This window comes from Lycium barbarum, chromosome 10 (assembly GCF_019175385.1).
Source record: "Lycium barbarum isolate Lr01 chromosome 10, ASM1917538v2, whole genome shotgun sequence".
Taxonomy (NCBI): domain Eukaryota; kingdom Viridiplantae; phylum Streptophyta; class Magnoliopsida; order Solanales; family Solanaceae; genus Lycium; species Lycium barbarum.
This window is the reverse complement of record NC_083346.1, coordinates 22033592-22105680: the sequence shown is the minus strand read 5'-3', so window position 1 is coordinate 22105680 and position 72089 is coordinate 22033592. Positions and strand designations below refer to the sequence as shown.

Genomic DNA, 72089 nt, shown 5'->3' with positions numbered 1-72089 from the left:
AAGTCAAGAATTTCTTTGGAAGTGGAGCTAGGGTTTTCTTCAAGTGAAGCATTTCCATGTAAAACCCATTTCTACACAATCAAAGGTGAGTTTTATGATCATTTCATGTTATTTATAATATTGAAGGTTTGAAAGGCTTGGATTATGGAAAAGGTAGAAAATGGGGTACAAATATAAGAATAGTGGTATTCTTGAATAGTAGTTTGACATGGATCATGATTCTTGAGGTATTATGAGTGAAATCTTGTTGTAAATGATACAAATGATGTTAAGGAGGTATTATATGAGAACAAATACGATGCTATGCCATAACTATGGTCATGAATCATCTTGGTAAGGAATTGTGGGAATTGAATAATGTCGAACTTGATAAAGTTATTGATTATGATATTATGAATGTTGTTATTGATATTGGGAGTTGTTATAGCATATGGAGGAAGTTGTAGAAACAAAAGCATATGGAGGAAGTTGTAGAAACAAAGGAGATGCTACCCAATTTTCGTTAGCTTTAGCTTAAGCCTAAGTATGTTCCAATTATCTAATCTTAGTACGAATTCTCTTGAAGGTAGAATCGTGAACCTTGGAGAAAAGCGTTGAATTGATAAAGTTGGAGAGACATAAAGGTATGTAAGGCTAGTCTCTTCTTTCTAAGGCATGATTCTTATGACATGACTTCCCTTATCTCTCCATGACTTTCTTACATTCCGGAAAATATGAGTCAACGTTATGTAGAGTTTCTTATGAGATAAAAAAATACGAGATATGTTATGAATACGATAATGGCAACGATGAGCCTAAGTCTAGAGATTCTAAAGCCTGTGATATGATGTCTTCACGAAATTCATGCTACGAATACGACATGACATTCTATGAAGCTAATGATCCTTGTACGACTCCTTGATGTTATTCATCATTGCTAGACCCACCTTATGATCCTAACCCCTTTCCTTCCTAAGGCATGACCCCTGTATTGTATCTCCCATGTATTCCATGATTATTAAGAGTTTTCTTATGAGCCAGAGATGAGATATGCCCTATGATAACGATGATGATTTCATAGTTGTCAAATTACATACGAGACCCACAACTTTCATGAACCTTGCGATATAAACTATAAGGATCTTTATAATGGCAATTCCTATGTTGTGACCCCACACTTGTTTTCCATATTGTCCTTACTCCTAAAATACTAGGCTTCCATGATTCTTAAGGCCATCATGATGATGTTGATGAATGTTCTTCCTGACAACGATTACGATGGTAATTCCCCTCCCAGTGATACCCAAAGACTAAAGTTCCATATGTCCTCATAGGATGATTGAGCATACCGTATGAGTCTCCGTCACAGTCATGATAGTTGGCCTTGTCTTATGTCATTATTTTCTTCAAAAGTGAGACATGACAGTAATGACGATCATGATAGCGAAAATGATTGTGCCTTCCAGGAGATATAGAAGCATAATACCCTTATTACGAATTCAGTTAAAATGTCTTATTCCTAAGAAAACCTAGAATTTGCGACTTCTAAGACTCTTAAAATGATATTGATAAAAGACTTCCGTAGTGATGGCAATGATGATAATGAGATATACCGAGCCTTGTTATGGCCGGGTACGGATGACATGTATGTGATATTGTCGAGCCACTACGTGGCCGAATACGGATATTGTCGAGCCACTACAGGGCCGAATACGGATACTGTCGAGCCACTACGTGGCCGAATACGGGTACTGTTGAGACACTACATGACCGAATACGGATAACGTTTAATGTGTATGAGCAGATATGGTACTATGATATGTATATGTATGTGCATTCCACGATTCCTAAGAAAAGGTAAAGCAAGTATCACGAATATCTCAAAAGGTATTACTTGGTCTTTTATCTTATGTTGTCTTTCACGTTTTATTTACGTTACTACTCATGCCTTACATACTCAGTACATATTTCATACTGACGTCATTTCTTTTTTTGAACACTGTGTTCATGCCTACAGGTAGACAGGGAGCTGACCCAGATTCATAGGAGCTGATCAACAGATTTACGAGAGCACTCCATTATTCCGGAGGTGCCATTTGTTGTACTATTTTGTGTATATATGTTTTGGACACAACGGGGTCCTGTCCCGTCTTCATGTTCAGTATTAGTAAAGGCTCGTAGATACGTGTGGGTAGTAGATTTCCCATGATGACTACGTTGTAATTTTGTATATCATTTTGATAGCCGGAGGGCTTATGTATATAAATGTAGATATGTTTTGAAAGTGAAAATGATTCCTCCTCATGGCTAGCTGTGTCAGGAATAAAAAATGAAGGCAGGTTAAGTATGATGAGTAGTAGAATGAGTGGTGCTCGGTAGTTAGCTCCGGGTACCCGTCATGGCCCCTAGTCGGGTCGTGACACCTACATATTTGTGAAAACTAATATAGAAAGCATAAAATCTATTGGGAGAATAATCTCCCCCAAAACGAGACTCTTTAGTGACTACATTGTAGATGCTATAGTATTATTGTATGAGATGAATGGATCTTCTATTTATAGAAGTCCAAAACTTCTTCTCCAAGAAAAGGATAAATATGGTAGAGTCTTTTCCACAAAGAAAACTTTTTCTGACAAGAAATATTTCTGAAGTAAAACACAATTATGGTAGAATTCAAATAAGGTAGTAAATTCAAGACAAACCTTGGCAGGTTCCAACAGGTACTATTAGATTAATTGTAGAAGATATGTATATAAAATATCTAGTTTTACGGAAGACAATGAGTTCAGGTGCCCCAAAATGTACACATATATTTGTCCCTAAAGCTAGCCTTTATTTCAATACTTGTTAACTCAAGTCGTAAAATAGTTCAACTTCGATCATCCAATGGGCGGTCTCACAATCCTTTGTTCGTCGTTACTGACTTTTAGCGTGGAGCCCATTACAACCAGCAGATCTGGTCGCTAATAACTTTTAGGGACCAGAATCAGACTTTTAGGTGACCATTTGTCCCCACCGTAGTAACCATTTTGTCTTGTACTGCTGGTTATCTCTATTAACCTAGATGGGTCAAATACAAAACAATAATTTTCAGGAATAGATATCATGCTAGTATAAAATTAATCTTAGCAATCCAATCCCTTAATGCATATGGTTATTAAAGGTAGACAAAGTCTAAATACAAATGTTATGCCAGAATATTTTTTTACAGTATTGCATTCAATGAGAATGTGCATCAGAATTTCATCACTTAGACCTTGCAGGAAAAGTATTGCTTGTCAATGTTACTAGTCTAAATAGGATCTTCTTGTAAGTCGATTAAGGTAGCATAATTAAATGAAGAACTTAATCTTATTTGGTATTTTTTGCCTTCCAAACCCAAGAGAAATTAAGAGTATTGGTAATCTACGAACCGAGTTGGAGCTGAAGGCAACATGATGGAACAATCAAGAAACTCCCCCTTCTTCCGATATATAGCTCAATTAATATGACGCAAAACATAGTGGAGCAGTTAAGTTGACGCCCTTGTGTGTTACAATACTCTTAGGAGAGAAGAGATGCTATAATTAAGTAGCTATATATAGAGGAGAAGACACCAATAGGTTTTCAGTGGGAAATTATTAACAGCTTGTCTGGATGGTTGTTTCCCATTGTATTATATCGTAAAGTTATTTTAAATATAATATATTTTTTGTTTGTTATTTAATTTTTTTTTATCATATTATATTATCTTGACCATTAGTTATAACCTAACAATGAAAATGTCTATTTTACGTAACAACTGATTTGACGTATATGTCCGTTACCTTATTTAACCTATTATAAAGTTACTTATTATTTAATAATCCTATTTACTCTTTACTCTATTTTTCAAATTAGCGTCTCCCTATACCAAATTTTGTTTCCATTATATTATATGGTTTTCATTATCTGTACCACTTCTTTCTGGTCAGCTTGCAATATAAATTATATGTACTTCTCTTCCTGGCTTCTTACGCGATCATTACGTACTTTTTCCTATTTGTGTTTTTACGAAATTATTACTTGCTCAAGATTAATTTTGTGAGTGATTATTAATAAGTCTAATATTTGCAACCGATAATTAAGTGTATTCTAGTAAATTAATTAGTTATCGTATAGTATGATCTAATCAAACTAAACGGCAAGAATGTTATTAAACCACAATAAATGATACTCGTACAATTTATTCATATATTATATCCACACAAAACATATAACATAATACAATACAACATTGTATAAGGCAATATATTTTGAAACGATAAGTAACAACCATCTAAACAAGTCGTAAAGCTATTAGGACAGTGGTTCGTCAAGAGAAGAAAAAGACTATTGAGTCTTGCTCACTTAATGAACCATTTTCCTTTTGTCTCTTAGCATCAGAGGTGCCCCAAAAAGTATTAGGAGGAATACTAGGAGGATTTTGCAAATATTTCTTCAAATTACAAACTTTTGTATGCGCAGGTCTTTGAGTTTTTTTATTTGTTTTTTTTTTTAAGTAAATAACATCTTTGACAAAATAACATAACATTCCATAATGGAAGGGGCTAAAGTCAAATGTTTAACACAACCCAGAACAAAAGCTGCTAACTGCAACACAACAATCCAAGCGTCACCGAGCATAAGAATCTCATCAAAAGTCACGCAAAAATCTGGAAAAAAAAATTAAGTTAAAACACAACAAAATACAGTTACAATCATCTTTCTGCCTGCTACAATTTTTTGACCTTCAATAAAATTCTGCATGCTACAGATATATCCATCTTGTTCGTGGAAAGGTCTTCTTCCTTTTAGAATTCCTTGGGACTAGAAATTCGTGGAAAGTTTAGCTTTCTTGAAAATTCCATGGTACTAGAAAATTTAACTATCATACTGTATTTTGTTGGATTTTAATTAAAATTAAAATACAACGCCCGTCGCATTGCAAATTTAACATGTTTGAAAACCATGGTTTGAATCTGTGTGTATCGACTATATATGCGGATTCTGTGTATTCTACTATGTCGTTGGGTTGAATCTGTGGATATCTCCTATATATGCTGATTCTTTACATTTTATTATGATATTGAGTTGAATCTGTGCATATCCTCTCTATATGCATGGTGATTCTGTGTATTTTCATGATATTGTTCCGTTACATCTACTTTATGTAGTAACTCTTTATCTGTTAGGATTATACAAATTGATCACGATGAATGCAAGTATTTTGAAGGGCAACCCTAGCACTACCTTGTTGGGGTCGATTGGTGATACTTGCTAAGTACGCATTGATTTTGTACTCACGCTACACTTCGTAGCCCAGGGTCTTTCTTTTGTTGTTTTCCAAACAAAACTTGTGCCTTACATATTCAGAGTTGTATATTCAATTCTTAGTAGATTTTTACTGGTGACACTAATTCTCGAGAGTTATACTGTAGAATTCCGCATCGTATTATTTTGAAATATTTTTGTTATGTGATTCTGTTGCACTTTTTTTCTTTGAAATGTCTTGGTTTTTGTACCTTTAGATCGATTCGCCTACCGAGTAGGGTTAGGTGTCATCACGGCCTAGGTGGGATTTTGGATCGTGACAGTATAAGTTCCTCCATCACCCGCTTCGTTAAGAATGGACCAATTTAATATGTTTGTTGGAATCAGTATTACCTATATAGAGTGTACATATTTATCTAACCAAACATGAATTTAAGTCTCACACTAATTACTTTTCCCTGTTCATCGTTGTTTTCTTAGTGTATTATTACTCTAGTTATTCGAGATAACAAGGAAATATTGCTTACTTATCATTTTTATCATGTAGAAATTTGAGTAAATCTTGTTTGACTTGGAAATCAAATTTAAACCAAAATGTAATGGTTTACCAAATAAATTCTATAGTAAGTCATTCAAGGGAAATTAAATTAGTGTAAGTGGACTTACTAAATTAATGTATGTGGACTTACTTTTGTCCAAAAATTATAGTAACGCAATATGATTATTAAATAAATTTTGGTAAGTAATTAATCAGACAACATATTCATTGATGGCCTCCTTCAACCTTTTATCCTATATAAACCCCTAAAATGTTCATTTTGTAACATCAAGTTCCAATCCCCTCCCCCCCCCCCCCCCCCCTACCCCACCCCCATATATGCTAAAGTTGGCGCTGTCATGAGGCATATGGAAAAAAAACTGAGACCCTAAGTAAATACAAGTCCAATGAGTCTCCACCACTCAAGAAAAACAACAACTCCTCCCCAAATTGATCGATGACGTGATCACTTGCATCCTCAAAACTCCATGTTGAATCTCTTTAACGTTTCAAGATTGTCAGCAAATCATAATTTTTGAAATTTAACATGTTTGGACACCATGGTTTGCCTTGAATCAAAATCTGCCTCCTACAGATTTATCCATCTCGTTCGCGAAAAGTTTTGCTTCCTTGAGAATTCCTTCAGACTACAAATTCATGGAAAGTTTAGCTTCCTTGAAAATTCTGCGTGACCACAAAATTTAAATTAAAATACCAAAAAACAAATACAGTTTGATAGTTTGGTCCCACAAAATTGTCAAGGAAGCTAAACTTTCCACGAATTTCTAGTCACAAGGAATTCTCAAGGAAGCAAAACTTTCCGTGAACAAGAAGGATAAATCTGTAGCACGTAGAATTTGATTCAAGGAAAATCATGGTGTTCAAACATGTTAAATTTTAAAAAACATGGTTTGCTTACAATCTTAAAACGTTGAAGAGATTCAACAAGGATTTTTGAGAGGATGCAAGTGATCACATCATTGGCCAAACTTGGGAAGGAGTTGGGGTTTATCTTGAGTGGGGACTCATTGGACTTGTATTTACTTAGGGTTTCAGGTTTTTTTCCATATGCCTCATGATGGCCGCCAAATTTAGCATATATAGTTGATACACACAGATTCAAACCATGGTGTTCAAACATGTTAAATTTGTAATGGGACGAGCGTTGTATAGAGTTGAGTTGCCATCTAGTTCTTCATAGCCCGGGGTCTTTCTTTTGTTATTTTCCAAACAAAACTTGTGCCTTACATATTCAGAGTTGTATATTCAATTCTTACTAGATTTTTACTTGTGACACTAGTTCTCGGGAGTTGTACTGTAGAATTTCGCATCGTATTATTATGAATTTTGTTTTACATCGTATTACGAAATATTAATGTTATGTGATTCTGTTGCACTTTTTTTATTTGATGTCTTAGTTTTTGTGGTTACCTTTTAATTGATTAACATACCAAGTAGGGTCAGGTGCCACCACGGCCTAGGTGGGATTTTGGATCGTGACAGTATAAGTTCCTTCTTCACCCGCTCCGTTAAGAATGAACCAATTTAATACGTTCTTTGGAATCATTGTTACTTATATAGAGTGTACAGATTTATCTAACCAAATATGAATTTAAGTCTCACAATAATTACTTTTCCCTGTTTATCTTTGTTTTTTTGAGTGTATTATTACTATATTTATACGAGATAACAAGGAATTATTGCTTACTCATCATTGTTATCAGGTAGAAATTTGAGTAAATCATGTTTGACTTGGAAAATCAAATCTAAACCAAAATGTAAAGGTTTACCAAATAAATTCTATAGTAAGTCATTCAAGTGAAATTAAATTAATGTATGTAGACTTAAATTTTTTCCAAAATTAAAGTAACCTAATATGATTACTAAATAAATTTTTGATAAGTAATTAATCAGACAACATATTCATTGATTGCCTCCTTCAACCTTTTATCCTACTAGTTTTCGACCATGCCAATTAGCAGAAACTTTTTAAAACATTAGAAATAGTAATTGAATAAGTGTGCAACGAATTGGAATAAAATGGAAAGGGAAGAATGCATGCTCAAATTGACGAATAATGAACTTATACAATCAGTATTCATTATCGTTCCAAAACACTATCTTACTGGAAGTTACCATCACGTGAAGTTGAAATGATACCCTTCATTTTCAAGAGAGAGAAAAGTTTATTAGCATTGTTTTCTATTATTTATGTAACTAATACTATAGTCCGTAATTGTACACAGTCAACAAATTATATAACCTTTTCTTATGCAGTTATTTTAAGATAGAAAATATTAACTTCTCAGGTATTTCAACAACACATAGTTCAAATCTGAATATGAGCAATGTCACTTATGGTAAGAAATACTTCATGTCTTAAGGTTTTTGCCTTGTCTTTAAGAAATTGTAACCTTCGTCTTTTTACACCTGCGTACATATCAAGAAGTTGTCGTCGAATGAAAGTAGTATTTTGTAGAAGTTGTATGGAAATTCGATGATCATGTGTTTTCATTAGGATGGCTAGTAGAGCATTGTCATCAATTTCATGGTGGACACCTGCACAAAAATAGTAATAATTATTTGTCATAGAGATACTTAATAATTATTGACATAAAAAAATTAATTTGATATATATAAATCATAATTGCACATATATCTAACGACTCGTTTGGTCGTTATGAGCATTTTGATCATTTTGCCCCCGTTGACCCTTTCATTAGCCCCGTTAGATTATTTTTGACCCACGGAGATGGGCGACCCTATTCCCGAGGTCATCAGGCGAGTCATGGTAGGATTTGAGGAAATCAGAACCTTAAAGTGAAAAATGTTTGATCAACAGTTGACGTTTGGTTAAACACACCTTTTTCGGATTTCCATCAATTTCGTGAGTTCCGGAGGGTCATTTATGACTTGGTGGAGTGTTTGGTCCGGTTCCCTAGGCTTTCCGGGGCATTTTGTACCCTTGGTTGGAAATTTAGTTTTGACAATTTGGAGGTTGACCGAGTCAATGTGACCTCCGTTGGGATTTCTGAGGCCACGGTTGAGTTCGTAGAGCATTTTTACTTATGTCGGCATATTTGGTTTGTATCCGGGAGGTCTTGGATGGAAATCAGGATTTTGAGAGGAATATTTAGTTTACTGATGTCCCGCTTCTGCGGGTGTGTTTCCGCCTCTCCGGGTCTGCCCATGTGGGATTTGGCCCGCGGACATGAAAGGATTAGGTGTCAAGTAACTCCTCTTCTGCGGGTCCTTTATACGCATAAGCGAGTCCGCATCTGCGGACAAAGTGTATGCGGATGCGAAAATCACTGAATCAGTGACATTACATTACCTAATTTCGAACCATTCCTTCCATTCTCAATTTCTTAACCTAGAGAGTGTTTGTGTGGGAAATTTCCAGAGCTTTTGGGGTAAATTCTTCCTTGGTAAGTTCCTACTCCTCTGTTTGTGATTTTCTTATGCTTAGGAATGGAATCCATGGTAGTTTAATGAGCTATTTGGGTAAGAAGGGTTTATGAAATCTAGGATGTTGATTATAAATCTATTTTAATCTAACTGTGTTTTATTGATTTATTTACTGTTTTCTACCATCTAATCATTGAGTAATTAGCTTCTAGGCTTGAATCTTCCTTTATTTCAAGAATCAAAGTCATGGAAACTAGGGTTCCTTTCTAATTTGAGAGTTTTCTTCTATTGATGAAATTAGGGCTAATTGGGTACTAATTGGTGTTGATAATGAGTAATTGGATTTATTAAACCTCGGATTAACCTTTCCCATCTTACCCTTGTAAAGTCATAGTCACCTTTTAGGGTTAATTTGGGAATTTTCTAAAAGTATAGCCATATTTATATCGTTGGATTCGTAGTCAATGTAGATCGTTTAAATATTAGACTTTGAGCGTTTTGAGGCACTTTAGAAAGGGAAGGCTCAAATCTGATTGTTTGTGGCACCCGTTCGCTAGTTGAGGTAGGTTATGGCCACTTTAGTTAGACTTTAATTAGCTATTCGCATGTGTACGTAGTATTGATGGGGAACACATTATAGGTTTTCGGACATGGTGTGGAGTTGTGATTTAATTAGGTTGGAATAATTTCTTATTATGTGGGCTTGTCGCCGTTATTTATCCATTGATTGACATGTGTATTTAACTACGTTCTCTTGGTGTTGTGGGATGTGATAGACGCATTTGTAGTAACTGGAACTTAATATTTGATATGTTTCCATGATGGTTGATGATTCATCAAAGAATTAATTGGCTTATGGTGCTTTTGTAATCTCCATAGTATGTTCATTGGCATTGATCTCATTGATTTCTCATTCTTGCATTCATACATAATGAAAATGTTGTGAAAAACAGTTGATTAAAGAAGTGTGGACTAGTTTGATGGAAAAGGTTATGGAAACGTTTTGAAAAGAAAGAAAGAGAAAGATAAAAGTGATTGTTATTACTATCGATCCGAGTTATGTATGTATAGTGGCAGAGTCACCTCTAGGCTTTGTGCGGAGTGACTGGTACATGAACGTCACGGGTCCCCCATAGGTCATGACTATTGATACATCAAGATTTCGTCCTTAGCATGTGTGTACAGGTTTGAGTTATTGACCATTGCATTGCATGACATTCATCTCATTTGCATTGCATTCCTCATTATCACATCAAAATTGATTGACTGAACTTGTTGGTTGTACTCGTGTTGTGGTTACTTTGAGGAATCATTGAGGACTTGACAGACTTGTGGTGTAGAAGCTTAACTGTAGGCTATGACTTGGTTTTGTGATATTTTGTAACTCTTGATGGTTATTGTTGCCTATATGTTGACTTGTTGATTCTGTGTTTCAATATGCGTGAACTAATCTTAGTCGGCCTATGATTCTTACCCGTACGTGTGTTTACTGATGCTACTCTTGCTGCACTTTTTCTGAGTGCAGAGTTTGAGCCAGGATCCTCGCCGAGACCACGATTCTAGCCTTGAGGATATTCTACTGAGATTTGAGGGTAAGCTAACTGTTGGTTTGCTGCCCTGGAGTCTATCTTTTATTATCTATTATTCATTCCACTAGACAGTGTTTTTATGTTTCAGAATTATGTATTATTCCTAGACATGATTTTGATAGTTGTTCTTGTACTGTGACTTCATTCCTTTGGAGATGTATTATGACTTAGTATTTTCTGCATTCAGTATTTATGATATGACTTAAACTTATTAATTATTGTTTTCATAAAATTTGTTGAATTGCGAATTGGTTAAGTAAATGGATTAAAGGGGATGGTTTGTCCACCAGAGGGGTTAGTGTGGGTGCTATCACGACTGTGATTTGGGTCGTGACATGTTGGTATCAAATCCCTAGGTTCACCAATCTCACAAGTACAAGAACATGCCTAGTAGAGTCATGCGGATTGGTACAGAGACGTCTGTACTTATCTTCGACAGTTTGTGCGACACTAGGAAAACTCTCTTTCATTCCTTTCATGCTACTTGGTTATAATTGGTATCTAGTTGGTTCAAATTGGTGTCCATTGGTTCGAATGTTGAACCTGCTTGTGGGGTTGACTCAGGCAGGTGTTCTACCGGCTACACCAGATAGTCCAGGGCTAGATTGACCGAGCAGATTTCAGAGAGGTTATGTGCTCCAAGTGCACAGCCAACTGCGGTTGTGGCTCCCCGTGTAGACGAGATTCCGGGACCAGACTTGTTCCCTAGGCCCATAGCAGGTTGCAACGACCTAGTAGGCAAAAGGAGTATGTGGACTGCGAGGTCCAAGATCTAGAGTTCATGGTTAGTGACCAGGTTCTGTTAAAGGTTTCGCCCATGAAGGGTGTGATGCGATCTGGGAAGAAGGGAAAGTTCAGCTCGAGGTTTATTGGCCCGTTTGAGATCTTTTGTCGTTGTTATACCTGGAAAAAAAATCCCCATTAACGTACAATGAATAAGCTAGCGAAGGGCGCGACGTATGCGATGATTTAATAAGTAAGAGATGGCATTTGATGATTCCAATTGAGATCCAAAGGCATTTAACGGAAATGAAGAAGTTGTCAAAGGAAGTAAAGGTATGCTATGTGTCGGGTAGGAATTATGAGTGACAAGTTAATGATGGCATAATAATGTCTTGGAGACGACTGATAACGTCCCATAGATTGGTATTGAGGTGTTAAACAAGTGTCAAGAAGGTTTCATAAGGATTGGAGATCAAACGAGAACGAAATTGGAACAGCTAGGCACTATACGGCCCAACATACGGACAGTATAAATTATACTGGCCGTATGTTAGGCCGTATAATTATCCAAGAGGACCATCATATTCTGGACCAAACATACGACCACACATACGGCCTGTATAAAATGTACGGACCGTATGTTGGTCCGTATATTTGGGTCGGGACAGGTTTCAATTTAATATAAGGACCTCTCTCCTTCATTTTATTTCATTTCACTTCACTCCTCTACACTTAAAGAAAACTCTAGAACACTCTCTAATATTCATCCATAAGAAATCAAGGTAAAACCATGATCAACTACATCAAAACCACAAAATCAAGTATATGAAACCTAATCAAAGTTCATCCACACCAAGAAAACTCAAGGGAAGTGAGTTAGGGTTTTGGTGCAAGAAGAGAAGTTTCACTCAAGTGTTGTTCATCCATCATCTAAGGTGAGTTTTATGATCATTCTTGGTTGTTTAAGGTGTTGAAAGTTAAAAACACATGGATTGTAATGTGTGAATAGTAACATTATTGGGTAAGGGATTTGGATTGAATTATGAATATTGGTATCTTGTGATTGTAAATATGTTGTGAATGACATTTAGAACATGGAATAAGTATTAGATATGAGAAAATGCGATAGTGAGCGATAACCATAATTGTGAAGAGATTGAAGGGAAATGGTGAAATGTGGTAAATGTAGATAAATGATGATTGTCGTGTGCGATATTGTGAATGTTGTTATGAACGTTTGGGATTTGATATACTATGTGAGGAAAGTTGTATAAACAAAGGAGATACTGCCCAAATTTTCCTAGAAATAGTAAGCACGTTTAAGTAATCGATTGACTAATGTTCGTACGACCTCTCTTGAAGGTAGGAATGCGAATATTGAAGGGGAACGATCAAGCGGTGGAATAGCTAAAGGAAAAGGTATGTAAGGCTAGTCCCTTCTTTCCAAGGCATGAATCCTATAGTATGATGTACCCTCCTTCTTCATGATTTTCCTACGTATCAAAAGTTATGAGTCTACGATTATAAAGAGTATCACAATATAAAGGAAAGAGACATGTTATGAGCATGACGATATTGATGATGAATCTAAGTCTAGGAGTCCTAAAGCTCATGAACGACATTCCTACGAAGATGGAAATCCTTATACGATTCCTATGATAGTGTTTCCATACCTCTCCCTGACTTTCTTATATTCCGGAACCACGAGTCAACATTGATAGAGTTCTCCTTATGAGCTAAAGATAAGGAATGTGTTATGAATATGATAATGAAGATGATAAGCCGAAGTCTAAAGATTCTAGAGTTCATGGTATAATGTTTCTACCAAGCTAACGACATTAACTATAATCTATTGGTGTTACTTGTTGTATACACTCACCTTATATACTATTTCATTCAAGGTGAGGCGGAATACCTATGAATGCCCCATAATGTAATAGGGGGTTCTCGACCTTATGTCACCCCGACATTGTTAAAGATTGTCCATAAGCTTTATTGTACGTCTTATGACCAATGTTGCGCAAAGTTGCTAGTCTATGTCCATAGAGGATTTCATATGAGATAAATGTAAGAGATATGCTATATAAATGGTAGTGGTGATGTTGAGCTTAAGGCTATAGGTTATAAAGTCTATCCTACGATATTCATACGAAGTCCATGCTACGAATATGATGCGATTTTCATAGATTGTCTTTAAATTTAAATGTATGCATAAATGAAAGGTTATGATACGCTTATAAGATGTATGTGATGACAATGATGATGATAAGATATACTGATCCTTGTTATGATGTATGTGATATGGTCGAGCCACTACGTGGCCGAATACGGAAGATATGTATGTGAAACTGTCGAGCCACTACGTGGCCGAATACGGATAATGTTTTATGTGTATGAGCAGATACGATACTACGATGATGAATTATATTGCATAATGATGTATATGCTATGATGATTCATGTATGACGATTATGTATATATGATATATGTGTGAAATGTATTCATACACAAAGGTCGCGCAGGTTTTGCCTTCACCCTATGACTTATGATTTCTCTATCATGTTTATTTCATTCATGCCTTACATACTCAGTACAATATTCGTACTGACATCTGTTTTCTTTGGACGCTGTGTTAATGCCTACAGGTAGACAGGGAGACGGTGCAGACCTTTAGGAGCTATCAACAGATTTGCAGGAGCACTCCATTATTTCGGAGGTGCTAATCGGGTTTATACTTTTGTGTATATATATATGTATATGCATTTTGGGAACGACGGGGTCTTGTCCCGTCCCTATGTCTACCACTCCAGTAGAGGCTCGTAGATATGCAGTGTGGGTTATATGGTCTCACGAGGATGCTATTATGTAAAAATATATTATTTTGATGGCTGAGAGGCATATGTATATGAAAGTAATTATGTTTCAAAATGAAAGATGATTTTCTTATAATTGAGTATAATTTGATAAAAGAGCATTAAATGAATATGATGAGTAATAGAACGAGCGGTGGTCGGTGGTTAGCCCCGGGTACCCGTCGTGGCCCTTAGTCGGGTCGTGACAAAAAGTGGTATCAGAGCAGTTCATTCCTAGAAAGTGTCTACGAGTCGTGTCTAGTAGAGTCTTGTTTATGCTGTGTTGCGTGCCACGCTAATAAACAAAAAGCTACAGGGCATTTAGGAATAATGACTATCTTTCATCTTAAGAGATCGTGCGATAGAGCTGTGTTATAAGATTTTTCCCTTCTTAATAGTGTGTTATGGTTTCAGAAATGCCGCCAAAAGGAAAAGCTACAGCTGCCCAGAAGGGCAAGACTACGACAAAAAGGCGGGTGGAAAGAGAGCCTCCGATGAATGTAGAAGAGGGCGAGTCACATAATGAGGCCCTATATAATACTTCCTCCACCCCGCCCAATGTAGAAGAACAAGGAGGAGCTTCAGCTCCAATACCTCCACCAGTTGCTTCGGGTCAACAAGTGACCGAGGCTATCCACTTATTGACACAGCTAGTTGCCGCCCAGGCACAGCGACAAAATGCGAGCCCAAGTGATCGGTTAACTAGTACCAGAGTCCGCGATTTTATGAGTTTAAATCCTCCGGAGTTTTTCGAGTCAAAGCCGGATGAAGACCCTCAAGGTTTTATTGATGAAATGTTGAGACCATTAAAGATTATTCACGCCTCCGAAACCGAATCGGTGGAGTTAGCATCTTATAGACTCCGGGATGTGGCAGTCTTATGGTATAATAACTAGGTATTATCAAGAGGAGAGAATGCGCCTCCTCCGATTTGGCAAGAATTTGTAGATGCCTTCATCCGCCACTATTTGCCACCCGAGGTCCGCCAATCTAGAGCGGACAGGTTCTTAAATTTGAAACAAGGAAATATGAGTGTCCGGGAGTATAGCCTTCAATTCAATTCATTGGCTAGATATGCCCGGGCTATGGTGGCCGATATGGGAGATATAGTGCATAGGTTTGTGAGTGGCCTAGGGCCACATTTGTTCAAAGATTTCTTAACGGCTTCATTGCAAGACGGGATGGATATTTCCCGCATTCAAGCCCATGCTCAAATCTAGAAGAGCAACAACGTTCGCAAAACGGCAAGCGTGATATGAGTCAGGGGCAAAGTAAGAGGGCCAGATCCATAGGTGCTGATAGCGACTATAGAGGGGGATCGAGGCATTCATATTCTAGACACTCAGGTCAGTCGGTAACTAGTGTACCCCCACGAGTTGCAGGCCAGGGGTCCGACTTCTCTAGTCTTCCCAGACCGGATCAGAGTTTCACAGAGTTGGGCTCTCAGTATAGGAGTGATTCAGGCCAGAGGAGATCATTTATACCACAATGTACTTAGTGCGGTAAGCTACATTGGGGACCGTGCTGATTGGGTTCGGATGTTTGTTATGTTTGCGACCAGTCAGGTCAAATTATGAGAGAGTACCCATTTCGAGGCGGTAGGCATGCGGTTCAGCCCGCAGGATCAGCGGCTGGTTCTTCTTCGGTGCGCCCGGGAGGGCAGACTCCCCCGGTACCAGCAGGTCGAGGTAGAGGCAAAGGGGGACCATCTACTTCAGGTGCCACTCAGCCCCGTATATATGCTTTAGCTGAGCGACAGGATCCAGAGTCATTTCCCGATACCGTCACAGGTATATCTGCACCTTTGATAAAGTGTGAAAGGAGAAATAAATATTTATCATATTAACAAGTATGAATTGAGAGGTTTTATGCTATGTAGCGACGGTAATCGGTAAAGTACGATACGTGGTATTAACAGTTTTTATATATATCCTTGAGGATAGTATTGATCCACCACCTGTAATCTATATGAAATCCCTTTAAAAGTACCACCGATGAGACTTAAAGGGATATTGTAAAAGATGGCGATACTATATTAGAATAGAAGAAAACGTACTAGCGGTTAAGTCGTCGTTACTAATATTGCTATTTATAAGCGACAATTAAGAAAGAGACCTAAGGTTTTCTATAGCAGGACGCTAGATACGATAATCAAGGAAAACAAGATAAAGGAAGGAAAAGAGTACGATGAGATAAGTTACTACAGATAGCCAAAAGGGCTTTTGGTATGAACGGCACCGAGCCTAGTTATAGTCGGGTACGCGGAACACCGAACCTTCGTGGTCGGCATGCTATGTAAATGATATATATATGAATATGACCATGGATATGATAGGTAAATGAGTACGATTATGAATACGGATGCAGATGTGGATACGTGTATATGTATAGATGTGTATGTAACTTGCAAGTAATTATACGTCGCCAATGAAACCAAATGGGTACTTAAAATGAGGAGTAAGAGATAAACAAGAACAGTGTGGTCATGATACCCCCGAGTCAGTTGAAGCAAAATATATGGTAAATTGAGTTGAAATGTTGAGTTGGGATTATTGTTAGGGATAAATAGGATAATTACTTCGAATGTGACATAAGTGCTTACTACAGTAGCCCTGGGGTGTGACAACTTACGAATGCAATAAGATCACTGAATGAAAGGGAAGCTTAGTCCCCGATGCATCAGGCCTTATGAGATTGTATGCAAAATAGGCAAGATGGCTTATGAGTTAGATCTATCATCCATGCCTCGATGCTTCGTAAATATGTTGGAAATCCTACTAGGATCGTGCCAGTAAATGATGTTCAAGTGACGGAAAATTTGATTTATGAGGAGGTACCCATTGCCGTATTAGATAGGCAATGATGGAGACTTTGATAAAGGAGTGGCCTCAGTTAAGGTCTTATGGTAAAATAACAACCGAGAAGAATGACTTGGGAAGCGGGAGAGAAAGTGAAATCCATATATCCGCACTTATTCCATCCCCCAGGAGAGATTCATTATGAAACACCAAGACCATGACGTATGTATGCTTTCCTTGTTTATGCATATTGGTCGTGTGGGGCCAAATTTTAGTTCCGTTGTGTTTTGGCCCTGTGAGGCAATATTATTGTGGGTTGCTGTGATAGGATGGTAATCCCATATTACAGGGGAAACTCTGGCGAAATTTTCGTAGAATTCCCGAGTATTTAACATTCGAGGACGAATGTTCCAAAAGGGGGGAAGAATGTTACACCTGGAAAAAATTCCTCGTTAACGTACAGTGAATAAGCTAGCGAAGGGCGTGACGTATACGATGATTTGATAAGTAAGAGATGGAATTTGATGATTCCAATTTAGATCCAAAGGCATTTAACGGAAATGAAGAAGTTGTCAAAGGAAGTAAAGGATATGTTATGTGTCGGGTAGGAATTATGAGTGACAAGTTAATGATGGCATAATGATGTCTTGGAGATGAGTGATAACGTCCCTTAGATTGGTATTGAGGTGTTAAACAAGTGTCAAGAAGGTTCCATAAGGATTGGAGATCAAACGAGTCGACGAGAACGAAATCGGAACAGCTGGCCACTATACGGCCCAACATACGGACCGTATAAATTATACTGGCAGTATGTTAGGCCGTATAATTAGCCAAGAGGACCATCATATTCTGGACCAAACATACGGCCACACACACGGCCTGTATAAAATGTACGGACCGTATGTTGGTCCGTATATTTGGGTCGGGACAGGTTTCAATTTAATATAAGGACCTCTCTCCTTCATTTTATTTCATTTCACTTCACTCCTCTACACTTCAAGCAAACTCTAGAACACTCTCTAATATTCTCCATAAGAAATCAAGGGAAAACCATGATCAACTACATCAAAACCATAAAATCAAGCATATGAAACCTAATCAAAGTTCATCCACACCAAGAAAACTCAAGGGAAGTGAGTTAGGGTTTTGGTGCAAGAAGAGAAACTTCACTCAACTGTTGTTCATCCATAATCTAAGGTGAGTTTTATGATCATTCTTGGTTGTTTAAGGTGTTGAAAGTTAAAAACACATGGATTGTAGAAAGACATAGAAAATGGGTCATGAATGTGTGAATAGTGACATTGTTGAGTGAGGGATTTGGATTGAATTATGAATATTGGTATGTTGTGATTGTAAATATGTTGTGAATGACATTTATAACATGGAATAAGTATTAGATATGAGAAAACGCGATAGTGAGCTATAACCATAATTGTGAAGAGATTGAAGGGAAATGGTGAAATGTGGTAAATGTAGATAAATGATGATTGTTGTGTGCGATGTTGTGAATGTTGTTATGAATGTTTGGGAGTTGATATACTATGTGAGGAAAGTTGTATAAACAAAGGAGATGCTGCCTAAAGTTTCCTAGAAATAGTAAGCACGTTTAAGTAATCGATTGACTAACGTTCGTACGACCTCTCTTGAAGGTAGGAACGCGAATATTGAAGGGGAACGATCAAGCGGTGGAATAGCTAAAGGAAAAGGTATGTAAGGCTAGTCCCTTCTTTCCAAGGCATTAATCCTATAGTATGATGTCCCCTCCATCTTCATGATTTTCCTACGTATCAAAAGCTATGAGTCTACGATTATAAAGAGTATCACAAGATAAAGGAAAGAGACATGTTATGAGCATGACGATATTGATGATGAATCTAAGTCTAGGAGTCCTAAAGCTCATGAACGACATTCCTACGAAGATGGAAATCCTTATACGATTCCTATGATAGTGTTTCCATACCTCTCCCTGACTTTCTTATATTCCGGAACCACGAGTCTACATTGATAGAGTTCTCCTTATGAGCTAAAGATAAGGAATGCGTTATGAATATGATAATGAAGATGATAAGCCGAAGTCTAAATATTCTAGAGTTCATGGTATAATGTTTCTACCAAGCTAACGACATTCACTATAATCTATTGGTGTTACTTGTTGTATACACTCACCTTATATACTATTTCATTCAAGGTGAGGCGGAATACCTATGAATGCCCCATAATGTAATAGGGGGTTCTCGACCTTATGTCACCCCGACATTGTTAAAGATTGTCCATAAGCTTTATTGTACGTCTTATGACCAATGTTCCGCAAAGTTGCTAGTCTATGTCCATAGAGGATTTCATATGAGATAAAGGTAAGAGATATGTTATATAAATGGTAGTGGTGATGTTGAGCTTAAGGCTAGAGGTTATAAAGTCTATCCTACGATATTCATACGAAGTCCATGCTACGAATATAATGCGATTTTCATAGATTGTCTTTAAATTTAAATGTATGCATAAATGAAAGGTTACGATACGCTTATAAGATGTATGTGATGACAATGATGATGATGAGATATACTGATCCTTGTTATGATGTATGTGATATGGTCGAGGCACTACGTGGCCGAATACGGAAGCTATGTATGTGATACTGTCGAGCCACTACGTGGCCGAATATGGATACTATCGAGCCACTACGTGACCGAATACGGATATTGTCGAGCCCTACGTGGACGAATACAGATAATATTTTATGTGTATGAGCAGCTACAATACTACGATGATGAATTATATGGCATAATGATGTATACGCTATGATGATTCATGTACGACGATTATGTATATATGATATATGTGTGAAATGTATTCATCCACAAAGGTCGCGTAGGTTTTGCCTTCACCCTATGACTTATGATTTCTCTATCATGTTTATTTCATTCATGCCTTACATTCTCAGTACAATATTCGTACTGAAGTCTGTTTTCTTTGGACGCTGTGTTCATGCCCACAGGTAGACAGGGAGACGGCGCAGACCTTTAGGAGCTATCAGCAGATTTGCAGGAGCACTCCATTATTTCGGAGGTGCTAATCGGGTTTATACTTTTGTGAATATATATATATATATATATATATATATATATATGTATGTATATGCATTTTGGGCACGACGGGGTCTTGTCCCGTCCCTATCTCTAGCACTCTAGTAGTGGCTCGTAGATACGCAGTGTGGGTTATATGGTCTCACGAGGATGCTATTATGTAAAAATATATTATTTTGATGGCCGAGAGGCATATGTATATGAAAGTAATTATGTTTCAAAATGAAAGATGATTTTCTTATAATTGAGTATGATTTGATAAAAGAGCATTAAATGAGTATGATGAGTAATAGAACGAGCGGTGCTCGGTGGTTAGCCCCGGGTACCCGTCGCGGCCCTTAGTCGGGTCGTGACAGTCGTGTTGGGTAGGTAGTTTTTGAGTTGGCTTTACCTCTAGGTTTTTCAAGTGTTCACCTAGTGTTTCATGTGGCCATGCTAAAGAAATACTATTCGGAAGGGTCTTATATCATCCAGTGAGATTTGGTTTTATCGATCAGAATCTGTCTTTTGAGGAGGAGCGGATAGCAATTTTGGATAGGGAGGTTCGAAAGTTGAGGTAAAATGAGATAACTTCGGTGAAATTTCAATGGAAGCACCGAGGCTATGTGGAATACCGAGGCAATATGCATAGTAGATATCCCCAGCTCTTCACCCAGTTAGTTACCCTTTCTTCGTTTTATCTCTTGTCTGTTCGAGGATGAACGGTTGCTTAATTGGTATCTGATGTAATGACCCGTTTGGTCATTATGTGAGTTTTGACCATTTTAGCACCGTTTACCTTTTACCTAGCCCCGTTAAAGTGTTTTTGACCTGTGAGGATGGGCGACCCTCTTTCCGAGGTCATCGGGCAAGTCTTGGTAGGATATGAGGATATTAGAACCTTAAAGTGAAAAATGTTTGACCAATAGTTGACGTTTGGGTAAACGGATCTTTTTCGTAATTTTATTGATTTCGTGAGTTCCGGAGGGTCGTTTATGACTTGGTGGCGTGTTTGGTTTGGTTCCCGAGGCTTTCGGGCGCATTTTGTACCCTTGGTTGGAAACTTAAATTTGGCTGTTTGGGGGTTGACCAAGTCAAGGCGACCTCTACTGGGCTTTGCGATGCCATAATTGAGTTTGTAGCGTGTTTTTACATATGTCTGCATATTTGGTTTGTATCCAAGACGTCTCGGATGAATGTCGGGATTTTGGGAGGAACTCGGTGAAAACCAGATTTGATGTCCTGCTTCTGCGGGTCGGTTTTTGCCTCTGCAGGTCCTCCCATGAGGGATTTGGCCCAAAGACGCGAGAGGATTAGGTGTCAAGTGACTCTGCTTCTACGGGTCCTTTATGAGTGTAAGTGAGTCCGCATCTGCGGATGAAGTGTCCACGGATGCAGAAATCGTTGAATCACTGACATTATATTTTCTAATTTTGAACCATTCCTTCCATTTTCAATTTCTTAACCTAGAGAGTGTTTGTGTGGGCCATTTCCAGAGCTTTTGGGGAAAAATCTTCCTTGGTAAGTTCCTACTCCTCTCTTTGTGATTTTCTTATGCTTAAGAATGGAATCCATGGTAGTTTAATGACCTATTAAGGGAAGATGGGTTCATGAACCCTAGGATGTTTCTTATAAATCTTATTTAATCTATTTGGGTTTTATTGATTTTATTTACTGATTTCTACCATGTATCATTGGGTTGCTAGCTTCTAGGCTTGAATCTTCCTTTATTTCAAGAATCAAAGTCATGGAAATTAGGGTTCCTTTCTAATTTGAGAGTTTTCTTCTAATGACTAAATTAGGGCTAATTGGGTACTAATTGGTGTTGATAATGAGTCATTGGACTTATTAAACCTCAGATTGACTTTTCCGAACTTATGATTTCCCATCTTACCCTTGTAAAGTCGTAGTCACCTTTTAGGGTTAATTTGGGGCTTTTCTAAAAGTATAGCAATATTTATATCATTGGATTCGTAGTCTAATGTAGATCGTTTAAATGTTAGACTTTGAGCTTTCTAAGGCGCTTCGGAAAGGGAAGGCTCAGGTCTGATTGTTCATGGCTCCCGTTCGGTAGTCGAAGTAGGTTATGGATTACTTTAGTTAGACTTTGATTAGCGATTCGCATGTGTATGTAGTATTGACGGGGAAAGCATGATAGGTCTTCGTACATGGTGTGGAGTTGTGATCCGATTAGATTGGTCTGATTTCTGATTATGTGGGCTTGTCGCTGTTATTTATGCATTGATTGACATGTGGTGTATTTGACTACGTGATCTTGGACTCGTAGGATGTGATAGACTCATTTGTATTAAATGGAACTTAATATTTGATATGTTTTCATGACGGTTGATGATTCATGCAAGAATTGATTGGCTTATGGTGCTTTGTGATCTCCATAGCATGTTCATTGGCATTGATCGCAGTGATTTCTCATTCTTGCATTCATACATTCATACATGATGGAAATTTTGTGGAAAACAGTCGATGAAAGAATTGTTGAACAGTTTGATGGAAAAGGTTATAGAAACGTTTTGAAAATAAAGAAAGAGAAAGATGAAAGTTATTGTTATTACTATCGATCCGAGGTATGTGGGGACGTATAATGGCAGTGTCACCTCTAGTATTTGTGTGGAGTGACTGGTACATAGACGCCGCGGGTTCCCCATGGGTCATGACTATTGAGGCGACGAGATTCCGTCTTGAGCATGTGTGTACGGGTTTGAGCTATTGGCCATTGAATTGCACGACATTGATCCCATTTGCATTGCATTCCTCATTATCACATCATAAATTGATTGACCAAACTTGTTGGTTGTACTCTTGTTTTGTTTACTTTAAGGAATCATTGAGGACTTGACAGACTTGTGGTGTAGAAGTTTAACCTTAGGCTATGACTTGGTTTTGTGATATTTTGTAACTCTTGATGGTTATTGTTGCCTATTGTCACACCCCCGACGAGGAGTATGACAGGCTCCGACTCGTAGGCCGAAGTCACATGACTTAACTGTTACTTGGACATCACATACCATAACTCAAGAACATCTGCTCGCGGAAAAGGGCCCACATAAAAGTATTCGATAAATCAACACATATATACATATGCGGACCGACAAGGTCGCTACAACATCAAGTCTATCATAAAGCCGACAAGGCTATCAGAAACATATCAAGAAGCCAAAACAAGGCCGACAAGGCCATACATAATAACTACATATCCCACAATGTCCATGAGCCTCTAAGAGATACATATGAACATATATTACACTGACAGAAAAATATCAAAAGATAGCAAGCCCGGAGTAGTGGTACTTGCTAACGCCGCTGAAGCTGGAAAATCCTACTGCGGTTGCTCCTCAATAAAGCTGTCAGAGCCTGCAGCACGAAATGCAGCGTCCCGTGCAATGGGACGTCAGTACGGATTAAAGTACTGAGTATGTAAGGCAGGAGGGCAACACCACAATTAAGATAAAATGTGACATTCATATAGGCAAAAGAAAACCGAACATCTGGAAGTAGCACAAGATGCAATGCATGATAAAATCATTTGTATGCTTGTATATATATATATTTTTATGTAATAGACAGTATCCATGCCCGACTGTAAGGCTCGATGTTATATATGTAAAATCATGCCCGGCCATTAAGGCTCGGTGTTATCATCATTAGCCCGCGTCCGGGCCTCCCGCGTCTGGGGCAATATCATAACATGCCCACTGCAGTGGTGTGCGCATCTACGCGCCATGCCCGGCTGACTATAGCGCGGCACGGTGTAGTAAAATAGTGCAATACATTTATATATACAATGCATGAGAATCCAATAATCTGACCTATGTAGTAAAGTAGTGCATTACAGTTATTTGTATGTATATACCATTGTTGGGTCCGAACCGGAAAAAAACTGTGCAGGATTCCGCTTTTCTTCCGCGATGCGGAAGGAAAGCACAATGTTCTGAGACCTTCCGCTTTCCTTCCGCGATGTGGACGAAAAGCGCAATGTCCTGAAGCCTTCTGCGCAGGACTCCGCTTTCCTTCCGCGATGCGGAAGGATAGCGCAATGTTCTGAGGCTGATTTTTGAATGAGATGTCAATAATCTGATCTTGTCCTTTCAGAGTGACATAAGGTCGGAAGCCTCCGAATAGCTTATGGAATTCATATCGAGTCCAAAGGAGTAATCGATGATGATAATTCAAATAATACTTTAAGAATCATTAAAATAACAATATATTAAGATTGAATTACAAGGCATGGGAATAAAGTGGATTTGTTATGGAACGCTCATGTCTATGTTCTCATTGGATTCGTGCCAAGGAAAAAGGGGAAACGAACACCTTACATACCTTATCCGTCGAGCCACCACTTAAGAATTCCTTATATCGAAGCTTGCCCTTCACCCGAGCCTATATATCGAGAAATATATCATTAATCATACTTTCATCGCATTTCCATCAACTTATAAGTTCAAATTATAGAAGACAAATTTGCATATTTCCATCAACTTATAAGCACTAGTTTATGGAAGTCTAATTTGAGTTACGAAAATTTGGGCAGCATTTCCCCTATATCATCGACTTCCTCCAAATACCAAAACAACTCCCAAACAATACCAACAACATCAACAACAACATCCTCAACATTCTATAACACAAATATATGTATTTTCATCCAAAATCCTCTTCCAACCTCAATCCATAAGCCAACAACATCAATACAACAAACTACAACTTTTATTCTTGTAACTACTCCTTAATCAATGTTAATAAGGAAAAAGATTCAATGATTCATACCTTATATTCACTAAAGTGACAAGATCTTCAATATCCACTTATTTCCAAGCTCACTCCAACACAAAACGATATGGTAATCGGGACTACAAGTTGTCCGGACTTCGATTAGTATTCCGTAGCTTGAATTTTGCTCAAAATCCTCACTTCTATGTGATATTTAAGAGCCCTTTTGTTGCTGAAATTTCTGGAATATTTGGAGAGTTTTTGATGAATAAAAATGGGGTTTTCACCCTCTATATAGTGGCTGAGGCGGCAGCACTGTAGCGGTTTTGTAGCAGCCTTGTTTCTGCGTTGACAGCTCAGTTTGTAACGTCTATAATTCTCTACTCCGATCTCCTATCGATGAGAGGCTTGTTGCATTAGAAACTAGACTCGACGAACTTCTTTTTAGGATTTTGAAACACCTTAAAACTCCCAATATACATGGAGATATACCCCTCCAAAGTTGACTAAAAATCCTGTTTCAAATTTTCGACAAACTTATTTTCCTTGATTTGCTTAGTCCCAAAGTCTTTCATAGCTTATTATATGAACTCAAACCCTCGTAACCATGAGATAAATGCTCCACGTCTAGACTTAAACAATTAACGCCTAATAGATTTCACGTACACGACTACGAGGTGTAAAACCTATATGTTGACTTGTTGATTCTGTGTTTCTATATGCGTGAAATAATCTTAGTCGGTCTATGATGCTTACTAGGTCGTGTGTGTACTGATACTATCCTTGCTGCGCTGAGTGAAGAGTTTGAGCCAAGATCCTCGTCAAGATCACGATTCTAGCCTTGAGGCTATTTTGCGGAGTTTCTCAGGGTGAGTTATGATGTGCCGTGAAATTATGGCACATTTGATGCTTTTTAACTCGAAGTTTTACTTTTTTTTTAGTGAGTTTGTGTCAATTTGATGTGTTTTGTGTATGTTGCAGGTGTTTAGTCGTTGGAATACAAAAGCAAGCTAAAACGAGGAATTTAAAGACATAGGCACTGCTGTGGTACTTGTATGGACCGTCAACTTGTCGACGGTCTGTTAAGTGGGTCGTCCTTGTGCATAATCAGAGAAGTTCAGAGAAGTTCAGAGAAGTGTAGTTTTGGTGAAGCAACAGTACGGGAGAAAGGACGAACCGTCAACATGCTCGACGATCCGTCGATTTGCATCGTCAAGAGGAAGTACTGAAGCTTGATGCTCTGTCAGAGTCTATAAGGAACATCGTCAACATTGATGGTACCGTCAAGTCACAATGACGGTCCGTCGAATTACATGCCGCCTGGACTGTTTTGTCTTTAATTAGTTCCGAGTTTGAGACTTGTATGAATACCTGATAGGGTTTTATTTTTACATCATCTTGAGTTTAAGACTTGTATTGAGCACTTTGAGTTCTTAGTACTTTTCAAGGGTTTCAAGACTATTCTATTATCATTCATCCTAAATTCTCTTTGTAAGTTTCAATAACAATTACAATTACAATGTTTTGTGTGATTTTCAATATCATGAATAACTAAACTCCATATCTGAGATTGTTAACCCATGGTGGGTGTTATGTGTTAGGTTTTCAACATTAATATACGAATTATGGATTGCTAGTATATAATTACTTCTTGTTCGTTCATGTGGATTAATAGTTGCAAATATTGATCTAAGCCATAAAGTCTGTTATTCTTGGGAAAGTTAGCAGGGTTTGGTAGAAGTAATCATTCGGGACTCGAGGCGTTAACCCTCGTTTAATAAACTCACTTAGGAATAAGAATGAGTTTACCCTAGCATATTTAATCGATCTTAATAACAGTCTTCTATATTTGGGAAAATCATGAAGATAAATAGCTAGTAGCTATTGAGAAATATTATTAGGTCACATAGAGATTAAGTGCATACAGTAGTCAATCCATAAGAAGTATATTACGTTGATACCTAGGGCATAACATCTAACCTAAGTGGTGACACAATCTTGGATCCTTTAATCATCTGAATTTACAACAATCAATATAGTTTTTAGTGATAAACAACAATTTCCTACTACTCAACAGAATACGAAATCTAGACTTTAAGAAAGTACTCTGCGATTTTAGTAACCTTTTCACACCATATTCCCTATGGAATTCAACCCCAACCTAATTGGGTTACTATATTTGACATCGTCCGCCTTACATCATTTAATAGGTGTAATTTGAGCGTATCAAGCTACCTGCCCGTCTGCAGCCCTGGAGTCTATCTTTTATTGTCTATTATTCATTCCACTAAACAGCGTTCTTATGTTTCAGACTTATGTATTATTCTTAGACATGATTTGGATAGTTGTTCTTGTACTATAACTTCATTACTTGGGAGATGTATTATGACTCCGTATTTTCCGCACATTTAGTATTTATGATATGGCTTAAGCTTATTAATGATTGTTCTCATAATATTTGTTGAACTATGAATTGGTTAAGTAAATAGCTTAAGCGGGATGATTCGACCACCAGGGGGTTAGTGTGGGTGCAATCACGGCTGTGATTTGGGTCGCGACGGTATAGGTATCATTTCTTTGATTCGAACGTATGAGTCCTTCCATCTGTGAATTTGACAAAAAAATATTAGTTGAATTATATCTATATATAATTAAAAAGAGGATAGTTTGCAATAGCATTGTGACAAGTGGCAGCGTAACAGAATGCCATTTGTTACAATTAGCTTAGAAAATAGTTAATTAGTTATTAAGTAGTTATTAGTTAGTGTTATTTAATAATTAATTATATATAGATGTGGATATAAAAAAAATAACAGGGAAAAAAACATTCCAGATAGTGTGGATACAACTTCCACGTTTCAGTTTTAAAATTTGGCAATTAATTTTCTATTAAATTCTACTGGGAAAAGGAAAAGGAAAAGGGGGAAATCAGAAAGGAAAAAAAAAACTACTCCTAAAGTAACCCACATCTACTCCACGTTCCCATTTCTCATCTCTTGCACAAAATACCTTTCTCCATGAACCCTAAAATTAGGGATACCACGATCTTTAGTTTTTTCATAATGGAGCAGTTTACAAAGGGCAATAAATCACGATGCAGCGGTATTCTTGACAGGAATCCTGAATGTTCTCTGCAAAAAGCTCTCTTTGCACTAAAGTGAGTAATCTGATTTCTAATTCCTGAATAATTGCTTTAAACATAATTGTTGTACTTCACATTGATTACCATCTGCACAATATTCTTTTCATAGTTTATGTTTTTTTCACATTCATGGTTATATCATTTAGGTATTTGGTGAATTGGGTAACCAAATCAATTCCTCTACATTGATGAACACAATTTATTTAATTATATGCTTGAATAATTTGAACAGGTTGATTTTACTCTTCTCTTATAAGATTTTCTCTATAATATTGGCTTTTCATTTCTACTCGCTGATTCGCTGTCAATATTGATTCACACTTCTTCTCTATTAACAGAGGAATTAATGGCGGCTCAAAGTAATTTTATTAGCGAAATTAACACCAAGCCGATGAATTGGAGGTTAAAGGTTCGTATTGTCAGGCTTTGGGAAAAACCACTTCACAACAAACCTGATAGTCCTTTTTCAACTCAGCTTATTCTGATGGATGAAAAGGTTAAATATTTTCACTTTACTTCTATTTTGCACTGTTTACATATGCATCATTATAGAAGAAAAAAAACTTAGTCTTATTTACTGATTTAGTGTTTTTGTAGGGCGGCCGCATTCACGCAAGTGTTGGCAGGAATATTATTCAAAGTTTGAAAACGATGAACCAAGAAATCAAGGAATTGGGTTTGTACATCATGAAGAATTTCATGGTTTGTCCAAATAAGGAGAAACTGAGGACCAAAGACCACAAGTGTAAGTTTATTTTCACGCAGAAGATCATTGTTGAGGAAATACAGGATCCATATTTTGACATGTGTATCTTCAAATTCAAACCCTATGAGCAGTTGTCTAATCCACAGGACTTTGACGACACCGAACTATTCGGTAATTAAATCTTTTTCCTTTTTTCTTTTACTTTCCGTTATTTGCTTTCTGTTGTCCACGGGTTGAACTGATTGCTAATACCTACAAACCAAGCTACAACAGCCCATGAAGCAAAATTAATAATTTCAATAAATCTAAACTCTTTGAGCATGTGGTGAATCTCATGCTTTTACACGTTAAAACCCAATATTATTTCGCAGAACAGGAAATGAATCTACTAACATTACATAAAATTATTTAACGGAGAGAATGTATAGGTGGTAGTTTTCATGAAATTTCTTATTAGTAAGATAGTAATTGCAGTACTTCCAGTTTCTTTAATAAGAGAATGTATAGGTGGTAGTTTTCATAAAATTATTTACCGGAGAGAATGAAATTTCTTATTAGTAATATCAGTACTTTCTATTCTTTGACTCATTATATCAAGGCCATGGATTCATTGATATCCTTCTTTTTTTACTTGTGTTGGTGGGAGGAAACCTAAACTAACAATTGTATTAGTACTACTACTTGCAAATTAGAAAAAAAAGAGGCGACAGGGCATTAGTTGCAAACTTTTGTGCCAATGTCTTCACTTGGGCAGTGTTGATGCTCTGCTAGGAGAGAATTCATACGGATGTCCATGTCACTTTCATGAAATAATCTGCACTTTTCAGTTCTTCAACATACATACATATTAATTCTTTTAAATTATTGCTTTAAACATACCTCAACTATGACCAATTCTGCACTGATTTCTTTGGTCAAATTCAAACCCTATGAGAGTTGTCTAATTCACAGGACTTTGACGACACCGAACTATTCGGTAATTAAATATTTTTCCTTTTTTCTTTTACCTTCCGTTATTTGCTTTCTGTTGTCCATGGGTTGAACTGATTGCTAATACCTACAAACCAAGCTACTATCTATAACTATTATCTACAATATACTGTTAAACTTTAAACAATAGCCGATGAGCCAAAGTAGTAATTTCAATAAATCTAAACTCTTTGAGCATGTGGTGAATCTCATGCTTTTACACGTTAAAACCCAATATTATTTCGCAGAACAGGAAATGAATCTACTAACATTACATAAAATTATTTAACGGAGAGAATGTATAGGTGGTAGTTTTCATGAAATTTCTTATTAGTAAGGTAGTAATTGCAGTACTTTCAGTTTCTTTAGATTCTATGCTAGAAAAGTATTATAGGTTTCTCTCTACTGTTTGTTGGAGGATCATTTGTTTTCTTGTGGTGAGTACTATTGTGGCTAACTGTTGCAACTAATTTGGATGAGTCCAGAATGTTTCTATAAGCTATTGTCATGGTCTATTTTGATTATATTCTACCTATTCCATTTCTAACTTTTGAAAAGTGAATGCAAATTCCTCCTGTAATTCACGCATACATGTTGTGAAAGCATAATGTGATGTGATATGAATATCAGTACTTTCTATTATTTGACTCATCATATCAAGGCCATGGATTCATTGATATCCTTATTTTTTTACTTGTGTTGGTGGGAGGAAACCTAAACTAACAATTGTATTAGTACTAGTACCTGCAAATTAGAAAATAAAGAGGCGACAAGGCATTAGTTGCAAAATTTTGCGCCAATGTCTTCACCTGGGCAGTGTTGATGCTCTGCTATGAGAGAATTCATACGGATGTCCATGTCACTTTCATGAAATAATCTGCACTTTTCAGTTCTTCAACATACATACATATTAATTCTTTTAATTTATTGCTTTAAACATACCTCAACTATGACCAATTCTGCACTGATTTCTTTGGTCAATATTTTCGTAGATGTTATCGGCCAAATTGTGAGTTATAGGGACGTACAGTCTGTCAACCAAGATGGTAACGTCCGGATGTTCATGAACGTTGAGCTGCAGGATTATAAGTAAGCTTTCCACAACTAATAAATGCTTAATTAGTTTGTAATTTTGAATCATGTGCTTAACCTTATAACAATTGTAGGAGCAACAACATATCTGCAACACTTTGGGGCGACTTTGTGGAACAGATCAAGCCACATTTGATTTAATCGAATGATAAGCCTATTGTCGTCGTTATGCAGTTGGTTAGAGCACATCGATTTCGAGGTTATTAAGTTTTCTACTTATTTTGCAATTCTATGTCTTTGTACAATTAGCAAACTCTTATTAATATAATTAAGCGTGCAGAACAATATTCAGTGAGGAACACTTGGCACGTTTCCAAGCTTTGGATCAATTCAGATCTTCCTCAAATTCTTGACTTTAGCTCCAGGTTTCTATAAGTTATGCTAAATTTATGGTCATTTCAAATTAAATTTTATTCTTACTCTTTATTAACGTATCTCAAGTTACAATATGAAATAGAATCGTCTCAGTGTGTGGAGAAAGCTCACAAAGAATTACTAAAATTTCATCTCAAAAGACTCATTCTATTGAAGATGAATTAGCATCTGGAAGTGTTGGAGTTAAAACTATTGAGGCTTTGATTGACTCTAAGCATGTGAGTACCTAATTATTAATAATCAGCACAACAGCAAAAATTTTACCTTATCTTTCTGTACATAACAGTTGTATATCCAATTTTTATGAGCAGTCGGGAAACTTCTGGATTGTAGCAACCATTGTATACATACACCTAGAGCATGGATGGTCTTATTTAGCATGCAAAATGTGCGCAAAGAAGGTTGAGCCAGAGGGGAATAAGTTCTATTGTAAAACATGCGGGCAAGTTCCATCTGCCAGTCATCGGTATGACCATAATACATACTTCCTTAACTTTTTTCATAAACAAACTTAAAATTGTTTCTATAATGACTCTTTCCAGGTTCAAGCTAAAATTAGGAGTGATAGATGACACTGGTACAATTATTTTGATGATGTGGGATAGGGATGCAACAAAAATGATCGGAAAGTCAGCAAATGATTTAAAAAATGTTGTATCTGAGGTATACTACAAACTCTCTATACAAAATAAGACCACTAACATCTAAACAATTATCATTACCTCACTTATATATAGTAGAATAGGACTGAAAGCATGTTTACAAAATAGTCAACTGCATGATCTTACAAATGTTTAAAGAGATTTAAGCTTTTACATATCAATTTTAAGTTATATGAACCGGTGATTGGCAATTAAAAATATTTTTGTTTACTCAAATTCCAAAAGAAAAATATTGTAAAGCCTTTAATCGGCTCTTAAGTTATTCAGCTTTAACTTAAGTGACAAATTTGTTATCAGACACCCTCTTTAGTAAAGTATAAAACCAGTCTAATGTGTAATATTCATCTTTTTTTTTCTTCTTACCAGTTCATGATGAATTGTTTAATTCAATGTTTAAAGTATCTATCTATTTTTCTAATCTCGGATGGCCAGTGTTAATTTCATGCTACTGAAGGCTTCATTATTTTATCTAGGCAAGCCATAATCAAAGACATGCTTTAATGTGGAAGTTAAATTGCAGCAGAAACACTTATGCTTTCATTTTAGAGTTTCCCTCTTCTACTTTAGTCTTTTTATATTAGTAGCTTGCTTTAATGTATTGTTCCTGGTATTTGGATTATGCTTACTAACACACTTATTATGACAATTGAAGCATCATCTTTGTAACAGCTTCAACCATTCTGATATTTCTTTTTTAGACTTCTGGTGTTGCAGATGACTCTTCAATACCAATAGAGATAGAAAATCTTATTGAAAAAAGATACATGTTAAAGTGGATGTTCAGAGCTCCACCTGTGAGAATCAAGATGAAGTATTTAAAGTTCTTACGTTTACTGATAACGAGGATATTATAGAAAAATACATTCCTTCTCCACGTGCAGAGACATTCAAAGTATGTTTATCTACTCAAATATTTCTCAAGTTTGCTATTTGTGATTCAAATAAATTTTAATTATGATGCACATTTTTTATAGGATCCAGATTTCAATCAAAACCAAGTCAGTCATGAAGATAACGAAATCACGGTGAATTTGCGACTAATCATTAACTTCTTTAGATTATTGATTCTTTTAATTAAATGAATTGCAGCTTTTAAATAATAAAACAAATAGAAACCATAGATTCAATATTGATTTTCACCTTTGTATTTTTAATATGTAGGATTCTACTGAAGATGCTGAGTTGATCGACGTCGCAAGTACACCTATCAAGATAGCTATCACTGGTGCCGCGACAGTGGTTGAAGAAGATCCAGTTGCACAGTTGTCTGGAAACAAGATCAAAAGAGTATTTAAGAAGAAGAAGATAGCATAATGTGCTAGCATATGTAACCCTTGGAGAAACTAAAAATTGCCTGCTTATTTTGTTTGGTAGTTTCATTAGTACTTATGAACAACGTGTTTGAATTATTTCATGTTTTTTCTGGTATTGAAATTCTACTTTTTAGATAGTTTGATATTTTCCTTAGTTATCAACGTGATGTCTGAAATGTTCTGAAAATGTGTTGAAATCTGCAGTTTTTTTTTATGAAGTTTAGTGTGCTGAAATATGGAGTTATTTGTGGTGAAAGTTTAGATTTTCTGATAATTTTCCCGACAATTTAGTGTTCACCTTAAACTTTGGTACGATGTCCACGGACGATGCACTTTTAAAATTGTAACATTATCATGATAGTTAAAGTCTTATTTCATTCTTCTTTCATCACCAGCTGTTCAGTAGCAAAAGAAGACATTTTTCAGCACTAAAGCAGCCTCACACCAGCATTTCAGTGCCATTCTGCAGTAGGCAAAACAGAATTTTCAACCAGCAAAAACTCCAGTTTGAAGGGAAAAGTATAATTTCCATAAAAAAAACAAAAAAAAAAAAGATCATACCTTCTTTATAGTAGATGAATCAGTTGCCTCATCATCAAATAATAGATGAAAAATCATATTTCTAAAAAAGTTTAATTGAAAAAAATTGCCAATTATAAAGAAAAGCAAAAATGAAAGTAAATGGGACAGATAGTCACTTTCCTAATTTTATAGTCAGACATCAACCAACAAACCCCTAAAGTCACTTAAATTCACTTTCCTAAATAGGAAAAAATTCACTTTCCTAAGTTCTCTCTGAGTCTTGAAACTTCCACTGTGACCATCGGATTCAAGACAGCTGAGCAAGCCACGACCAAGTCGGAGTTCCTTTGCTCCCTATTCAACATAAATACTTCTGCAAAGGTAAAAACTCATCTTCTTTGATCTGATTTTGCTTTAATTGCACCTACTAAGCTCTCACCTGGTGCAGCAAAAATCATAACCACAGAGCAACAAACTATAAGATGATGATGTTGAAGCCATTGAAGAGTGATTCAGATATGAAATCAACGAGCTCAAACTATCTTCACCGATTCGATTCCATCAGTGTAAGGCACTTCATTGGAGTAATTTCTCCCAATATTCCATGTGAAAATTTGAAACAAATCAAAACATTTGTAACTGTTTATAAATGACATGGGTTATTTATAATTTTCTACTCTTAATAGCAAATTATTTAGAAGGGCACTAATATAATTTAACTTTTAAATTAAGAAGTTCTTTCTTTTAATAAATAGATAGATAAGAGAGAAGAGGAAATGCCACTTGAATGATTCCTGCTATGAATTTACATGTCTTTATTATTTTTAACTAAATTTTAATTATTAAATTTGTCTGGATTGTCCTTCAACTTCAACTGCATTTAATACGTAGGTACCCAATTTGATAGATGATAAAGCTAACAGTTTTATATACTGAAACAGTTTTTGGACTTTCTGACAAATGTATCTTTTCTAAAACTTCCACTTTTCATTTTTCAAAACCATCAAACCACTTCATCTTACTTCCAAATTCTTTCAAAAAAGGCATACTAAATCCATCTTCTCAGATCGATCTCCATGGAAAATAAAAAAATTCCACTTCCCAGACCAACCACATACAACATACAGAATCAGAAACGGCGCAAAACAACCAAAGGTATTATGATCTTTTATTACCACTGCCATCTGTGATCAATAAGTTTTATAAAACTTCCGGTTTCAAGCTTAAAACAAATACAACCATTAGAGTAATGATGGTATAGAAAAATCAGGTCTAAGTTATGCAGTTGGTATAGTGAAAGATTTACTGTTTAAGAGTAGAAAAATTATTCAAATAAATTTAACTTGGAATTGAGGTTGCTTGGAGAAGTTACAGTTATCGACACTATTAGAAGCGTTTTAAAGTGTTGAAGGGAGTGGAACTATAGTGTTAGGTTGTTTCCGGTCGATAATCAAGTAATGAGACTAATTATTATTATTTTTTTATGACAAGGAACCTGCAGCCTTTACCCTTTGGGTGCGCACAGTATAAACCCCGCACCTGTACAATAGCCCGCAAACCACACTAGAGAAATATGCCAAAATATAATTGATTTATTGATGAACTCATATAAAAAATATGCAAAATCATAAATTCCTTTGCTCTTGCGTGCTAGATACACGTATTTGACGGATTCTATCATCTATTGCTTAAACCTCTTCTGTTGATAATTTTTTTTCCCTATCATATTCTAACTTATGTAATTTTTCCTATTGCTCTGATTTAGCATATTTTCCTTTATATGTACTGCTAATTCTAGAAGCTGAGTTGAGATAACATACAAATTTCTTCTACAGATAATGTTGAACCCTCCAAAAACAGAAACTATGCTGTCGAAAATGAAGAAAGACTTCATCCTTTGTCTGATATAACAAATGGTGAGTGACAGCATCCTTGATTTAATATATTTACAATAGCTTTCCTTGAACTTACTGTACCATAATTTATTCTTATTTGAATGTTTTCTTAAGTTGGATAATAATTAAACAACTAATGATGAATATATAACTCCTTGTGTAGACATGAGAACACGTCATCTTCTTCCTGATTTAAACACATTTCCTATATTGCAAGGTTAGTCCCTCAATTGTGTTCTTTATTTAAGACCTTTATCATATACACTTTCTTTTGACTTATTTTGTTCATCTGTGTTACTTATAAACATTAAACAATGCCATCATAGGTATGCACGATGAAAACATATTGCCTGATTTAACTGACACTCCAACGGAAAAAGGTATGAGAATTTTGTTTGTCTTATTAATTTTTAGTCCAAAGTGGATCACAAGTTTTAAAAACCAGTACTTTAACAGGATTTTGTAATTGATAATAAAATTTTATATTACTTTGTAGATGTGCAAACACATAATTCTCTACCTGATTTAAATGACACACCACTACTGGAAGGTGAGTATTTCAAATTTACATTTGTTATCAGTTAAAATAAATACAATGTTAAGATTACTGGAAATTAATTAGTCTAACTCTCTTACTAGAGATTGAGGCTGCAATAAACAACACAGTTATACAAGGTACGTTTCTAGGAAATATTGGTTTAACTTCAAAAAAATGACATCATACGAGGAAAAAAAAAAGACATCATACGAGATGTGACTTTCTGAATGTACAATCTTAAATTTAACAAAAAGATTATTACGTTTACATCAATATCGCTCAATAATTTTACACATAACAAGGCAGCTGCAAACTAACATAGAAGATGACGATGAAGAGGAGTATCCAGGTATGACAAGCATACCTTTGAAACTGTCGTTACTATTAGAGATGAATCTATATTGGCAAATATAGATGTATATATTAGAAAACAACACTATTAATTGATTTAACCACTTTCTTTAGATGTGGATGTTGAATGTGGCGACATTTGCACTGAAGGTACTTGAGAGAAACTCTTATTCACATAAAACAGTGCTATAAATCAAATCAATTATCTTGTGTCATTAAATTTATATATATTGTTGCAAGTATAGATTACTGGGATATAGGAGATGCTACATATGAATGCGAAAAGTTTGGAGCTATATTTTGGTATGAAGAAAGAATCCACAAGCATTACAACTCAAAAAACCCAATTTTCACAATGTGCTGTCAAAAACGAAAAATAAAACTTCCAGATCTTAAGAAGCCTCCTCAAGTTTTGGAACAACTACTATTTGGAACAGGATAGAGGAATCATTACTTTTAACATCAATATGTTCAAATCAAATTATACTCACATTCATCATTCTGCAATTATTTTATTACAGGTCATAAAAGTAATCATTTTCAAGAAAAAATAAGGAGTTATAACTCTATGTTCTCATTTACATCAATGGGGGGAAAGGTTGATGTCTCTGTCAATCAGACACAAGGGCCAAGAACATTCAGATTATTTGGACAAAATTATCATCAAATTGGGAGCTTACTACCTCCTGAAGGATCTACTCCAAAGTTTGCACAGTTATATATCTATGATACAGAAAATGAAGTTGCAAATAGAATTAACGCTGTCAGGTTAGTATTCCACCTTATTTGTATAATACTATGCAAATAAAAATTAATTTCGATGACCTTATTGATATCATATATTTTCTTTTAGTCGGGGCCAAGATGTTCATAAACTTCATGCAGAAATTGTCGCTGATCTAAAACAAATGCTCGACGACAATAATGTTTTGGCCAAGACTTTTAGAATGGTCCGAGATAGATTCCAAGAAAATATCAACTTAAATGTGAAGCTCAGACTAATAGGGAAAAGAGGTACCGATGGTAGAAGATACAACTTACCAACAATAACAGAAGTAGCTGCTTTAGTGGTAGGTGACTTTAAAGTTTCTGGATGTGATCGTGACATCATTATAGAAACACAATCTGGGCAGCTACAAAGGATAAATGAACTAAATGCTGCATATTTAGGTCTACAATACCCTTTACTTTTTCCTTATGGTGAAGACGGGTATAGAGAAGACATTCCTTTAAGTGGAGGTGATAAATCATCGGGAGGAAGGAAATATGTTAGCATGCGAGAATATTTTGTCTATAGAATTCAAGAAAGAAAAGACGAAGTTCCTACCATTGTGTCTTCAAGAAGACTATTTCAACAGTTTTTAGTTGATGGCTATACAATGATTGAGTCTTCTCGGTTGAAATTTATCAGGACTCATCAAAAGCAATTAAGAGTTGATTTTTATAAGGTCCTAACAGATGCTATTTTACATGGAGACACTGATCCTTCATCCCAGGAAAAAAGAGTAATTCTACCATCAAGCTTTACAGGGGGTGCACGATATATGTTGCAGAATTATCAAGATGCTATGGCTATATGAAAATGGGTTGGGTACCCTGATCTTTTTATCACATTTACTTGCAATCCTAAGTGGCCAGAGATTACTAGATTCGTAGAGAGCAGAGGGTTGACTCCTGAAGATCGTCCAGATATCTTAAGCAGGGTGTTCAAAATCAAATTGGACGGCTTAATAAAGGATTTGAAAGACAATCAAGTTTTTGGACAAGTAAAAGCAGGTATATAATATTTACACTTTAAACTTACATATAGATGCTGATTTTATAAGATCTTTTTTTAATATATATGATTTTGACAAACCTTTTTTTCTATTAAACTCAGTTGATTTCCAATGCAGTGATTTATACCATTGAGTTCCAAAAATGAGGGTTGCCTCATGCTCATATATTGCTTTTTCTTCATGAGCATAATAAATTTCCATGTGCCTCAGATATTGATCGAATAATTTCAGCAAAAATATCACATGAAGGGGATGATCCTTATTATTATGATGTCGTGAAAAATTTGATGATGCATGGCCCATGTGGTTCTGCTAGGAAGTCTTCTCCTTGCATGCAGAATGGTAAATGTACGAAACACTTTCCTAAAAAATTTGTTGACGCAACAACAGTTGACGAAGAAGGATATCCTGTTTATAGAAGAAGGAAAAATGGTAGAACAATTATGAAAAATGGTATTGAATTGGATAACAGGTATGTGGTGCCACACAATCGCTTCTTATTATTAAAATATGGTGCTCATATCAATGTGGAATGGTGCAACCAATCACGATCAATAAAATACTTATTTAAGTATGTCAATAAAGGGCATGATCGTGCAACTGCTGCTTTTTCACAAAGTACTAATGAGGAAGGTTCATCAACTGTTGATGAAATCAACATGTATTATGATTGTCGCTACATATCACCATGTGAAGCCGCATGGAGAATATTTAAATTTCCAATTCACCATAGAGAGACGCCAGTGGAAAGATTATCATTCCATCTTCCAAATGAACAACCCGTCATTTTCTCTGATGATGATCACATTGAGAATGTAGTAAATAGACCAACTGTAAGGGAATCGATGTTTTTGAGTTGGTTTGAGGCAAACAAAGAATATCCGGAAGCAAGAGATTTGACTTCTGCAGAATCCCCTCTTAAATTTAGGTGGGATCAAAATTTTAAAAAATAGGTCAGGAGAAAAACATCTGCATTTTCTATTGGGAGGATTTTCTTTGTTACTCCAGGGAGCGGAGAGTTATATTATCTGAGGTTGTTGTTGAATATAATCAAAGGTCCAATTTCTTATGATGAACTAAGAAATGACCATTCCACTTTTAGAGATGCATGTTATGCACTTGGTTTGTTGGATGACGACAAAGAGTATGTCAATGCTATAAAGGAGGCCAGTTACTGGGGAATGCCATCTTAACTTAGACAATTATTTGTCATGTTGTTGTTATCAAATTCAATGTCACGACCAGAATTTGTTTGGCAAGCATCATGGCGGTTATTGTCATACGATATCCTTCATGAAGTAAGAACATTATTGGATAACTCAGGTATAAAAAAAATATGATTATATAATTACAATGTTTTTATGTGCTCTCTAGATAAAACATTAAGTAAATGTTGATACCTGATAACTACTGTATATTATACTTCCTTGCATTTGGTAGTCTAATAAACAAAGACAACTCTCTATTTTAAATTGGTTGTGCCCTGTTTTGGACTTGAGTCTACTGCTAGGGACTTAAGGATCTGGCCACACTAATTTCTACCTTAAATGAGTACACCAGAACTTCATAAGTTAAACTTAGAGTGCTAAAATGTTTAGTTTAGAGTGCTTGATGTGCAAAAAATATGATGAAGTTTGCAGATTATTTTGGTGAAGTTTTTCGTGACATTTATAGTGCTCAAATGTTCAAGACATGTGCTAAAATCTGCATTTTTTTAGTGAAGTATAGTGTGCTGAAATCTGGACCTGATTTGTAGTGAAAGTGTGCTGAAAGGCTACTGAAACTGCACTATAAAAATTGCAGATTTTGCTGTCAATTCTCACTTTTAATTGGGTGTTCAGCTGAAACTTTGCTACAATGTGGAGTTTCTCCAAATTGACACTACCAGTTTGGTATTGAAACTTTCTGACATTACACATATATGACTGAAATACTTTCCATAACGTGCTAAGTTTGCTGAAATATTAAAATTACTTCTAGATTAATGGAAAGAAGTAAGGAAGAACTTTATTCACATCGTGACAGGTCTTTCTCTTTTGACTTATTGTAATTCATTTAGTTTACATAACAAAAAAGAGTATTCCAGATCCAATCTTTGATATGGTATTCGATAACATTTTTTATGCTAAAAAGCAGCAACTACATATACGTGAAACTACATGATTGAGTTTTATTTATGATTATATATTTTATTTAACATTTTTATGTCATCCAGAGGCAGAGCTTACAGATGATGAATTGAAAAATCGCTGCTTGCAAAAGATGGAGAGGACTTTAAAAGGTTGTGGAAAAAGTTTTAATGATTTTCCAACAATGCCAAGACCAGATTACAGTGAGCAAGACGTTGATGGTGCCAACAGACTAATTAATGAGGAATTGCGCTATAACAAACGCTCTTTGACACAAGAACATCAACAATTAGTGATGAAATTAACAGCTGAACAGAAGTGTGTATATGATAAAATCATGACTGCAATGAACCAAGACAGAGGGGGGTTATTCTTTTTATATGGTCATGGTGGAACTGGAAAAACATTTATGTGGAAAACATTGTCTTCTGGCGTACAATCTAAAGGTGATATAGTGATAAATGTTGCTTCAAGTGGTATTGCGTCTCTTTTGTTACCAGGAGGTCGAACTGCTCATTCGAGATTTGCGATTCCTTTAAATCCAACTGAAGATTCAACATGCAATATAAAACAAGGTAGTCCTTTGGCAAAGTTGATTGTTAAGGCGAAGTTGGTCATCTGGGATGAGGCACCAATGATGCATAGATACTGTTTTGAAGCTCTTGATCGAACTCTTAGAGATATTCTAAGATTTAGTCCTTTAGCAAAGTTGATTGTTAAGGCGAAGTTGGTCATCTGGGATGAGGCACCAATGATGCATAGATAATGTTTTGAAGCTCTTGATCGAACTCTTAGAGATATTCTAAGATTTAAAGATCCATCAAATTTAGATCGACCATTTGGAGGTAAAACAATAGTACTTGGAGGTGACTTCAGACAAATCTTGCCAGTAATTACAAAAGGTACTAGGCAAGAGATTGTTAATGCAACTCTAAATTCTTCAGATTTGTGGCCCCAATGCCAGGTTTTAAAGCTAACAAAGAATATGAGATTGCAAGGAAGTCTATCATGTGTAGATTTGGATGATTTAAAACAGTTTTCTGATTGGATTTTGGCAATAGGTGATGGAAAGATTGGATGTTCCATTGATGGCATTGAGAAAATAGAAATACCCGATGATCTTCTCATACATAATTGTGATGATCCGATATCTGGAATTGTAGAAAGTACATATTCTGATTACTTGATACATTCCACTAATATAAAATACCTTCAAGAAAGAGCAATTCTTGCTCCGACTCTTCAGATGGTGGAATCGGTGAATGATTACATGGTTTCCCTCAACCATAGTCAGGATAAATCATATTTAAGTTCGGATACAATTTGCATGTCTGATAATGCATTTACATCTTTGGAGCATGTACATACACATGAATTCCTAAATAGTATTAAATGTTCAGGTATTCCAAATCACTCCATCACTTTGAAGGTAGGTGTTCCTGTCATGTTGTTAAGAAATATAGATCAATCAGCAGGATTATGTAATGGCACAAGATTGATAATCACAAGATTTGGAAATCGGGTAATTGAAGCCAAAGTATTATCAGGAAAAATGGCTGGAGACAAAGTTTTTATCCCAAGAATGACACTTACTCCATCCGATGCAAGAATTCCTTTTAAGTTCCAAAGAAGGCAATTTCCAGTCATTGTATCTTTTGCCATGACCATCAATAAAAGCCAAGGTCAATCATTGTGTAATGTGGGATTATTTTTGAAGAAGCCGGTGTTTACTCATGGACAACTGTATGTTGCATTTTCTCGGGTAACAAATAGAAAAGGGTTGAAGATCTTATATTATGATGAAGATGGAAAAATAACAAATGAAGCTACAAATGTAGTGTATAAAAAAGTTTTCCGTAATTTAGAGGGTAGAAATTTTCATTGAATTAATATCAAATGACCAGCAACAAGAAGTTCAATGTACATATGCAAAATATAGTTGTGCATCCTGAAGACAAACATAAAGTTGATTGAGGTAAATATTTTTCTACATTTAATCTACTTTGATATACTATGTTACAGCATAAATGATATTCCAGTCACTGGATGATACTGTTATTTGATAAATTATCTATCTATATTTGCAGTCAACCACTTCATTTAAATTGTATAGTTGCGGAAAGATGGATTAGCAAACATCACTTCACTTTTCTGTGATTGTTGCTAGGTATGACATAGTAGTTAGAATTGAGTTTTATTAGTAAAGATATAATCTCTCTATTTAAATGAAGAATTCGAGTTGTTATGGTGTTGAATTTTCCTATTTATTTCAGGGCATATGATCGTGATGTGATTAAATTTACAGGACTGGATGCAAGTATTACTTTCAATGTCATGATTACCATGAAGAGAATATTTTTTTAAATTCTAGATAAAATGATATTGCTATGTTGACTTACATGAATTCAAATAAGTAGTTCTTGCATCAAGGATATCAATTTGGAATTACACATGCAACTGTTTCTTGCTTTTTAAATTAAAGGTTGCCAACTGTTTCTGTTCTGCTATAACAGTGATCTAAATCATTTCTGGTCCTTGACAGAGTTGACATGTTCATAGAATTCATCAACATCGATAAAGTATCAAGAAAAACATACCCGTGCGTGAAGTTATCGGACTTGGTCCGCGTTCTGTCAAGATAGTAATTGTCTTGGTTATATTATTGAATATGGTGGATTATCCGAGAAATTCTAGACAGAAACAGCCAAAGCAGCCTTCTTATTAGAGTGTGCTTATGTAGTTATCCAGTTATCCATCTCATTTTTTGCTCTCTGAAACTAGAGGTCTTTGTAATCGGTTCTATTTTGGAAGGTACGGTCTGTTCACACATACCTTGACGTCAGATAGACATCTCCCCTATTTTGTGACTTACTGCAAATTGATTAGATGAGAACCAATAGAAGAATGGAATTATGCAAAAAAGAAACTCAGCACATGGTCTTAGCATTGACAACATATCACTTAATCTTAAAAAATAATTGGTCTTTTCTGTTTATTCTATAAACTGTTAAAGTTTTGTTTGAGCTAAATTGTTGTTGTTGTGTTGATCAGGTCCCATATAGAGAAGGTGAATCCATTGCTGTGATTTCTGATGGTGAAGATGCCAATGAGGAAGCCTAATAAGCACAGATTGTACTCCATACCATGCTAACAGTGCCCTTGGTGACTTCGCTAACTCCAAAACCGTAAGCTTTTAATTCCTAATTATTCGAACAAAAATTTCTCCTATTAAAATGGTAAATTTTATTTTAGCTACATTATTGTTATCTAACACACTTTTGCTGCCTTTCAATTTGGATATGCATTTTTTTTATAATTTCAATTTGTCTCTCAGCTTGCCATTGGAACAGGAATTACTCCATTCAGTTTATTCCTATGGAAAATGTTATTCAAGAAACACGACGGTTACAAGGTACACAAAACCATTTGCTTCAATTCATTTTTTATTTGATTGGCTTCAGCACGTCTAGGGAAATAATAAGAACTAAGGGAGAACATTGCTTGGTTATACGCATAAAATTTTGAGTGCTAGATAGATGAACTGGTGGACTATTGAGTGCTATTTGAGTCAAAGATGAATAGTTATTAAACACTTAATATATCCAACATTAGTTTATTCAAACGTTTGAATTACAATCACTAGCTACTACTCTTTAATATTTGATAGGCTCCAAATGCTACCAATGACTTGTGTCGTTATAGTAGGTTGGTCGATTTATTTGATCAACTTATGAAAAATCATACATTCGATCCTTATGTAGTTGTAGAACTATTTTTTTGGTCTCTTTATTTAATATTTTGTTGTCAGATATGTTGGACTACTCTTTTTCGCATGGAAGTGGCAAGCCGCTGGAGATATTAGCAAAGCTAAATGAGTTGGTTCGCTTTTCACCTGATGAAAAGATTGGTGTTTTTTATGCTAATTTTTCATCTTCTCTTGCTGCACAGCTTTTAACTCAAAACAAATGGTTAATAATGAAGTTGAAGCAACTATATATACCATGGGAAAATGTTAGTATGTGATAAGACTAATCCAACAATATTATATCTGTGATATGTCACATATGGATCATATACATCTATTTCTTATCTCTCCTCTCTATTTTTTCTTTTGAACAATCGGCGCATTTTAGTATGTGATAAGACTGATCTGAGAATATTATATCCGCAATATGTCACATACGGTTCATATACATCTATTTCTTATCTCTCTCCTCTCTATTTTTTCTTTTGAACAATCCGCGCCGCGCATCGCGTGGATACGTATACTAGTAAAATATAACGCGACAATAGGTCAATATCGACATGTTTTGTGCGAGCATGCAACACCAAAGTAGACAAAATAAATTCAAATTTTAAATGAAGCCTTCTAGAATGCAAGTTCTAATATGTATCACCATCTCGACTTGTTCTTCTTCGCACGGTCCATCCACCATTTTTAGTTCCATTTTTCAGATCTTTCACTCTCTTTCATAAAATATAGTCTTGAAAGGTGTAATACAAAATTATAAAAGGTTTGAAGAGAGAAAATGAAAAGATTTGTAGAAAAGTAACGAATCTTAAACTGTTGCAGAAGGTGGTGAGGGAAGAAAATTAAGGAGATAATGATTTGACATAAGACAAAAAGATACACATACTAATTGAGTAACTTTGAAGTTTTCTGTGCAATTTATACAATTTGATAAAGAATATAAAAGGTTATCCAACGTATGGAAGCAAAAAGAGGCAGAAAATGAGAAAGAAATAGTAAGCTGATAATTTGTGCGGTTAAGAGCATTAATGCCTACCAAAATCACAATTACCCCACGACTCAAAGTTAATTAATTAAATTCTTATAAACGGACTTTAATTTGCATCTTTGGTGCGTGAGCAGAGAGATTTTGGCTATAGTCAAGGGTAAAATGGTATTTCAATGTTTAATTTAGAGGCTTCCTGATTTTAATAATATTAGTTATCGACACGTGCATTGCACGTGGATCCCAATCAGTCTATACAACTATTTTAAAAACCATTTAACATTAAAATGTGTTTGAGTTATAATTCAAGAGTTTGAATTCAAAATTTTTGGATGCCATATGTGAGCATGCAAAGAAGAATAACTAAATTTCATTAATTAGATACTATTTTTTATTATATTAATTTTAATTTTATGAGATACGAACATTTCATTTGGTCATAGACCACATTCTTAATGTAAGATCTCATATTTGAGTTTTCTGTTGCTGCTACATAGAACCAAGATAGTTGTCTGACCTCCGATGAAAAAATAAAACGTAAAATTATATCCAATTTGCGAGTTCATACTTCTACTCCCATGCTCATCGTACATCCAACAAGCATTCGTAGGAGGAAATTATCTAACAAATCAAAGCAATTCAAGAACTTATTTTCCAGTTGAAAACGATTAATTAGTAAGAAGAAATACCTGATTTAATTTGCAGATTTGAGAATCTGATAATTGCTCGATTATCTCCATACACTATAATATATGTACTGGAGATTTAAAAAAATAAATAGCTAAAGAAAATTGAGTCAACTATATCTGAAAAATAAGAAGAAAGCTAACATTGGCTTGGTGAAAAATCAAATGAGCACGTCATTTTAAAGAAGCTCTATTTAAAAGCCACAAACACGTTTCATGACTTCTAAAATTCTGGGAAGAGAATATCAGAAGAAAACATTGGGAATTGTAAAGACTTTAATCAGTACATGTACTATAATAAATAATTCCAAATTCATGACAAATTTCTTAATTGGTTGAATGCAAACAAAAGCAATGAATAAACGTATTTTGCAACGAATAATTAAAGATGAAAGTAATTCCAGGAAAGTGAATGCAACAAATTAAATGCTTGAAATGGCACCTACGTGAACTTCATGCCAATCTTCCTATTTAATTAATTTATTCATTATTTATTGGAAGGTGAATTTACTATCTCGTACAAAAAGAATACGGAAGTAGTATTTAGATGAGGGGTAGAAACGTCTCATTAAACTTTTAATGGACATTTAGGTAATTCAATTTTACACTTAAGATCTTCCCACTTTTAGTATTAATATGATATGATATAAATGCCTAAAATTTTCATTTTGTAACATCAAATTCCAATCCCCCTAATTTTCTAGTTTTGTTATGAATGTCCTAATGGAATTCTCAAGGAATTCTCAAGGAAGCAAAACTTTCCATGAACAAGATGGATAAATCTGTAGCATGTAGAATTTGATTCACGGTAAATCATGGTGTTCAAACATGTTAAATTTGAAAAAACATGGTTTGCTTACAATCTTGAAACGTTGAAGAGATTCAACATGAAGTTTCGAGAGGATGCAAGAAATCACATCATCGGTCAAACTAGGGAAAGTTGTTTTTTTTTTAGTGGGGACTCATTGGACTTGTGTTTTAGGGTTTCAGGTTGAGCTTGTCTGTCTCAAATTTGATGCAACTCTCTGAGTTGTTTCTCCTAATTGCCCTTGGTATATTCTGTTTGGCTTCTTACATAGTTTATCTTCCTGTCAACCCAATAACACATGAAACCAGTAATGAAAACTAGCTATTTCGAAAATTTAGAGAAAAGATATAGTAAAAACAAGGAAACTCAGACTTCATATATTTGTTGACAAGTTTCATCTTCTTTTTCATTTAAGAAAAATAGCATCTTTAGATGATACAAAGATGGTCGGAGCTTGATCTTTTGAACAGTTATATTTTTATGCCATAAAGATGCACTTCCCATATATTAATGACTAGTTCTCTACACTAAAAGAATTGCTAATATAAATTTTAGCCAATAGGCATTCCATTAGGACATTCATAATAAAACTAGAAAATTACCTCTATAGCACAATTTCACGAGAAGTGAAAACAAATATTTTGGACGCGGAGAGAAGAGATCTGCGATTGTAGATCATGTCAAACAGTAGTTGAGCAACCTAACAGTATCTGATCATTCTGACTATCCATGGTGGATTTTAAAAAGTACTGGGAGCAAGCAGTCCTTGGGAACTGCTGAGAAGTAGACAGAATATTTCCCAACAAATGGGAAGAATATGGGTAAAAGGACTCCATTCAAGATCTCTTTTTTCTTATGGGGACTTTGAAAGATAAATTGTCAATAAATGAGGTGCTGGCTAGATGTGGTATATCAGTTGTATCTAGATACATGTGTTGTTCAGATCCTCAATTGGAAGACAGGGATCATTTATACATTACTGGTGAATTTGCTACAAGTGTGTGGAAATATTGTACCAGTGCAGCTGGGATTCATGTTCCTTTTATTCAGGTGAAATAAACAATGCAGAAGTGGTGGAGAACTGAAGGTAATGGTAAAGTAAAGACTATATATCAGGCTGCACCTATAGTCATCCTATGGCTACCATATGGAGCATCATATTCATTCAATAGAGTGGTTTATGACATTAGCCGGCACTATGTATTTCTCTACAACGAAAAGATATCCATGGCTCAAACACATTCCTGCTTCTTGGCCTGTTCTGATGAATATTTAGAGAAATACAGACCATACAGTGGTCATAAATTGGTGCAGTGGAGTAGTCCATCTATAGGCTAGTACAAATGTAATTCTGATGGAGCATCCAGGGTAATCAAGGGCCTAGTTCAACTGTTTTTTGTATTGGGAATTATGAAGGTGATCTTATTTGCGCTAAAGGGTGAAGGCTGTCTGATTCAACAAACATGTATGTAGAAGCAGTAGCAAACAAGGAAGGATTTGAATATTGTGTTGATATGCAGCTATTACTAGTGATCATGAAGACTGATTCTCTAGTTATGAAGAATATATTGGATGGTATATGAGAAATTCCTTGGTGTGTGGTTTTGGAGATCAATGCAATTAACATACTCGGAAGATAAGCTAACGTTCAATTAAAGCATGTGCCCAGAGAAGGGAACACACTAGCAGACTATTTTACTAACCTTGTTTTTTATTTTGCAGGTACATTTGGTTTAACTCATTTCACGAGCTACCAATTTCTAGAAGGAAGTTACTCAACTTAGATAAACATCACACTCCAGATATCATAATAAGACCTATAGATAAAAAGAAGTTGATACTTAGTTTAACCAGTTTCTGAACTGACACAAGATCACATAGTGCAACAGATGTACATAACATTGAACTTGTATAAGATGAGCTAACTAAATCATAGATTTGTCCTAGCGTGTGGTATCAACATCATGGATGTTCATTCTACTAGGATGGAACTATGGATGAGAATGTCTTATCTATACATGGATTCGCTATCATTAGTTGTTGTTGCCCAACAGTTAACAACTGAAGATGAAATAATGCATATCAGACTAGTCTTACCTGAAGAAGATTCAGTAGGTTTTGATTCAACTGCACCTGGTGAGAGCTTTGAGGTGTTCACATATGGCATCAAACCAAGGCAACTAATCAATTTGAATTATTTATCTTCCTGTTCATTTTGGTTTCTACTCTTCTTTTTTTTTTTTTCCAGAACTTGGATTGTTTCCAAGTTATTCCCTGGTTGTGTTTTTCCACTCCTATGTAAAACTATTCTTTTGTTTTATAGAGCAAGCCACTATGAGGGTGGCATTAGCTTCGGGAAAAAAAAGAGATCTGTGATTGGGGGGTGGGGGGGGGGGGGGGGGAGGGAGGGAGGGAGCGGGAGAGAGTTGGAACTTGATGTCACAAAATGAAATCTTTTGGAGTTTAGTATATAGGATGAAAGGTTGAAGGAGGCTATCAATGAATTTGTTGTCAAATTAATTATTTACCAAAAATTTATTTGGTAATCATATTACGTTACCGTTACGGTTCACTTTACACTACCGCATAAAAATTACTATCATAACTTAGTTTTTTTGTTCGTTCGTTAACAGAGTCGCCACTTAATTTTTGGATATTAGGAAACCATTTTTTGAAGCCTATTTTTGGATACCTTTAAAAAAAATTACCAAAGAGGGGGTAAAGGTCCTGGTGATCTCCCGAGAAAGGTGTTAAGTACCTCGAAGGGATCCGCATAACGGGGTTGACCTACAGGTTTTAGAATTGTAGCGAAAAAGTATATTTTTGCTTTAAAAAGGTTTAGAAAGGGATATGTACAAAGTTAGAAGCATTTTAGTAAAGTATTGCGCCTATTTGTTTATCCATGGCTCATTTTAAAAGAAGTGTTTTGAAAAGGTTATGAAATTATTTTAATTCATTAGTAAAAATTGGTTGATATTGGTTCAAACAACTCAAAGGGACTTAACACTTCTATTACTGTACTAGGCCAAAACACACCCAAAGTTCTATTTGAGTAGAATTCCATTTTAATTTGGCCCATTCCTTTTGATTTACTTTAAAACAATTTTGATGTATCCCATTTATTTATTCAAGTTATGATTTTTACAAATAAGGGAAAAACTATATCAGATTCTTTATTTCAAATTCAAGTTTGGTGTTGAAAATTAGCATTCTTTTTAAATCAGTTCTCTGCATTTAAAATCACCCTTTAAAAATCTGAAAACTGAGTGCTCTTACTCAAACTGTCTTGTTGAAAGAGAAATCTGACTTTTTATCTTCAAAATTCGACTGTTTCCAACCTTTAAACACATAGAAAATCAGTTTTGAGCTTGTTTCCTAGCCAATAATCTGGTTCAACCTTTTAAAATCAAGAACTAATTATTTCTATTTAAAAAAGACTGATTTAGATTAATTTTTGAAAGAAATCCTAAACTTTGATTAGTCATGAAAGCTGGTCTATCTACTAACTAACGACCTTAGTGTTGCTTGCCTACTCGAATTTCAAGCAAATCCTAAGGGCTCGTTTAGTACAAGGGATAAGGATAAATAATCCCGGAATTTTATTTGAAATGAATTTATCCCACGTTTGGTTGGAATAAATAGTGGTATAACTACTCTCGGGATTGTAGTGTTATTTTATCCCTGTGGGAGAGTCGAATAACTAATCCTGGGATAAGTAATCTCAAGATAAGTTTAATCCCAGGATAAGTTATCCTGAGATAACTTGTTTCCAACCATACGACCCCTAAGAGTTTCAATAATTTAAAGTAATTTTACAACATATACACATAAATACAAAGCGAAAATAAAAAAGCAAAACGCTGATGGACTTTACTGGGGCCATCAGCGTAAAATGCTGCTTTTACCCATCGCGGCTGACTCGAATCAAAAGGGATGTTGGGCCTCCAGCCCAGCGAGATAATGCAGGCAAACAGAAATAGAGTCCAAAAGGACCCTCACATGGTATTACCATGCAAAGAAGAGGAGAATGGGATTAGTATAAGATCTACTCAACAATCAACATAATATAATGATAAGTATAAACATGCATGCCATTTAATAACATCAAAACAACCTTGTATACTTCAAATATTCATAATATACAGAGTGTATACTCACTTGTATACAGAATCTACATGGTATATACACACTATATACTTTATGGTATATAGAGCGTACAAGATTGTATACACTCCCAAAACATAAGTGAAAGAAGAAAGGAATGAATGAAAAGAAGGCAATAGTAAGACACATACTAAAGTGAAAACTAAAAATCATGTATAGCACTCAGTCACCTTCAGCACTCTGGTATATAGAGTATATACAGCGGTAACTGTGTGTACTCCCAAATAAAAAAAGAAGAAAAGAAGGATACCGGGAATTTCAAAATCCAAAACAGTTAACAATCTTGAGAACAACAAGCACACAGTAAGGGCTGTCCAAAATAAAGATCGAAGAAAAAAAGGGACCTGTGGTATACATGATATATTGTACAAAAAATGAATATTTCTAGCTGCTTTCAAATCAAACACATATCAAGGTTTATTTCAAACACTTAGTTCTAAGACAGAACAGTGAGAGCATATAGACACCAGATAATGGAAACTTTTTGCATTTGAGATCATAAAGCAGCTAGAGGGACAGGCATGTACTAGCAAGAAATGGAGGAAGATGGAAGTGTAACGACCTGCTAGGTCGTTTTGATCGTTTGGACTCCTTTTTCCAAAATACCCTTCCCATAGTTTTAGGTATTATGACTTGCGGGGATGAGTGTCGCGGTTCCCGAGGCAATCGGGAGAGGGTGGGATTAGATTTAGCAAATGTGGAAGTTCTTATGTTAAGGAAATGAGGAAGTTTGACCAAAATCAATATCGGGGGTAAATGAGTCCGTATTGAAGTTTCGTCGATTCCACTAGGTCTAAAATGTGATTTATGACTTAGTTGAGCAGTTGGTTCGGGTTCCGCGGGGTTCCGGTGTGATTTGGGTCCTTGGTTGAGAAACTAGTCACGGTCAGGTCAAGACGACCCGGTGTCGGAGTTTTGAGTGAGCGAGCAGGTTCGTAGCGTGTTTTATGTGGCCGAGAGGTTCCGAATGAGTTTCGACACGAATGGAGGAAGTTTGGAGGAAATTCAAAAGTGTTGAAACATGGTTTTTTTCTTACTTTAGCACTGACTTTCTCTAAATCTATGAAGAATTTGGAGATGATGTCTCAATGAATGTTGTAGCCCTTCGAATATAGTTTCCCGCGGTTCAATTCGTAATTTGGACATCTGTGAAAGAAGTTATGATCATTTTATCGGATACCGCTGTGCTGGTTTTTTTTTACAACAATTTCAGCTTTTTCGAAAATACCGGATATGTCACTGATGTAATATAAAAAAATCTGATCTGAATTAATTCATTTGAGAGCACTTTTGGGACATCAAAGCATGACTTTTGAGAGAGAAATCAATGGGTAATCATGGAATATCATCAAGGTATGCTTTCTAACTCAAATCCAAAATGAATCTAAGCTAGATTAAACAAGTTGAAACGTCAATTATATATTTTGTGATAGGATATATGTCACATGTCTCTAATTGATTTTGTAATGGTTATGAATAACTTTATTCATTACTACAAAGCTTAGTGTTTGATGCTTATGTTGATTTAACATGGTAACAAAATTAAACTTTAATCTTGTTTTCGCAACTGTTTTTCTTTTTATATTCTTTTTACTTTAGAAACGAATAACTTATCGATCGAGCTATACTTTATTGAGTTTTCACGGAAGCAGCTTTGTTAGATTCTGTTTTAATCTAATTAGAAACTGCCAATACGTGAAAAGCCTCAATAATCGAATAACATTAGTATCCAATCAGAATAGATTTCGTTGCCTAAATTCGGTAAAAAGATTGGTATGTCCATACATTGAACAAGACAGGCACTAACTCCGACTATGTGAAACGATCTTAAAAAAAAGGTTCTTATAAATTTGGCTCCACCCCTATTAAAAGGTTATATATATTGATTAAACGGAGGCAAAGCCGGGACATAATTTTATCGGTTCTCTATTTTAGAATGACGATTTCACTTGTCAATAATTAGATTTTTAAATTTAACAGGTATGTATATTTAATGAATTTTTTAACATATACTGCTTAAGCAAAAGCCATTGGGTTCGGCCAAACCTGTTTTTGGCCTTCTAGCTCTGCCCCTGCACTGATAGTGTAAGAAATTTTACGTCATCAATAGTACTCCCTCCGCTTCAATCTATTTGTTTATTACTTTCCTTTTTAGTCCGTTTAAAAAATAACGTCTTTTTTTTTTGCAACTCTTTAATTCCAACTTTTCACATGACATGTTTAAGACTACAAGATTAAAGAGCATTTTGGTATACATATCTCTTTTAAGACCACATGATTCAAAAGCCTTCGTTATTTTCTTAAACTTCATGTCAAGTCAAAACAAGACAAACAAATTGAAACGGAAGGAATATATTATTACAAATTACTCATTTATACTTACCATATAATGCTAATAAAATATAAATTATTTAGAATTATTTTTTACGTAACAATCTGGCTAATTAATAGAAGTGTATATATACATCGGGGCACACTTATTTTATTTCAGCAAAAAGTATGTCCTAATTGATTATCACTCTCCTCTCTGATCACAACGATTTTACTCCCACACATGAATTATCTCATTGGGTCATCATTATTTTTCCTTTTGTAATAGTCAAAAGATTGAGTTCAATGATCGATCTCACTATCATCTTATCAAGTAAATTGCCCCGGAACGTTGGTCTAGTTGTAAGAACACAATGCGAGATGCAGGTTCTCGCAACACACAAAAGTCTCATACTAATATTAATTTAAGATAGTGGCGGAGCTAGAAATTTTGTTAACGGTGTTCGAATTTATATTATTTATATATTAAGAGTGTTCAATATGTAATATATATCTGTAATACGTAATAATTAACATGTCTACGCGGTATAATTTTTCGGCAAACAGTGTTCGGTTGAACAGCCTTGTCGGGTTGTGGCTCTGCCACTGATCTAAGAGGAGAAGGATAGACGCCAGATACATTATACATCGAGTTTCGAACCGTGTGCTATTAGTCCTCGGAGATTTTTAGATTATCAAAAAATAGTAATTTTCATGAGGGGTCAATAAAAGGCGGCTTGATTTATTTTTTCTATGTTGGCAAAAATAAAAGAAAAAATGACAAAATGACTAGATATTCTACTTAGGTGCCAAGAAAATGTAATGTTATCTCAATATCACAGGTCCCACCATTTTTCAACTATAAATTCAGCACATTAATTTCCTCTATATTAATTCCAAGAATCACTTGCATTTGTCTCCACTTTTTAATTGCTTCATACAAAAACCCTCTTATATTTCTTGTCTATAACCATGAATTTGCAACAAAGTGCAGCTATTTTTTCTTTAATTCCAATTTTTGGCTTTGTTCTACACACCCTTCTCAATGTTTTATGTGATACTGATAGCTCCAAATTACTTAAAGATGAGAAGGAAAATGATGAAACAACTGCTGGTAATTTTGCAGCTCAGAAACATTTCAGGCAACTTCAACATTTTCGAGGTGCTTAGTGTTGTAAGTAGGCGTTTGGACATGATTTGGTTGGAGTTCGGAAAAAAAGTATTTGAAGTTGAAACTAAAAACGGGTGTTTGAAAGTTCTACTTATTCGAGCGCAGATGTTGAAGGTAATAGGAAAGAGACTACGTTACCCAATAAATTCTCACACTTGAGTCGTGAAAGTTTGAATTCTATGAATTGTTTTTTAGTTTGATCAATTGATATATTTTCACATGGGGAAAGGGTCAAATTTACCCTTCAAGTATGGTTTATAGCTTAAATTTACCCTTTGTTAAAGTTTGGGATCAAATTTGTCCTCTCCGTTAGAATACTTTATAAATTTGCCCATATATGAATGAAAGTTTGACTTGGACTCCACAACACAAAGAAACTGGCCACATCAAATCCACGTAGGCTCCACATCGGATCCACATAGGATACCGTACCCAACTCAATTAACCCATAACCCGATGTACCCCATATTTGGTTACACCAGTTGAAGATTTCTTCTTTATATCTTCTTAACCATTGTTGTTTTCTTGATTTTCATTCTCTTTTTCTTCATCTAGTTTAGATTCTTGATTTACGTTCCATCCATAATGCTCTTTTTGCTCTTTTGCTTCATTAATTATGTGTAATTTAGTCACGTTAGAAACAAACTCTATTCCATTTCCTTCATAAGTACTAGGACTGCTTAATCGTTTACGTCCATCCAATGCGAATACAATGCAATAAGTGGAAGAAGCATCAGAGATAACAACTTCTTTCTTCACAACTTCACAGAATGACTCGTCGCATTGTAGCTCTGTTTCATCCTTTGCTTCTTCTCCATTGTTGTGTTCTTGATTTCCACTCTCTTTTTCATCACCATCAATACTAAGACTGCATAGTCTTTTACGTTCATTATTCAAAGCGAACACAGTGGAATTAGTTGATTGAGTTGCGTATGGGAGCCTACGTGGATCTGACGTGGTTAATTTTTTTGTGTTGTGGAGTCCAAGTCAAACTTTCATCCATATAAGGGCAAATTTATCAAGTATCCTAACGGAGAGAGCAAATTTAATCTCAAACTTTGACGGAGGGCAAATTTAAACTATAAACCATACTTTGAGGGTAAATTTGACCCTTTGTCCTTTTCACATTATAAAGTGACTACTTTACACTAACATTAAATGTCGGCTCAACTGATCATCCAACTTAATTTTTACACTTTCTGAACCTATTTGAATGGAGTCATTTTGTATCAGAAAAACCTACGAACAAGGATCGGGCAACAAGGAAAAGAATGTCACCAAGGTAATAGATTAAAGGGGTTTATGTTATCTACTTTGCCTATCCTAACATTCTACTGAATCATAAAGGTAATTAATTAGTATATCAAGCATGAAATAGTATAGTTTTATGTTGTACGAATAAAATTAAGTAATTCGCAGCTCGAACTAGTTGCCATTTCAGACTTGACAATTACAAATAGGTCCTGGCTAAGGCAGTAAGCTGACTATTCAACGTCATCACTTCGATGCACCTGTTTACTCCATTAGTTTTTCATGGGATGCAACATGAGAGGTACTCTTTGCCATCTTCATACTCATTCAGCTGAACTATAAGCTAGATATTGCCCGTTTGTTGGATTGGATTAAACCAGCCTAAAAACACTTTTAACTTGGTGCTACATTATCCGCTTTGAGCCCCACACACAATTTTATTGTGGCTCAACCACAAGGCATGCATTGTCCGTTTTGGCCCAACAAGCCTCACGGATTTTTCCCTTGGGCTATGCCATCATTGAGCCTAAAAGCAGATAAAGCACATATACCATATAAATTTGTGTTATGTCTTACAAAGCTCCTCACTTTCATCTCTCATTCCAACGTAAGATTTGCTTAAGATATTATGTGCACTCCTTCGTAAGCCTAAGAACATGTCAGTCCTTCTCTTTGACCCGCACTACGTCATGGGCACCACAGTTTTTTCCAGAAGACATATCATACCATTCAGAGTATTTCAATACCTGACGTAACTCTTTTTTTCCAGCTCCAAATGTGAGATTTTGTTCATCCAGCCCCTCTTCACCCCTTTTGTTTGAACAGAAACAAATTATAAATCTAATATCTCATTCACTCATAAACCATCTTTCTATAATTCACGGTTAAAGAGTACCGTGTACTTGATCCATCAAAACAAGATTTTAACTTTTGCCCAACAAGAAATAAAAAATTGGATCAACTTTGCACCTGATATAAATCTCAGATTCTCAAAGAAGCACTAATAACTTTCCCCTCTGGAGTGTTGTGAGTTACTTCAAAAGTGCTTCAAGCTTGCCATATATAAGGAATTGACTGGGGAAAGAACTAACACAGCGACTCACAACACAATATTGAAATAAACCGGTGAGCACAAGCTGGCCCATACACAACCACATAAAAAATAATACTGTATCGGAAAATACCACCACAATATCAATTCCAGTGTATGTAAAATTCCATAAATCAGTCATGAGCAGGCACTACAAGCAAAATCCCTTAGCATGTGATAGACAATGTTATTAGTTATTACAGAACAAACTGATCAAAACATAAATTCAGAAATGGTCATGATGTTCCCAAACAGATATTCACAAAGAAAAACAGACTGTTATACCGTTCTATCTATTCAGTTCTAACTTACAAAATATTTCAGTCAAAGTTCATGATCTGATTAAATATATGTTATCTGGTACTTGGATATATCATAGACTACTTCTGCTTTAGGTGATGCACGTGAAAAATTTGATACCTCGGCGAATATTTTTAATCTTGTGTCAAGAGGTTCATGATCTAGACACCGTCGATCGATTAGCATTCTCACCAACATTGGCGACTTGGCTAACAAAAGCTTGATAAGTTGCATCTCAGGCGTTGTTCCTCCAAAGCAATCTAGCTTAACTTCCCTGAGATGATTAAATGTCACGTCTAAGAAACGTTCGAGTTCAAGGGATTCTAGAATACCATCATCATCTTCAGCTTCACTGTCAACCTAAGAAAGATAAGAAGAAGTCAACTCTCAGATTATTGAGGATCTAAGAAGTATGAAAAGAGCCATTAAATAAGAAAGAAAGACAGAAAAGATTCAAAGCACTAAGGACCTGTATTTCAAGATATTCTAAATATCGGAAGCTTCTTATCAAGCAAAGAGCATATGAAAGCTTATATGCGTCCACCAGATAAATATGAGGCAGATAAAATCGCTTGACACTAAGATCAAAGGGCAGCCTTGTTGGTGCTTCATATCCTTCTTCAGCAAAGATCTAGGAAAAGATTACAAAAATTCAAGATTAAGTCTGCCCTAAAGAAATTCGATCCACTAAGGTGCATAACAATGAAATCATGAAGCAACATCTACCTCACTATTAAAGAAGTTCAAGAGGAGGTGCTCAAGAGCAAAACAAGACTCAAAAACCTTTGCAAAATCAAGATCCTCTGCCCTCATATAGTAACCTGCCAGATATACCTTTACCAGACGAGGGACATTCTTTAGGCAAATAGAACTTATATCGCCTTTGAAATCAAACGATCTCAACATGGGGCCATATATTTCTATTTTGTTTGAATTTCCTGCAGTATCCAGCACCAACTGCTCAAGCAATGGGCAATGAGATATTAAACTTTCAAGCAATTCAGAAGAAATTGTGACTCCACATAGTTCCAGGCTAATTAACTTATCAAATCCTTGAAAGGTCGATGGATGATGTATTGAGAAATAATGAAGATTTAGATGTCTCAGCTGCGAACATGTGAAAAGTGAAGAAGGCAATTTGTATAGCTTTCTCCATGGAAGGTGAAGAACAAGATCTTGAATGTCATTTCTAGAGAGGAAACATATAAAGTTGTCAATCGTAGGACAACTTTCTTTTAGAAAATCAATTTTTAGGGTAAACTTAGTAATGGGTCCTTCATGAAGGGACAAAAGCTGATAGATAATCTTTGTAAATTTAACGGTAGGGTTTTGTAAATCCTTTTGTGTTTCCCAAAGAGATTCATCAAGAGTCAATTCTGTAAGTCTACACCAGTGATACCTCCATTTCATTGATAAGATGCTTGTCCTCACAGCATCTTTACAAGGCAAACACATCAGAATGATATCGATTACATTATCCGGAAGGTTGCTGAGGACGTCAAGAGGTAAACTTCGACAACGCTTTCTTTCCTTAGGAGGCATCATAAAACAATAATCGCCAAGAACCTGTAGAAAATAAGCAATAACGAAGTAAGGAATCTGCAAATTATCTGGACAGAATTGCTATTCACATTGTCAGATCAATATAAGAACGAAATGATCACTTACAACAACAATCACCGAGAACCTGTAGTAAGTAAGTAAACAATAAAACGAAGTAAGGAATCTCAAAACTATCTGGACCGAACGGCTATCCACATGGTTAAACCAACAAAAGAAATAAAGGTGCATTCTAGTTGAAATCAGTCAACTATCTCCTCTTAGCATCTAGGCTATAATTTTCTGTGAGATGCCCATATCATCGAACGGGTAGGATAACTATTCCATTAGATTCTTCAAAATACACCAAAAATTAGAAGACAAAAAAAAAAACACCTGATGTACCCATACTGGATATGTACCAGTAAAGGAATCCATGTAACATAGCTTAATATCCATTACTTACATTCTCACAGCTGGAGTTTCGATTGTCTCATGATTGGTTAGTCAAGAATTTTGAAAAATATTTTCTTTAGTAAAACAAGTTCCTTAAAAATGTGAAAATGACTTTTCTAGTGAAAGCAGTGAAAACAAGTTCCATAAGTAGCAATCCACGCTAATTGGCTAATACCCACCTTCCAACACCCCCTACCCCCCATCCCCACCCCCCAACACCCCTAGCCCTCATACCAACCCCAGAAGTGTTTGCCTAGACTGTATGCATACAAATACTTTTGGGACAATATCTTCTGCTTATTTACCAAACATCAAATAATAAGTAAGAAACTCACTTATTTTCTAAAAACATTTTCGGTGGAAAACTTCTTCTTCTTTTTTTCATGCCAAACACACCCTATGAGTTAGCCTCAATGGAAACCAGAATCACACTATCTGTTTACTTCTTCTTCTAAGCTTATCAACCATCATAGCTAATAATAAGGAGATAAACAATTTGCGTAATTTTAACTCATAAAAATAAGCTTAAGAAGCTGTTTCACCTGATTTTGAACATCAAATAAGTAATTTCACTGCAGCATTACACCAATTAAAAGGGGGGGGGGGGTGAAGAAGGTAGTTTTGAAGCTTACCAAGAACTGGGATGATCGATTGATATGAAATATCCTTATGTATGATTTAGCTGTTGGGGCAATATTTGGACTCTTTAGCTTACTGGGGAAAATGAGAAGCAAAAAACAGCGTATGAGCCCGTTTGGATCGGCTTATTTGGTCAAACCAGGTTATAATATATTCGGAAAAGGGCTAAAATTATGCTTGAAAAATAGTTTATTCATACTCTTCGTTATACTTTAGGGTCAATTATACTCTTACCGTTATACTATGGGGTCAATTATACTCTTATGTCTAACAGCTGGTACGTGACATCATCCCAGCCCTTCAAAATTATTTTCCCCTCAAATAATTTTTTACCCACTAAAATAATTCAACCCGACCTGATTTTTTTTTCCAGCCAAACTGATACGGACCCAACCCATTACCCCTTGGCTGAAAAAAAAAATCAGGTCGGGTTGGGTTATTTTAGTGGGTAAAAAATTATTTGAGGGGAAAATAATTTTGAAGGGCTGGGATGATGCCACGTGGCAGCTGTAGACATAAGGGTATAATTGACCCCATAGTATAACGGTAAGGGTATAATTGACCCTAAAGTATAATGAAGGGTATGAATGAACTATTTTTCAAAGTTCAGGGATAATTTTAGCCCTTTTCCGTAATATATTTGACCAAATAGGGTGAAGGGATAGAAATGAGTTAGGGGTGCTAAGCTGTTATCAAATGTCATTGTAATGTTGGATTAGATGTCCATCTTCAATAATTTTAACGCAGGGGTATATTTGTGTCCAAAGTATAGCAGTAGGGGTATATTTGGACTCAAAGTATAACGAGCGGTATATTTAACCTTTTTTCGATAGTACAGGAGTATATTTGTCCCTTTTTCGTTTAACTTATTCAAGTATTTGGTAAATAGAGAACAGCTTAAATTAAGTTAAAAGGTGCTTAAAATAAGTAAAAACCAAGAAGTTGTTCAACCCCAACCAATTTTTTTTTTTTTTTGCTTAAAAGCCATTGTGGTTTGACAAATAACTTTACCCTTTTATCCCTTATATTTTATGTTATTTTCAATACTATCCTAACTTCTAAAAACTCTTTAAGCACTTTTATTCAAACACGTAACTGCTTATTTATAAAATAATTTTCAACACTTAAAAAATACTTTCAACACTTAAAAAATTGACTTTTTCAGCTAATCCAAACGGACTCTATGAGTCAAAAAAAAAAAGGCAGGAATACATCACCGCCTTAGAATTTGGAGTAATTTTTTTTAGATACTATTAAAAAGTTTTTTCCCCTGGAATGAGACACTATTATAAAGTGTTCCGATTGGGCATTTATATAACTGTAACACCCCGTAAACTTGAACTAGATGTGAATGTGTAAAAATCTAGTGTTAAAATGATATTATATCTATATGAATTCATTCTTGATGAATTCGGGTGGAAGATGGTCGTTTTGAAGTCAAACCAACAATTGAAGTTCTTAATGGCTCTTAAATTCGCCTAAGTTTTGGTAGGTCTGTCTTCTGGGCGATTTTCATGAAAATGTGTTGCGAATTTGGAAAACCTTCCTCGATGAAAGTTGTATATATTTGAAATATCTTTCCAATAGTAGGCCGCCCAGCCCAAGCAAAGTTATGTACAAAACGTTATGTCCGTTTTATTGAAGGGCGCAAAAGCTGGAAATTTCGCCCAAAGTACGCCCAGAAAGTACGGGACGTCCTTTTAGGCCGTACTTCTTCCGTTCCTCACTGTTTTTGGCTGCCAAAGTACGGGATATACTTCAAAGTACGGGACGTACTTTGTGGCCGTACTTTCACCGTTTCTGGCAGAAAATTTGGTTTAAAATGGGTATGGTCTTGTTTTGTTCCCATTTTTTTTCATTCTCCCAAACCCTAAGGACGAAAATCATTCCTCCAAGTCTTCAAATCAAAGGTAAGGACACCCTTAAAATTACTAATCCATTTTAACATCAAACTTATGATTCTTAACATGATTCTTGTGACCAAAACCTAGGGTTTGTAGCATAATTCTTCCCAAAGTGATTCAAGCTAGGGTTTGGGTGTTCTTCATTAGGAAAGTGAATTGTTAAACTTTGTTTAACTTATTAAGGTATGTCTCTTTAAAAATAATTTTTTTTTTAATATAAAGGTAATTTGTATGTCTCCCTTTTAAAAACCTCGTCATGGATATATGTTTTCTTCTCAAAGGTTATTTATTGAATAAAGAGGTGAATTTCTCATGCAAAACCCTAATTCCTTGCTTTGATTATGGTTGGTATGCGTGAGGGGACAAGCCCACATTAAACCTTGATTGTATTATCCTCTATATACGTATATGAAATCATAATCGTTTTTCCTCTATAAGAGATAATCAATAATTATGGCTAAGGATTGGTATTAATGTTTTCATGATGAATTATGACATTGAAATCTTGGTTAAACAAGTGTAAACGTTTTCAAGACATTCATTGAAATGATTTATCTTTACGATATGGCATAATGAACCTTAATGTTAATTGATGGTGTGATATACCTTGAAACAAATTGTGAATCGGCTTCTATGCTATGAACTTTGTTGTTGTGTTTGGCCTAGCTACTCGGGAGGAAGGGTAGCCACTATGGATCCTAGTGTGGTAATTGCCTAGTCATTCGGGAGGAAGAGTGACCACTATCGGATTCGCTACCCGGAGTGCGATTTATGCCTAGCTATTCGGGAGGAAGGATAGCTACCGAGAATTACATATTCTGGTGTGGTGCGATGTGTTTAGGGAACCTCTACGATCATTCCTTCGATGTGATTGATTCTTAGGCCTGTATTGGCATGTGTGATGTTGACACCTAATTGGCTCGACGTGCTTAAAATTAACGTTTCGGGTGGTCCTGATTCGTTAAAGAGCACAAAATAGCTTTTTACATATTTTTACATTTTTTGACAATTTATTGATGATTATCCTTATTTTAGGAATTTTATCAATTTATTGTCATTTTTAAGAATCATTATTTTGCACATGTACAGCGTAATACTACCATTTTGTGCAATTAATAATTGTCTCTTTGTTTTATAGCAGTACATTTTTATATCTTATACATTAATATTTATATTTTATACTTACATTATTATTTATACATGTATTAATTAACTATATTTTAGTACAGTCCGTCATTGCAGAGAAAATCGGAGCAATTAATTTTTAAATCCAGAGCAAAAATTCGATCAAGTCCAGGTCTCATCACCTTTTAAAAAGTTGACATTTGAGGTGATGGGTTGAGTTTTTGATCCATGCATTTTTACACATTAGTTAAAAAAGGTAAATAAAACAAGGAAGTGCATTCTTTTATTCTTTGGATAAAATAAGGAGTCATTTTGTATTATAATGGAAAAGGAGAGGGATTAATTTTATGGTCATCTCCTACACACAAAAACACAACTTAATTCACAGATTTTCTCTCTTCAAAAAAAACCACCAACGACGCTTCAACCCACCTCCACCACCAGCCATGCTACCCTTCCCCATTTTTCCCTTTCCTCTTCTCCTTCGTTGTCCTCTCCCCACTGCTCCAGCGACGAGCAGCTTCGAACCACCACGCTCACCGCCACTTCGTCTCCCTCCCTCTCTCAAAGTGCTGCCTGAGCCTCGTCACCAGTTCACCGGCGAACAGCCAGGGGCGGACCCACCTGGTTGCAAGAGGGTTCAGTTGAACCCACTTGGTTCGGAAAAAATATTATTTTGACATGTTAATTTGGCTGACAAAATGAAATATTAAGCTATCTGAAAACAATGAACCCACTTGACGCAAGCAGAAGTTGTAGTGCAGCGGTCCAAGTGGGTTCAAAGTCCTCTTGTGGTTGGTCTCATGTTCGATTCTCAGTGAATGTTGCTTAGCATAGAATTTTTGATGCCAGCTTTTTTGATACTCATACGTAATTACCTGAATCTTTGTTTGTGACACTACTTTTGATATAGTACTTATGCTCCATTACTTTACTTATGGTTTATTGTTATAATAAGATTAGTAATTAGTATTCGTATTTTATTTGTGATTTTACTAAGTTGAGAAATCATTTATTTATTTATTGTGTTTCCTTAGCCAGATAGGCTGCTTTTTGCTTTAAAAAAAATAAGATAAGGTTAGGTTACTTCTTGTTTCAAACATTCATTATTATAGTTCTAATTTTGTGCTTTAAGTTGTTAAATTTTGTGATTAATTAAAAATAATATCAAATTATAAATCTCAAAATTGAATGCTTAAAAATATAACATAAAATATGAAGATGCATAATGACTGAAACTTAATGAATTTTTATTGAATATTTATGTATTTGAGAATATATGCATTGTGAAACTATTTAAACTAATAATATGATTTAAGAAGTTTATAACTTGTAACATGCATTTTTCTTTTTTGAAAAGTGGTTTAATATCTTTGTCGCTTTGTTGATCCGTTAGTAATATAAGCATAAACTAAAAACTACATTGGTGTTAGACCACATTGTAAAACCAAATATGATGATTAGCATGAAAATTAAAAGCACATTTACTGTCTTAATGGTGCTCATTTATAGTGTCTAAAGTTGCTGTTAGTATCAACTATTACTACAATTCTGTCGCTGGTTGAACCCACTTGTTCAATTTTCTGGGTCCGCCACTGCGAACAGCCATCAACGGCGGGGGAAGAGCAGCCAGCAGTGACACTGCCTTCCTCCATGAAACCCATCTCCGATGAAACACCACGACGACGACGAACTCCCTCTATTTCGTTGTCGTCTCACCGGAAAACACCATTATCAACAACCTATTGAACTCTGTTTTTTCTTCTTGCCTGATCTTTGTCATTTATGTTCTGTTCCAACCGTTAAAATTGCTGTTGTGTATGAATTATGTTGATGTGTACATTTTGGCTGGGATTAATCTTTGCTTCTGGCCGAAAATCGTAACGCTGCCGGACCTCACTGTTTCGCTATGACCTTGCTCTGTTTTTTTTTTTTGCCCGTACTTGGTAGCTCTTGGTGTCGCTGGACTTTTTCCATGAATTTTCCAGTGACGTTAGAATTTTTTGGCCAAATGCTGCTGATTTTTGTTACTCTTGCTACTGTTACTTTGCTATCTAGATTATATTTTTGCTAACTAAGCATCCGTTTTGAGCCCGGAAAATACTACTCCAGCTGTTAATGGTATTGTGTTTAATCTTTCTCTGCCTACTCGCTGCAATTGCTATTATTGTTGCACTTTCATCCCTCTTATTATTTTATTCAAACTAATGTGGGTGAATACTAAACTCAATTGGCCGATGAAGAAATTTTCGTCGATTTCCAAGGCCTTCCATGTACAAAAGACGGATTTTTATTTTAAGTTTATTTATCATTTCTTTAATTCATTAGATGGTTATTTATTCTCTTACTAACATTTTTACCAAGTGCTTATACAGGTACGAGGAAATACATCTCGAAGACGATACTCGAAAGGAAATCGAATCACTGTTTGTATTTACTTTTCGCATTCTTTATAACTGTACAAAACATAAATTCGTAGTATAGTGGAAACTTTATTTTTGGAATGACGGGTTGATATATTTATTTACTTGTCGCCTTGTTTGTTTAATTTAAATTTGTCATTCACTTTAGGCATGACTTAGGCCGTTAATACTTTCATAAATAGATTAAATTGACTTGGTATAGATACTTTGTTAATTAAATTCACACTTTTGACGTTTAGGCAAAAAATACTAGTCCATCCTTTATTTTATATTCTTTGTACACTTTTAATACAACACACATTTTATATTATTTCGTATACACTAATATATATTTTAGTTAAGTTAAATCCACATTTTTTACGCTAGGTAAATACTAGGCCGTCCATTTACAAATCTTTCATTTTTTAAAGGCCTTATATCTTTTTCACTCATTTTTTTTTACATAATTCCTTATACTTATTTTTTACCAAATTTTTTTACTATCATTTTGTTCCTTATTCTTTTAATAGGATATTCATTAAATGAACACTCTTTTTAATTAAACGGTAGAAACAAGTCAAATCAACTTCACTTTTCTTAATAATTTTGTTATATAAACTCTTTACACCAATGAATATTCGTAGATTATTTTTACATTCTTTATGCACTAATATACCCAGTTAAACAATTCTTTATACATTCTATATTTGATATACACTCTTTTATACTTGAAATACATTCTTTATATATTTAATATATATATACATACATTCTTTTAATATACATAGACACACATTCTTTATATTCTTGATATATTTATTTTACATACTCTTACATTTTTTTTATACATTCTTTATATAGTTGTATACATTCTTTACACCGACAGATACACTTTTATACCTATGAGGTACATTCTCTTTATACTCTTTTATATATTCTTTTATTTAATATACATTCTTTATAAATACTTGATACTTGGTATAAATACATTTTTATACACTGTATATATTTATCATATAATCACCTAGTGTAGCTTTTAATGAAATCACAACATTTTGAAAACAGGTAATAATAATGATAAACAGATAGATAATCCTCCTCTAGTGTTCAGTTAAACTAAGTTCAACGACTGTCTTCGGACAGGCTCTGAGGGATGCTTAATATCTTCCCCTCAGGGTAAATAAAGCCCTTATCTAGAATCTCATAGGTTTCGTGGACTAAAATGGAGTAGACACACAAATACATATAGGTTTCCTGATTTTCCTAAAAAATAAGGTGGCGACTCTAACCTTTTTTAAACCAGTTAAAAGAACCGCCAAGTTGCAAACTATCTTGGACTAGTGTAAAATAGGGCGTAACATGTGATATTCTTATTCTCTCATGGAACTGTTGTTGACAATCATGATCAATTTGAAAGGCATAGTTGAAAGTTGTAACTTGACAAAAGGCTTTATAATCGGTTTTGATAATTCTTATTGAGATACATACGCTGAATAACTGTTTTTATATTGATTAATGACTTTGTAAACTGTTTAACAAATGATATTAAGAATCATAAAGTGGAATGACTGTTTTTATACTATCTTTTCAGAACCGATTTCTTTATGTATTATTATATTTTATTTTTATATTACTTGTTGTCCCCGAGACATTCTCTGAGTACGAAAGTACTCAGGCATACCATTGTTTCTTTTGATGGTATGTTAGGTAACGGAAAAGAACAGGTTCGTGATACTCTCGTCGCTTAGGAGAACTTGTTACTGTTGTTGATTTGGTGAGCCCACATCCTTGTTCGTGTGACACTTCCTATTTCATTTATTATTCTAGATTTCCGAGCTGCGTCCCGAAGTTAGATGATTGTTGTGTCTCTTAGAAGCTCCATAGATAGTTGTCAGAATTGTGGGTAGATTGTCAAAGTCTCGTACGACTTAATGGGTGTTTGCTACGTTTATGACTATTTACTTATATTAGACTTCCGCTGACTTTATTTCATAATTGTGATCCTCATATATGCAGTTACTTATAACTTTTTTTAATTTAATAAGGAAAGATTATTAAAAAGGAACTTGATGTTTAATTATTTTATAAGGTGCTTTCGGTGTTGTTTATAGCATCGAATGCCTGTTACGTTCAGGGTGGATTTTGGGGCGTGACAATAACTCAAAATCTGGAAAAGTTTTTTTTTATATAAATTAATAATTTAATAGCACCTCCATTTGTTGCATAGGTATAGGCCTAACTAAACCATAAAACTTCATACATAATTCAATTAATATTGATGTATATAATTAAAAGAAAGTATCATATTTATGTGTTAGCTTATCTATGTAATAAGCGTCTGAGAATATGTGTAAAAAAAAAAAAAAGCCGAAAATGTCTAATAAGAACACTTTATTATGTGTTCAAAAACATAATTGACATAGGATGTAGTTTGAGGGTCTAAATAAAATTTACTGACAAGTTTAAGAGATTATCGTATTCCGACTAACAATCATATACGGACTAATGTGCACACACCTCGACTAATATCATCACGTACTTAGTATCTTCCACCAGCCCACGTATCTTTTTCCACCAATACTTAGCCAGATGAAAAGAAATAACATGGTGTTTTATTTTCACTAGCTCAGTGTTTCATTTTTTTTACACGGAAAAGGGCTAAATATACCCCTGAACTTTCAAATATTATTTACTAGTACCCTCAGTTATACTTTTTGTGTAATTGGACCGCTGTCATTATACTATGGATGGTAAATGCCCTTAATTTAGACGGCGACCCACGTGTCAGCCTTACAACAAATTAACTCATTCCCCCTTTTATTTAAACCCGATTTAAAATAACCCGCTGAATCCAACCCATTTACCTATATCTTACCCACCGCAGTTAACCCTTAAAATTCATTTCACCCTTACCACTTTCTCTCTTCACTCCCATCGCCAACTTCACCCAAAAATCCTAACTTCAACTATGTCGTGATTTCTGTGAAGTGGAAGGCTCGAAGCTATATTTTCCTTCACTATATATTGTCCTTTTATGTGTTCGTTGATTAATTGGTTCCGATTACAACTTTTTTCGAAGATTCTGTTAGTTTTTAGATTATTTTTTTTGTGTTGAAGGTGTTTGCATGTGCGTTTAATATGTGATCCGAAATAAGTGGGTATGGTTAAATTTAGGATTTTCTTTTAGGGTTGGTTTACGATTTTGTGGGTTTGTGGTCCCAATATTAATGTGGTGGTGTTGTTTAAAGGGTGGTATATTGAAAGGTGGTATATTTTAGTATTTTTTTTCCTTTTTTCACATATTCTTTGTTGTTTGGGCTGGTTTATGTTAAATAAATGCTGACAATGTTGCGGATATGTAACTGCCCGATTGATCGTTATAGTGCTAATGACCCTTCCCTAGGTCATTAAGCGAGTTTTAGAGTAACTTTTTGAGTTTTGAGCCTCAAAGCGGAATCCGTTCGACCCAAAGTTGACTTTTGAGTAAACGAACCTTTTTCGAAATTCTGTCAATTTCGAGAGGTTCGGACAGTCAATTACGACTTGGTAGTGTGTCCGGTTCGATTCCCAATGCAACTGGGAGCGTTTTGGAACTTGGGTTGGGAACTTGGCTTTAGACCAATAGGGGTTGACTGGGAACTTCTTCTCATCACTTTTCTAAGCACTCTTTGGGGGAATAGAGCTATTTGTGGACTGATTCTTCTTCGAGGTTAGATTTATGACCCTAGCTTTCATCATTTGCCTTCTTAGATTCCTATTCCATGCTTAGAATCACTAGAATCTAGATAGAGAAAATGAGTCTTGTGTTAAAATTCTTGAAATGGGTTTAGACTTCTAAAATAGAAATTGGTGGTGAAATTGACTAGAATAACCATAGAGTTTGATGAATTCCTTATTGTTATGCTTATTTCTTCCATTATTAATGGTTAATTTGAGGATTGAAGAATTAGGGTTCACACTCAAATTTGGGGGTTTTGCTTTAAATCTGAATTAGGCTTAATCTTGAGTTGTTTTAGCAAATGATTAGTGGGTTTGATTACCTAGAGCTTGAATTTCATGTTCCATCTCCAATTTCCTTTTTTACCCTTGTGAGCCCCTTTCCCCAATTTCCTTGGGTTAGAATTTGACCTAGCTAGAAGTATAGCAATATGGGTGTCATTATTCATGGTTTTTAATATAGAATTCGATTATGAATAGACTTTGAGTACTTGGAGGCGTTACGGAAAGGCAAGGCCAAGGTGTGATGATTCGAGACTCATGTTCGGCTTTCCAGGTAGGTTACGGCTTACCTTTCGGTTAGACTTCGATTAGCGGATTATATGTGTAGTTAGTGATTGTTGGAGAAAGCATGTAAACCTTCGAGAATGAAGTTGGGATGGAAGATTTAGGTTGGTATTGTTGTGATTTATGGCTTGTCACCATATTGTGTTCCCTTGTGTTGTTACTTATTGTGACTTATTAGCTCGCCGCCACGTGATTGATTCTAGAGAGTTGATGCTTAGTGATTACTTGTGTGTCGGAAAGCATATTTACTCATGAATGAGGTTGTTGGAAAGGAAGAAGGGAATGATGATTTTGTTATTGTGAATGAGATTTGTGGCCATGTATGACACCCTTGATTATACATTCTTGTTGGCATTGTTATCATGCATTCACTCATTCATATATATATTGGCATCGGGTTGCACGCCACAACACTAATTGGGATCGGGTTGCACGTAGCGCAACACTGACTGGGATCGGTTGCACGTTCCGCAACACTGACTATTGGATCGGATTATGCGTTCCACAGCAGGTACATAGACTTAGCGGTCCCCCATAGATGATGACTGTTAAGGCGACGAGATATTCAACCGAAGCGTGTGTGTATCATTGCATATGCATTGCATTCATCTCATACTTATTGTTGGCATTGTTTTAGACTCGTTGATTGATTATTAGTGATAGGTGTACTTGATAGTAGTTCTTGAGATGTGGATCGGAATTATAATGAACTTGAGGTGATTGATTAGACTTAGTGGTTTGGTACTGGATTCGGTAATTGAATTGTGTTGAGTTTATTCTGATTGTGAGCATGCCTACTTTTTCAGTCTATTTCTATTATATATGATTTTCTAACTGTTGTCGGCCTATGATGCCTACTCAGTACGTGTTGTTGTACTGATTCTACCTTGCTACATTCTTTTTTAGTGCAGAGTTTGTGACCGGATCGACTTATGCGCCCCGTGACTGAGTCCTGAGGCCTTCTGACAAGTATTCCAGGGTGTGCATTGGATGGATTCGCTGCCCGGATGCCTCTTCTTAATTACTTGTCTTATTTGATATTCTGAGACAGTATTCCATTTTCAAATATGTATTCATATTCAGACTTATAGTTTTTGTAGTAGTGGCTGTTGTACGGCCTTAGACAGATTCCTTGGGATTGATGTATTATTTCCGCACTTATTCACTAGCTTTATTGTTATCTATATTTGAGAATTATAGTCGTTGCCTTGATTGATTTATTGTGATTGAATGAATGAATCGGGAAAGGGTTCACCTGCTGAGGTGGGAAATGGTACGTGCCCGTCGATCCCCCAAGTTGGGGCGTGACAGGATATCTATATATATATAAAAGGAGAGTAGTCTAGCTTAATATTAAGCCAAGTGGCATAATATGAACAAGCCACTTGGCAACAAATTCTATTTGCATTAATTATTAAAGAAGTTATTAATTGTAGTTCAAAATATTACCTAATTTAATAATCTATTACTACTACTACTACCACTACTAATAATAATAATAAAAAAAAAACTCACGTAATATACTCATACGATATTATCAACACATAGTAGTAGAGTTGTTAATATAATAATAATAATAATAATAATAATAATAATAATAATAATAATAATAATAATAATATCTATATTATAATAAAAAGAGGGCAGTCTAACTTAATATTAAGCCAAGTGGCGTAATATGAACAAGTCACTTGGCAACAAATTCTATTTGTATCAATTCTAAAAAGAAATTAATTGACATTATTAAATGAACACACCTAATTTGGTGTATTGATTGGAGAAAATTACTAATTGATATTCTTGGATTCTAATTTATAGTCAACAATTCTCCTTTAGATGGTAAGATATAATATTATCCTTTATTACTTTCTGCAATTAAGATAAATTCAAGCTCATATGAAGAGCACCCGTACGATTAATTGAATGCAATATCAAAATTAAAATGTATCAAAAAATCATGATTAAAAGTCATTTGTTTAATATTTTCACTTTAAAATGTTGCCATGTAAGTAATCTATTAGGAATATTGATGCGCCGTGAAAAGTACGGCACATTCGACGCCAACTGTTACGCCCTATTTTGAACTGGGTCCAATATAGTTTGCAACTTCACGGTTCTTCTAACTGGTTTTAAAAGGGTTAGAGTCGCCACCTAATTTTTAAGGAAAAATAGGAAACCTATATGTATTTGTGTATCTACTCCATTTTTAGTCCACGAAACCTATGAGATTCTAGATAAGGGTTTTATTTACCCCGATGGGAAGGTATTAAGCATCCCTCAGAGTCTGTCCGAAGACAATCCTTAAACTTAGTTTAACTGAACACTAGAGCGGGATTATCTATCTGTTTATCATTATTATTACCTGTTTTCAAAATATTATGACTTCATCAAAAGCTACACTAAGTGATAATATACTAAATATATACAGTGTATAAAAATGTATTTATATCAAGTATCAAGTATCAAGTATTCATAAAGGATGTATAGTAAAAAAGAATATATAAAAGAGTATAAAGAGAATGTACCTCGTAAGTATAAAAGTATATCTGTTAGTACAAAGAGCGTATATATGTTAGTGTAAAGAATGTGTAACTATATTAAGAATATATATATAAAAAAAAATATGTAAGACTATGTAAAAAAAAATATATCAAGGATATAAAGAATGTGCGTCTATGTAAGAATGCATGGATATTAAATAAATAAAGAATGTATTTTCAAGAATAAAAGAGTGTATATCAAACATAAAATGTCTAAAGAATTGGATAACTAGGTATATTAGTCCATAAAGAATGTAAAAATAA

General features: G+C 35.2%; 1 protein-coding gene and 1 pseudogene across 2 annotated transcripts; one reads left to right on the top strand and one right to left on the bottom strand.

The window, feature by feature from the left end:
- Positions 1-33692: 33692 nt before the first annotated feature.
- On the top strand, positions 33693-44511 carry LOC132614601 (uncharacterized; annotated as a pseudogene).
- A 12229-nt stretch (positions 44512-56740) lies between these two features.
- On the bottom strand, positions 56741-59706 carry LOC132615038 (F-box/FBD/LRR-repeat protein At1g13570-like). 2 transcript variants are annotated; one of them, XM_060329594.1, is made up of 4 exons: positions 59564-59706; positions 57663-58502; positions 57406-57567; positions 56741-57296 (listed from the first exon to the last, which is right to left on the bottom strand). In XM_060329594.1, exons 2-4 carry the CDS (start codon positions 58479-58481, stop codon positions 56979-56981), a joined length of 1299 nt encoding a protein of 432 aa, XP_060185577.1. In that variant the 5' UTR covers positions 58482-58502; positions 59564-59706; the 3' UTR covers positions 56741-56978. The 2 variants fall into 2 exon arrangements, with proteins under 2 accessions (XP_060185577.1, XP_060185578.1); XM_060329595.1 differs by lacking the exon at positions 59564-59706 and adding an exon at positions 59474-59536.
- Between the last annotated feature and the right edge of the window lie 12383 nt (positions 59707-72089).

What these genes read in the sequence shown, in the direction of transcription:
- LOC132615038 (XM_060329594.1), bottom strand. Translation starts at nt 58,481, where the DNA reads ATGATGCCTCCTAAGGAAAGAAAGCGTTGTCGAAGTTTACCTCTTGAC. An exon ending in TGAACTTCTTTAATAGTGAG is followed by an intron (nt 57,568 to 57,662) that starts GTAGATGTTGCT and finishes ATCTTTTCCTAG; the next exon opens with ATCTTTGCTGAAGAAGGATA. An exon ending in TAGAATATCTTGAAATACAG is followed by an intron (nt 57,297 to 57,405) that starts GTCCTTAGTGCT and finishes TATCTTTCTTAG; the next exon opens with GTTGACAGTGAAGCTGAAGA.